The 62,054-nt window shown below is 40.8% G+C and overlaps 2 protein-coding genes across 2 annotated transcripts; one reads left to right on the top strand and one right to left on the bottom strand.

Moving 5' to 3' along the window:
* Nucleotides 1–5,830: 5,830 nt before the first annotated feature.
* Nucleotides 5,831–7,147, top strand: LOC6585017. Its single transcript, XM_002010621.4, has one exon. It carries the CDS (start codon nucleotides 6,007–6,009, stop codon nucleotides 7,009–7,011), a length of 1,005 nt encoding a protein of 334 aa, XP_002010657.1. The 5' UTR covers nucleotides 5,831–6,006; the 3' UTR covers nucleotides 7,012–7,147.
* A 6,300-nt stretch (nucleotides 7,148–13,447) lies between these two features.
* On the bottom strand, nucleotides 13,448–38,283 carry LOC6585016 (tyrosine-protein phosphatase 10D). The gene is made up of 11 exons (XM_002010620.4): nucleotides 37,999–38,283; nucleotides 36,294–36,658; nucleotides 22,507–22,753; nucleotides 22,120–22,407; nucleotides 20,156–20,828; nucleotides 19,642–20,081; nucleotides 18,326–18,763; nucleotides 16,109–18,264; nucleotides 15,236–15,494; nucleotides 15,024–15,152; nucleotides 13,448–13,553 (listed from the first exon to the last, which is right to left on the bottom strand). Exons 2-11 carry the CDS (start codon nucleotides 36,408–36,410, stop codon nucleotides 13,522–13,524), a joined length of 4,779 nt encoding a protein of 1,592 aa, XP_002010656.3. The 5' UTR covers nucleotides 36,411–36,658; nucleotides 37,999–38,283; the 3' UTR covers nucleotides 13,448–13,521.
* Between the last annotated feature and the right edge of the window lie 23,771 nt (nucleotides 38,284–62,054).

Below are 62,054 nucleotides of genomic sequence, written 5' to 3'. Positions count from 1 at the left end.
ACATGGACACATAGACACACACAGACATATGTGCCCAGTATTGTCGACCGTTATTTAATAAGGAAATTTAATGTTTATATTTTCATTTGGTAGATCGTGCAGCGTCTGCCTTAGCCAGCCAGCCAGAGGCCAGCCACTTTGCAGACTCGCCAATCGCAACGTCTCAGGTGTCTCAGGTGTCTGAGCGAACAGGCGCCAAATGGTCAAAGCGTATTTCATGCCGCGCTCCGTGCGCTGCACGCATACAAATTGCTAAAATGCAAATGGCCAATGGAGTACGAAAGCAACAACAACAACAACAATAACAACAACAACAACAGCACGAATGAAACGAATGAGCATCGAGTCGAGCTGGACATGCTCAAGTCTCGCTCTCTGTGAGGTGCTCGGACGCAAAAGGCGCAACGAATCGACGCGTCGGCCAAATTGTTCGCACGCCTCTACCGCACCGCACCGCACGGCCCTGCCCCGCCCCGATGCGGTCGCTCGCCCATGGGGTGTTCGGCTAATGCGTTGCGATTTTCGCGCATTTTCTTTTATTTTTCAATTACCTACAGCAGCCCAGCGCGCAAACGCTTCGATACGTTGCTACAGAAGAAGAAGAAGCAGAAGCAGAAGATGCAGCTCAGGCGAATGGAAAAAAAAGGAAGAAAAAAACGTTGATCGGCTGTTAGTTGGAATCATCTTGGTTCTTCCATCAATGTGCTTTGTCAATTAATTGATTGCGCTTCGATGATCGGCAATTGCAATTGCAATCACAGCAATCCCCACAACAACAACAACAACAGCAACAATAACAACAACAGCGACAACAACAATAATAATAACTGTCGTATTTTGCGCTTAAATATGTGCAGCTCAATTGGCCATCGGCTACGCGCGCTAACTTGGCCAAGATCATCTTAGCCATCTAATGGCATCGTGCAACACCAACACCAACACCAATGCCAACAACAATAACAACGACAACAACAACTCAACTCGCGCCCAGGTGATTGTCTTACGGTGTCTCCTGTCTGTCGCCTAGCGTAAAAGTTGTTCCTTTTCTTATGTCTAATGGCCATTCGCACAGCTCGAGGGTCTGGCCAACTCGCCTCAGCAACAGCAATAACAACAACAACAACAACAACAACAGCTCAACTCAATTCATTTATCATATTTGGTGCCAGCAATGACTCTTCCTTTGCAGACGGCGTACCGCAAGGCCGCGCTTGACCCATATGCCATTATTTCAATACAAATCAAATTGCCGATTTTCCCGCCGAAATCAAATGGCAAATTAGCTTTCAGGCAGGCAGACAGCGAGAGTGAGAGAGAAAGATAGAGCCAGATAGAGGAAGAGTGAGAGAGAGATGAGACAGACTTCTGGGACCTCTTGAAATCATCTTGCATGGATAGCTAATTATGTTTTATACAGCATCCTCAGTCAAATAAAGGTTCTTTTAGCTCCTTCTACTTGTTAAGCGAATTGTCATTATCCTGCACATCAAGGACACACACGACTTTGATCCTGTGATAGCAACACTGGGGAAAAGTTAGATTGATCTAATTAATGAGTGGTAAGGGGTGCTCTAAAAGCTTGCTCCCCCTCATCTGTCCGTCTGTCCTTTTGTCCGTGCGCCTGTCTATTTTTCTGCCTATCCTTCAGTCCGTGTCCATCTGTCCTTTCTGTCCGTCTATTCATCCGTCTGCCTGTCTTTCGTCCTTCCATTTTTTTGTATGGCCCATGTGCCCTTCCGTCTTTCCGTATGTTCATCTTTTCGTCTGTCTGTTCTCCCATCCATCCGTCCGTATTTTTTCTGTCCGTGCGTCTGTCTGTTTTTCAGTCAGTGTCCTCCTGTTTGTCCAACTTTCGTTGCCTCTATACCCTCCCTATTCCGCCCGCCTATACCCCCCAAGATGCCTGTCATCAAAATATCATGAAATTATTTCCAAGTATCTATATCAGTTTAACTAAAATAGAAATTGATTGAGAAATGCCTCAACTTTCTATACTGAACTGAACAGCTGGCTCATCTCTGCTCTACTCTCCCCTTGGCACCCGCCTCTCTCTCCCTTCGGAGAGTATTTAGCCAAGTAACTAATGCATAATGTAGCAGATATTGTGTGGACAAGCACCTTTCTTGCATATCCATCGACTATCGAGATGGGGCAAGTCAATAGCCCAGGCCGTGGCAGCAGTAGCAGCGGCAAGGCGGTGTTTATTATTTGCATGAGAAATGTGTCGTGGACAGTCGTCGGGCTAAGCAAGTGCGAAAGCGACAACTGACAACGGACAGCGGGCAACGGACGACGGACAACGGACAACGGACGAGGGACATTAGACAGTACGACAGTTGGACAGTTGGACAGTTGGACAGTTGGTGAGGCGAGTGTGTGGAGCTGAGCTTGGAGAGTCAGTGTCGGTTGGTAGTGTCAGCATCTGAGGCTCGGCTCGACGGCTGCACTCTGTGGGCAGTCAACCGCATCATCAGCTCATCATCGATCACGGCGACGCTGTGGTCCGCAACGAGAGTCACAAAAGCCCAATGCCAATGGCCTGCAGCCAAGTGCATTAGAGAGATGCCTCTTCACCCGACCGCTCTCACTCCCTGTATGCATGTATGTTTGTGTGTGTGTGTGTGTGTGTGTGTGTGTGTGTGTGTGTGTGTGTGTGTAATGCCCAGTAACAGTAATTTGGTGTTTTACTTGTTCTTGCGCGCCAGCAATCACACCTATGGGAATGTTTCTTACACATGTCCAATGCCACGGCGAATGCATCGAAAAATTCCAGCATGCACTTTGAACAACATTTTCCTCAGGTCTTTCGCACTATACACACTGACCCTCCCCCCTGGTCATGGTGCCAGCCTCTCCTCCCCCTACCCCCCTATCACCATGCCCCCATCTAAGTCGATCGTCATCGTTGCATCGTCGCAAGTTGCATCATTAAAAATTTATCAGTTGATTGGAAAATTATAATTCTTTGCTTTTACGCTTCGCGCAGTGCTATGATTTTTATAAGTCTTACCGCCTTAGCCACCTCAGCTCACCCCGCCTCCCCCATCGCCCCAGTCAGCACCCAGCTGTCGGCCTGTTATGTAATAACTTTTGCTACGATCTTCACCGTTTGTGTGTTGTGTTTCTGATTCTCTATTGTTTTTCTCTATTTTTCTCCCTGTCTCCCTCTCTCTCTATCTTTCTCGCTTTTATGGTCACATTTAATAACTGACTCGACGACCACTGTGACTGTCTATTGCGTCTATCCGTCTCAAAGTCAATCTGTCTGAATGAATGACTGACTTACCGACTATTACGAGCGCTTCAACATCTCCCCACTCCGCCAGCCAAGCTGTGGTTCTCTCATCTCATCTGTACTTTTTTCCTATATTTATTTATATATATATATATATATATATATATATATATATATATATATATATATATATATAATCGTTTCTTTGCTTTGCTTTTCTATCCTTGGCTATTTTTTGCCAGCTGTAGATGCGGAAATAAATGCGCTCAGATTCTTCGACTTGTTACATAAATCGTAATTTTCTATAGCCTCGTTCTAAGTATATCTAATGTATATTGCATTTAGCTACTCGCTTTTTCTATTTGCCCATCGCCGTTGAGCTGAACCTGGTGGGGTCTCTGGTACCTGCCACAGCCACTGCAAGCGGAGTACATAACTCACAATCGCACATGTCATTGGGCATTTCTCTCTCGCACTTGAACTTCCTGCATGACCAGCGATCGCTGTGGCAGTTCACAAGCTCTAAGCTCTGAGCTCTGAGCGCTGGGCACTGGGTGGGGTCTGTTGTGGTGCCATGATGTGATTAGCCGCTTTAGCGGTACAGTTCTACCTATTTTTTTTTCATCTTTCTTTCGTCACCTTTCCCCTGGCCATTGGGTCGGTCTTTTACCCACGAACTGGAAGAAAACCTCTGCACAAATTAGTGAGAACCCAAAAGTACAGCTCAACACTATCGGGCGGACAATGAGTTGGCAGATTGCCTTCCATTGCCCGCAAAAACAAAACATGTTTGTTGATATTGCCATAACATTTGAAACTTGGTAACTCCCTAAGCCAAGTCTTTGTTGCTATTCCTGAGCTCAGCTCAAGTCTAAGTACCTGTATTCCGCTTTGCGTCTTAGTTTAGCTGTCAGCTAAGTCTCAACTGCTAGGGTGCTCTAAGGCATTTCTAAGTTCCCACACGTGCATCAGCTCTTTATCTCCGACTGCCTAGGCGACAGGCAGGAGGCCTGTCTCGGCTGAACTCGTAGTTACTCATCTAATAATTCTATGGGCTCAAAAGTCCAGCTGGCCTTCAGAGCTTTGCTAAGCACCAATCTAACTTACAGCAGCTCAGCTCAACTCTTTATCCTCAACTCAGACCCTTCCCAAATGACGAGCTAGGTCCTTGTCTCTGCTCAACTCCTGCGACAGTTCTCAGCTGCCCACACCATTCGCATCGTTATCTCTGCTCGAATATCAAGCTAACTCTCGCTACCTGCTTAGCCTTCTATAACCTCATTCAAGATTCCTCGACAAACCTTAGACACTGCTCGAATCCCTAATCAACCAAACTTTGAGCTCCTACCCTATCATCTCTTAGTCTCCGCTCAGTCATCTTTCAAGGTGATGCTCACTTTCTGCCTAGGCAGTCGACTCCTGCTCACAGTATTAACTAGCTCTTCGATCCGGCGAACACTAACTAGCTTCTAGCCTAGTTAGCTCACAGTTTCGAATCGATCTTAGTTAACTTGGTCAACGCTTAAACTCTCTTAGGCAGTGACGTTAATACTCCCTGCTCTTAATCTCCGCTTGTCCATCACCAGAGTCATTATTCCTACTCGGTCTGTGGTTCTTATGCTGCACAGATTTTTCAATTAGCATTCGCATAATGCAGCTGACAATCTTTTAAGAGGCGCAACCCACATGAATATTATGCGCTTCCGCAAGCCAACTCAAGCAGCAACTCTAGCAACTCAATTCATTACCAAAAAAAATCGTAGCCTATGGCAAAGAGAGAAGTGTGGCCGATGTGACGTGCAGACAACAGTCACTCAACGCCGCAGCTGGCAGAGCCGTGGGGCAGGCGGGCCGAGGAGTGACCCCGTTTGGCCAGGCATTGGCACTGGGTTTGCAGTGGGCCTGCGAAATTCCGCAGTGTGACAGCGCGATCGGGCATTTAAAAGCCTGTCAACAGAGATCTGCACAGTGGCCCAAGGAGTAGCACATTACATTATTATACAACACTGCGGGCACTCGTTGTCGTTCGCCCTAGCCCCGAAATCTTGAAAAGCAATTAGCAAGAGCCAAAGTCAAAGCCAAAGTAAATCTCGAACCTCAGCCGATGCCCAATTGCAATGCCACAAATACTAGCACTAGATGCTAGCTGGTAAAAAAGGAAAACAAAATAGACAGCGCTGGTGAGCGGGAGAGCGGGTGAGCGGGTGAGAGGGGGAGACAGACATCGAGAGAGCAGCTACAGAAGCGGGACTTATCAGCAGACGGCAGCAGAAAGCAATTCTGCGGCTGATGGTTTCGCAGAAAATTGCAACTTGCGGGTAAACAAAGTCAACTGCCAAAGAGATGGAACTGAATGCGGCACAAGACGGCGTGTAGAGGCGGACACCGCTCGGACCGAGTCGACCCGAAGCTGAGACACACGCCAAAGCATGGCGAGGCCCCAAGGCCCGTGGCTCTTCATGTGAATGTGGGTGCGCAATTATGCCGCCACAGCAACAGACTAACCATAAATTTTCTTATCAGCCCGCCAGTACTGAAAGCACAGGAGCGTATTCAAAAACTGAGATCTAGCTACCCGAAAATTTGGACTGAGCAGTCGAGGCACTAGTCGAACTCATTTGACGTGGAACAAGTTTACGAATCACACCTAAATAAATTTCAGTCATAGTTGAAACACACACAACGCGCTTCTTATTGCAATAGAAGTGGTTTAGAGTCAATACAAACGCATTTATCTAGATAGAGAGGAGAGAGCAGGGGGCATAGGCAAAATGGCTGTGGTACTTGAGGACTCTCTGGATAAGCTGATTCAGCAGATGGCTGACTGCGATAAGATTCCAGTTGAGTATATGGATCTGCTGACCCATCGTATAAGATGTCGCAAAATCGAGATCTTTCACTATGACGACGAGGTCAGCTTCACTACCGACGGCGGCGAGGAGGAACAAGAGCTGAGCCTGGATCATTTAATGACCGAGGATCGCACCGATGACGAGGATCGCACCTTGAAAATAGTCGGTGAAATCGATTGCCTAATACGCCGCATCGAGCATATGCAATTGGCCATCAAGCACCGTCAGGACTATGTGCGGGGCTCCGATATGAGCTACCCCACTACCGAGCTGGAATCGTCGTCGGCCACGCCTGTGCCAGAGCTGGGCGTCTTTGAGTTCAAGGAGTGCATGCCCGTGAAGGTTAAGAGGGTGCTGAGTCCGTACCAGCAACAGCTGGCCGCCAACGAGCTGCCCATGGACGAGCCGTTCCACATTGTCCTCAACCGGATGGAGGAGCTGGCGGTGCGCAATCTACAGCACGCCCAGCATCGCCTGCAATGCGAGATCGATGAGCTGCTCTGCAACTATCGTCTGATGCGCACTCTGCTCGGCAAGATGCGGCGCCAGATTTGCCAGGAGAATCGACGTGTTCGCAAACTGGGCGTGATCACGCAGCAATATAAGGAATGGAGCCAGGAGGTGGTCAAAGATCTGCCCGCTTGTAAGCAGAACTTCGCTGTTATGGTGCAGAAGAAGCTCTGCAAGCATGAAGGCAGATGCATTATTAGAGCTCACAAGGCAAAGGAGGCCGAATTCATGAGGACTTTGCTGAGCTATCGCCAGCTGAACTACGAGATACGTGAGTTCGAATTGGAAATCAAGGAGCTGCAACAGTACTGTAACGATCTGAACCGGGAGATGGTGATGCGCTTTGACATCCTTGAGGAGGAGGCAAGTGAGACCTCAGAAACCTGTGAAGAAGTTTGCGATCTAACTATCTAGAGCGAAGTCAACAAATAATCAAAGATTGACATCTCGAGTAGTGTTGGAGGTCCTCTACTGATTATTTTCTATATCCATCTGCTATATCATATATATCATATATATTTCAATCTAAATAGACATACGTTACAATCAATTTATATGCATTTATCAATGGATATATCTATATAAAATATATATATAACCATACATTTAGTCGTTTGCTGTCTATCCATATATATACTATAATAGATATCATATATTTATCTATTCTTATACAAATATGTATACTTTTATCATCTATTTATATATACATATGTATCTATGTATCTATCCATCGCCTGTGTATTACGATCATATCTAACTATCCATTTCCCATAATATTATCTTAATATGTATCTATCATTATCATTATTATCAGCTTTTCTATAACCCATTTAAATAATAATAATGATTATAATTATTATTATATAATTATGTAAATCTGTTGGGCCCGTTGAAGTCAACCGCGCTGCGCTCCTGCTCTGTGCCTCTGCTGCTGCTGCTGCTGCTTAAAGCTGAGACACAAGCCAGCGAGCCACCAGCAGAAGGTAGTACATCATTTTGGACTTTATCAGCAGCAGCAACTGGCAGCAGCACCAGCAGCAGCAGCAGCAGCAACAGCAGCAGCGCGTGGGCAGCAGCGAGCAAAATTCCTACGCCGCCAACGCCAAACAGCAGCAACAACAAGAGCAACAACAGCAACAGCAACAGCAACAACAACAACAACGGCAATTGCAACTTAATTGAGGCTTGTCGTCTATGCAGCTTGCTTGTGTGTGCAAGTCTGTGTGTGTGTGTGTGTGTGTGTGTGTGTGTGTGTGTGTGTGTGCTAGCCAAAGTAACTGCGGTTGCTCTGCATCCGTCTTAGTCGTTGTCTCTCTCGCTCTAGCAGCAGCAATCGTTGGGGTATGCGTGCTGCGGCTGTCGCCCGTTGCGAACTTGATGCCTCGCTGCCCCAGTGCCTTGATGCTCCACAGACGAGCGACCAGACAACAACAGCAACAACAACAGCAACTAGTTGCAACAATAACAGCCGCATAATAACGTACTGAGGGCGTTGAGGCAACAACATGCAACAATCTGGCAAGTCAGGCAACCAACCAGCCAGCCAGCCAGCCAGCCAGCCAGCCAGCCAGCCAACCAGCCAACCATCATCTAAGCGCTGCGGCTAATGCAGCTGCAGACCCAACTCAGCTAGCTGCCCCCTCTCTCTTTCTATCTCTCTCGCACGGCCATGGACAATTTAAGCTCATTCACTTGCCGCTGATTGCTGCTGGCGTTGGTGTTGCTGCTGCTGCTGCGACCAGCAAATTCGCAAGTTCAAGTCCAAGTCCAAGTCCAAGTGCAATGTTTTAGGGTTTCAACAAGAAAATTGCATGAGCACAGGAGCAAACAGGCTTAGCGAGAGAGAGAGAGAGAGAGGGAGCGACACAGAGACAGAGAGAGAGAGAGAGAGCGAGAGTAAGCCAACGACTGACTGCAATTTGCATTTGGCGTTTGCTGAGGCGTTTGTCAAATGGTAGCTAGCAACGCGCCTCACGAATGTGGGTTAAGCCTCAGCTTTGAGCCAAAAACAAAACAACAACAGCAGCAGCAGCAACAACATGAGCAACAACCACATTGTGGCCTAAACTAGTCCACATCATTGGCTTATATCGTTGCATAATCTGTGTCATTAGATGCCACCAAATCAAATCGCAATTGGCTGCCATCAAACGAACCATCTAACTGCTTCACTGGCGCCCTGAGGATCATCTGATTTGGCCATTGAATCGAACAATTGGCCAAAAGAAGCCGCTGCTACTGATGCAGTGCTGTTGCTGCAAAATATCAGAAATCAAATGATCTTATCTTATCCACTTTGTCTGTGATTTTCATCATATGTATACACATGTATAACTACAGTTAAATGAGACGAAATTTAAAGTAAACTGAAACCTGCTACAAGGCTGGAGAATATTTTGATGGATGGAAAGGCAAATAGAGGCCCAACTCCATAGTTTCTAGTTTATATTCTACAATAGAATCTCTCTAATCCTTCTCATAGTTTCTTTTCCATTTCTTAAATGTCCCTGCCCACATCTTTCTCTCTCACTTTTCATTCGCCTTTATATCCCATCATCTATCTCTCCTTATCAATCTCCTTCAAATTGACTTATCACTAGTTTAAGTATCTTTCCCATTCCGTTTCTATCTCTCCTTCTATCTTGTTCCCTCATTAGTTAGAGTTCTTTCTCTGTCTTTCTCCGTTTGTATCTCTCTCTCCCTCTTTCTCCCTTTGTATCTGTCTCTCTTTCTTTTTTTCCTCCTTTGTGTCTCTCTCTCTTTCTCCCGCTGTATCTCTCTCTCTTTCAGTCTTTCCCCCTCTCAGTCTCTCCTCAGTCACTCCTCTCTTAGTCTCTCAATCTCCCTGTTTCTCTTTTCTTTCTCTCTCTCTCTCTCTCTCTCTGTGTCTCTCTCTATCTCACTCTCCCTCTTTATCTATCTCTCTCAATCTGCCAATTCACTAGCTAAAGTCTCACTGTATTTATATTTCTCTCACTCTTTTTCTTTCATTCCCTCCCTCTCTCTCTCTTTCTCTCTTATTTGTCTCCCATACTGTTGATATAATCTAATTTCTCTATTCGCCTTTATGCCACGCCCCTAAAATTGTTCAAGTACCCATAAGCTAGCTGCGTTGCCAAAAATATCCCCATTTCTCCTGAACAATTCTCATACGAGAATCCATTATTTCCCAGTTATCCCACTTAATATACACAAATATGTATTATAATATTTTGCCCCACCAAAAACATAACTGTTTAAAGGATTCAAGCTTCACGAAGCTCATGAACTTGCTGCAAGAGTTTTGTGTGAACATTTTGAGTTTGCAAAGTGGAGTCTCGCATGTCAAGTGCTCATTTGCTCAGCTGTTGCACAACTGTTGCGCAGCTGCCATTACATAATGCCAGCAACAGCTTGGGAAATGCCAGAGAATTTCTCTCTCCTCTCGATCTCTCTGTTGTTGTTCTTTGGTCTTGCACTCGTCATTTGTCTTGTGGCTTATGGGAACAAAAAAAGTGTCCTGGGCTCACGCTTCGACACACACACAGACACATTAGTTGTAGTTGTAGTCGTTGTTGATTTATTATGGTTACATCTAATTAAAACGGTTCTGCAGTGCCAGCTAGACAGCGAGCGATCGCTGCTCGCTCCATGGCTAAGACTCGAAATGGTTTGACGTAATGAAGCAAAATGTTCCGCACTATGGCCAATTGGTATTGGCCATAACACACAGCTGCTTAAAAGATGATGCCTGCTTCCCGATGCCCGCTGGCTGCTGTCTGCTGTCTGATGGTTGACTTCAAAAGTTCTTTTCTGTGCCAGTCTATGGGCACAACAATTTCTGCACTGCAGAAGAAGTCAATTAAGCCGAACGCTAAAAGGCCTCTGATAAATGACAAATGACGTGTCTCGAAACGCAAAAAAATCGCAGAATCAACTAGTCTTATATGCTTAAGTAGGTGACGGAGTATGGCGAACAAATACCCTGTAATTTATATCTATACTATATCTATACTATATCTATATCTATATCTATATCTATGTCTATATCTATATCTATATCTATATCTATATCTATATCTATATCTATATCTATATCTATATCTATATCTATATCTATATCTATATCTATATCTATATCTATATCTATATCTATATCTATATCTATATCTATATCTATATCTATATCTATATCTATATCTATATCTATATCTATATCTATATCTATATCTATATCTATATCTATATCTATATCTATATCTATTGAGTACGCACTTTCTATATATTTGCTATAATTACAGGGTATATTGAAAACTAAAGTCAATTTGGCATTCGTGACTCGTCTGGTCTGCAGCACTCGTGTCCATATAATTTCCAACATAGAAATATCGCACAACAAGTGCAAATGCAATTAGTTCCAAGCTTTATTTGTTTAAGCGAATGCCGACACACACACACACACACACATAAACACACGCTTACGCATACACCTGGATTTTCTTTGGAACTTGCAACAGGTAGTCGCGACTCTCGGCCTGTTTGTGGTATCAGTTGGCAGCCTTATAATTGCCCAGATTATTTCTCTCCTATTTGGCCTGCTCAGCTTATTAAGATTTCTAAAATGTTTGCCTCAACTCGAATGGCAACAGTCGCAGCTGCTGTCCCATTGGCAGCAGCAGCAGCAGCAGCAGCAACAGCGGCAGCCGCTCGTTGCCTTTAAATGTGCGCTTGTAATCGATAATTGCCTATCGATTAATGCTCGCGATTCGGGAACAATGCCAAAATGAAATCGCGACCGCTCAGTGGCGCCGCCATGCTAATTACACGTTCAGATATGGCAACTGCAATTTGTCGTTCTCTCTCCCTCTCTCACTAACTCTCTTCCCCGCTCACGTCCGCTGCATACTTTTGGGCTGGCATCTAAATTGTGTGTGTGTGTGTTTGTGTGAAGAAGTTCTATTTATGTCGAAAATGGTGCTCTTCCTTATAAATGTAGGCATTGCTTCTGCTATAGTATTACAGGGTATTACGATGTCAGCTATAGCCGACTTGTGGTTAGATAAAACTACATTTATCGTTGCATTTACTATTATATATTTATATTTAGGCAGAAGTATATGCTAATATGTTGTAGCTTCGAGAAGTGTGAAACCCATATATAAGCTAAGTACATCTGTATAGCAGTTGTCGTTAGTCGTTGGTTGAATACTACAAAAATGGATTAAGGGTATATCCTAGTCGGGCACTTCTAATAATTGCATGTCATGTCATTATGTTTAATAGTTCTAAATTCATTCGTATTCTAATGTACATAACATTTCGCATAACCATTTTCATGAAGTAGGGGATACTGTTAACAGTAATCTAGTTGTTAAGTTTTGAGTTTATATCTCTAAAACGGTAACAAACACCCCCATTGAACGTATATATATCCGACATATCTTTCTGATTTTGTATTCTCAACCCGAATGGAATTGGCAGTATATATTTTGGGTGCTTTATCTATCATCGCTTCTGAGATACAAAATAATGCATTTTTCGATTTCCTACCCCTTAAGGGGATCGGGCAAATCTTGACATTTTTAAGTCTCTAGCTTCAATTGCATTTATTCGGACAGACAGAAAGAGGGACATTGCAAAAAACCAATACACTCATTTTACTGTGGTGAATGAGTATACAAGAGTAAATAATATATCAAAGTACTACATAACCATAAAATAGATAGTCTGATATCATTTTGAGGCACCCAAATGAAACAAACTTTGATTGATTTTTATTTTTGTTATATTTTTATTGTAACTCAATTTGAGAAATTTAATCAAATCGGAACAGTTCAGATCAAACATATATTTTTCAATTAAGTTTTTGTTTATTGTTTTCCGCTTTGTGCTGCACTCAACTTAGTTTCGTTCTATTGTGAATGCATAGATAATAAATGCTCTAAAATGTACATGATCATATTTGCTGGGGCTGTTGTTCAAGTAGTACGAATATATACATATATACATCGAGTCATATACAAAGCACACGCTTGACTATATATATACATATATAGATATAGATATATGTAACCGCTAATGTTGTTCATATGGCAAAGATTTAAGATATTTGTGTAGCCCTATTTAAACTAAACATATATAACTCTCGATATCAACCGGAACAACAGCCAACAACTGATCAAATTTCTCAAAAGTACAAAATTACATATATATGTATATATATATATATATATATATAAATGTAAAAAAAAAAAATTATTAAATTTTAAATATTTAAAATAATACAAAAATACATATACAGGCACACACAATTTACAAAATAGTAAAAAAAATAAACATTGATTGCTTATGGAATAGATAATATAACATATGGTATCATATAGCTAGCTATACACATATAGGAGCATATATAGTTAGTTACTCAAGCTTACAATCGACTCACTAATCCTAATATATATAATTTTGTTTTTTGATATTTGTGTTTTGTTAAAGTCAAATTATCAAATTATCGAATAGCTCTAGTTATACCTGAAACTTAAGATTAAACGCTCTGTTGTTTTGGTCTAAATTGGCATTGGCCTGGGAGGGGCGTGACACACGCCTGTTCGCTTCAGACTGTTGTTGTTGCCAAGAAATAATAATATTGTAGACAAATCACATCCAGCACATCACAGGCAGAATTTTTAATAAATTTTATATATATAGTATGCATATATGTATGTATGTCTAGTAATATATACGCTTGTATATATATATATATATAATATATATATGTGTGTATACTTTTAGCTTAAGCCTATGTAATATATATACTATATACGAGCTGCTGTTGTCATTTATATATATATATTTATATATATGCTTATGTTGCTCTCTCTCTCTTCCGTTCTCACTCTGTGGTTTTGACTGCCGCGCTCTGTCTCTCTCTCTCTCTCGGTCTGCATTTTATATGCCTGTTTCAGCAATGCCTTCATCATCTGTCGAGATAAAAAAAATTACAATAATCAAAATCCAATATTTATATTAATCATTGCATTTTCTTATAAAATATGCAAACAAATTTTGATTCTTGCAACAAATTTGATTTCAATAATAACTTATATTTATATAGATATATATGTAAAAATATATATATTTTTTTTCTTCAACATGCCCAGTTAAGGGTTAGTGTACGTGTGTGTGTGTATTAGTTAGGTTTTGTTTATTAGCTTTTACACTACACTACAAGCAACAAGTTAGACAGTGTGCGCTTTTTATATACATTTGTTAGTGTTTTGTGCATTTGTTAGACTACAAAAACAGTTGTTGTTGTTCTTGTATATTATTGTTTTTGGGTGGGTGCAGTTTGTGTTGTTGTTGTTGTTGTTGTTTTTGTTGTTTATGGTACAAACCTAAAAGCGGACTCTTATCAATACCATCACCATCCTCATCATCAGTGTCTGTGTCTGATTGAGTGCTAGTGCAAATGTTTGTTGTTGTTGTAGTAGTAGCTGTAGCTGTTGTTGTTGCTGCTGGCTGCTGTACACTATGTTGTTGTTGTTGTTGTTGTTGTTGCTGCTGTTGTTGTTGTTGCTGCTGTTGTTGTTGTTGTTCCTGATTGCTGCTGCCGCCCAAGCTGCTGTTGCTGTTGCTGTTGCTGTTGCTGCTGCTTGCCGTGCTGCTGGCCGTCGACAGCGTTGCTGTTGTCTCATTATTCAAAGGCTGCTGATCATCGTCCTCATCAGCCTCTTCATCATCCTCATCCAGCTGCTGTCGTTGTTGCTGCTCCAGTTCCAGTTCCAGCTCTCTGTCCAACTCCTCGGCAAGGGCCAGCGAGGCACGCAGCGGCGTTGCATGCAACATGTGACCATTGCTGCTGTTGCGGTTGCTGTTGCTGTTGGGCTTGGGGCGCTCTAAGTAAATTTTAGTCACTGAATTTCGTGAGTTGCAAACAATTTGATGAAGGCAGCAGTTGAGAGCAGTGTGTGTATATATATAAATATAAATATGTGTGTGTGTGTGTGTGTGTGTAGGTGTTAGATAAGTGTGTGTTTAATATACAACATGTATATGTGTGTGTGTGCGTGTGTAAAAAGAGAGAAGAAATTCATTAAATTGTAACAAATTTGTTGGTTAGTGACAAAAAAAAAAGAAGAAATAAGTAAAAAAGGAAAACAGCTGCAAACCCATAAAGTTGTGTGTGTGTGTGTGAGTGTAGTTGTTGTTGTTGTCTATATAGTTGAGCGCTTAAGAGAGCTTTAGTACAGCATTAGTCAATAGTAGTTAGCATTTAAATTAATAGAGCAGCAACAGCGAACGATCACCAAACCAACGACAACTTTCAGAGAGATCTGGACAGAGACACAGGGCGATCGAGTTGGTCGGGGCAGGGCAGGGCAGGGCAGGGGTAGAGCTGGAGAGCTACTGCAGCAGTGCCACATCGGCTGGCTGCGCTTGCCTCAACTTACCCTCATAGCCATCGTTCTCGTGCAGCTCATGCGAATCGGCCAGCAGATGCTCCTTGCCCTCGAGCACGGCCAACAGGCATTGGTGTATGCAAACATATTGCTGTTCCGTTTGCACCATGAAAACGCGCTCTGCAAACGAGAGAGAGGGAGAGAGAAGCGAGAAGCATTAGAGAAGCTCAACTGAATTGTACTATACATGAGACTGGACATACCCTTGCGCATGGCAAAGACAATGCCAAAGATGTCCACATAGTCGGATTTGTTGATGTGCTGTAGTATTCGATCCAGTGCTATAAATGTGCCCGATCTGCCCACTCCGGCGCTGCAGTGCACGATAATCGGACGCATATCCGTGCCGATGACGTCCCGGAAGGCGCGCACGAATCGCACCAGAGACTGCGGCGGCTCCGGCACACCAAAGTCCGGCCAGGTGGTAAAGTGGAAGTGTCGCATGATGCGCGATTCACAATTCTGGAAAAGGCAAACAAATTGCATGAGATGAAGTGCTATGAAAGGAGAGAGAGAAGCGTGCTTTATACGAAAAGAGAAGTTTAGTTCACAGCGTATAAATAAAAAGTGAGAAGCTTAGCTCAGGGGCAACAGTTGCTAGCTTCTCTAACAGCTTCTTTCAGGGCTTGAGATTGATATGCAGAATTCACTCCAGAAAGGTAACAGCCAAGCTTATCTTAAGAGGCGATTTATTGTTGCTTTTTCCTCTAATAATTTATATCTTATAGTTCCGTGATATATATGACTGTGAATTGGGTTATAGCTAGCCGGTCTGGCAAATGAAATACCCGCATCGGGCTAATGATATTATTGAGATATTATTCTGTACCGCTTTAAGTTATCTTTATGTTAGCTCTCGACTTGTCAATCTCCATAAATAAATAAATGCCTAGCAAAAGTCTAGGACGAGTACAACCAGTGAATAAGCTATAAGCTTACTTTAGTTTAATCCCAGTAGCCTCTCACAGGGTCGCCTTTCTTTGATTCCTATTTGTATCAAATCCAAGTCTTCCCATTCTATAAGCACTGTTCTCTCTCTTTCTCTGTCTCTCCCTCTTTGCCGCTCTTCAACTTACCCGTGAGACCATAAACTCGGCTATGGACCAGTCGAGAAAGTGCGTATCGGTAATGAGCTGCACTTTGATATCACCATAGAATATGGGCACCCGATCGATGGGCCAATACTGGTCGCACTTCTCGCGGCCCTTCTCGAAGCAGCGCGTTAGCATGACGATCGCCCGGGAGTTGCTCTCCCAGCACATGCGCCAGAACTCCTCGCGCGTCGAGTGCAGCGGCCCCTGCGTCACAATGAACTCGCGCGGCGAATTGTGACCCGGCATATAGTTGGCATTGATATAGTCGGAGCCATCGTCGTCGTCCACGGGCTGCAGCTTGAAGCGCGAGTGATCGTACGGCAGAATGTTGGTGAAGCGGTTCTTCGGCCGATTGCATGGTAGATCCGCAAAGCTGCACGCCTGATCACGGCCCACGTGCTTCAGTTCCTCGAACTCCTCGCTGAAGCGAAAGTCCGAGTCGGCCGACATGAGGCGATAGTGCTCCGGGAAGTCCTTGATGTGTATGGGACGATTTGGCGTTATGTAGCCATCCGGCAGTGGCGCCAGCTCGTCCGGCATGCGGGCCAGCTTATTGGTCGCACGGCGCATGCTATGACAGCGATAGCGATAATAGCCCAGGGCAGCCAGCAGGCAGAGCACACAGAGCGCTACGGCGAGCGAGCTGGCCAGCCAGAAGACATCGTCGCGATCCGTGGTAATCGGCTCGCTGTACACCGTATCCGTGAACTTGTCCTCGTCCGTGAAGGCGCGCACCTTGATCCGGTAGGTGGTCGCCGACTTGAGCGGCCCGTTGCAGTAGCCGGTGCGATGCTTGTCGCAGACAGCGCTGCCGATGGTGAAGTCCTCGAAGCCCAGGTTCCGCAGGCTGGCATTGATAAACGGATTGTACGGTTCGATGGCCTGGTAGGGCAGCCAAACGGTGTACGACTGCACATCCTGCCAGCTGGGCATCTCCAGGCCGGACGCGTTCTTGCCCACATCCTCGGCCACAATGATCGTGTACCAGCGCACCAGACCGTGGGCATTCGAGAAGTAGCTCTGGCGGTAGCGAATCTGTATGGTGGTGCTGGTGTGGCCCATCGCGATGGGCATGATGTGGGCGGGCGGGGTCGGCGGCGCCAGTATGGGCATTAGCTGGCGATGCTCTCGCTCTGCCCCATAGCCATAGCCCAGCGCCGATTTGGCCTGAATGCGAAAGATATAGGTGTTGCCCGGCACCAGGTTCTCGATGCGCGCCTGCGTCGCATTCGCGGGCAGCTCATAGCTGACCGTGTCCCCAGCATCGTCGGCATTCTGGCAGCTGATGCGGAAGTGCTCGATGGGTCCGTGCTGCTCCTGCGCAGCCAGCTGCCACTCGAAGCTTATCTCGCCGGGCTGCACATCGCTCGGCTGGAAGTAGTCGACGCGACCAGGCGCTGCCGGCAGCGTCTGATAGCTGGCCGAGATGGGCGCACTGGTGCGCATCATGGCGCTGCCCGGCTCGCTGCCCGCTCTCGCCGAGACGGTGAAGGTGTAGTTGTGATACGGCTGCAGGCGCTGCAGCGTCAGCTGGGTCTGCGTCGTAATGTTCTGCAGCAGCTGCGGGCTCTCCGCATCGGCGCTGAGGTATTGTAGTTCGAAGTCTGTGTATTCACCAGCTGGCGCTGTCCAGCGCAGGGTTATCTCGCGTGCATCCAGCTGGACCGCCTGCAGATCGCCGATGGGCAGCGGATGCAGCCGATACAGACGCTGGATGGGCAGGCTGGCCACGCCCCCGCTGACCGTCCACACGGTGATGTTGTAGAGGCGACCCGGTGTGAGGCCCGTAAAGCTAAGCTTCCTCTCGGTATCATTGGCCAGCTTCTCCTTGTCCTTGATGAGCGGATCGCCCAGGGAGAAGCGATAGAGATCGAAGCGTGTGCTGGAGGCGGGCGTGGGCGTGTAGTTCAATATGATGCTATTGCTATTCGATGCGTGCTCCTGCTCCGACTGGCCCTGCTGCTGATCCTCGTCCAGGGCATTCGAGATGAACACGTCGGACTGAATGAGCGGCATGGTGCGCGTGGACAGATGCGTAATGCCGGAGCGTATGCCATTGGAGCTGGCCTGCACCTCGAATTTGTATTGACGACCCGGCGACAAGTCCTCAATGGGTATGCGAACGTTGGAGGAGCCAACTGTAAAGGATTAGAGTTTGATATCCCGTATCACTTATCTCTCTCTCTCCCATATACTCACCCTCCTGTTCCGCGGGCAACTGCGTCACATTCTTGTACTCCACCAGCTGGGGCTCATCCGTGGCCCACCACTTGATCGTATAGTAGTCCACATGTCCCTCGGCTCGCGGCCACTCCAGTGTCAGGTTACGCGAGTCCACCAGTGGCACCACATTCGAGACGGGCTGCGGTGGCATCGTAATGTTCAGCTCGAGCGGTGTCGGGCTCTCCACGCCGAAGCTCAGCGTGTTCACCTGAACCAAATAGCGCTCGCCATAGCGCATGTCCTCGATGCGTGCCTCGGGCTCGTGGACATTGGGCAAACGCTGCCAGGTGCTCGCTGCTGTGCGATAGCGCACGGCGTATTCACTGAAGTCGCTGCCCTCCGGCGGCTGCCAATGGAGCAGCACCAAATTCGTATTCACTGTGCGCTGGGTGAGATTGCGAGGAGGTTTCGGGACTGCGGGTGAGCGGAGCAAGAGAGAGCGACGTTAAAGAGGTTAAGTTTACATATGAGTCAACACACTAATAACAAGATATGACTTGATTTATATCAATACGAGTGCGATAATCTCTGCGCTGTGTGTATTGGCGGATTGACTCATTGCTATTTTTTTCAGTTGATAAATAAATCAGCCGATTACCCGAATTACATTTGACTCTAGAGTTCTGTCTAAAGTTATTGGTCAGTAAAAATACTATTCTGAACTGTTTTAGTTTGACTGTGAATATGAATATGAATGTATCAAGAGTGAATCACATTGAACTGCTCCGTTCTAATACTTGAATCTAAAGTTTAGAGCTATACTTGCTATACTACTATCTATTAGATTTAACAGTTTGTTGCCCATTCAATTCTTAGCATCAATGAATGATACGAGATTGAGTTACTTAAATGGTTAAGTGATTTAAAAAAGAATTATACTTGATTCTACAAGCCTGACTAAACTTTAATTGACATTCGTCATGTCACATTTTAATTTCGATTTGAACAGATTGAAATGAATCCAATCAATTCATATGAGTATGGGCATGATTCGCAAAGGAATCACATACGATTGACCAGTTGTATCATATAGTTTTACCAACAGTTCTTTGCTATTGCATTTCTATTCCTATTCAACTCTCAGACTAAATGAACCGATTCACAAGATGTTATCTAATTGATGATTCGAAAATGCATTCAGAACTGAATCAAGTCCTAAAATTCTATCAAGGAGTTATACTTTCAAATAATCGCACATAATTATATATGACTATTTTGATGTAACTCGTTCAATTCGAATCATTTATTCGCTGCATTCAAAATTCTCTGATAGCAACTGGCTCAACACTTACAGACGGCCTGGAAATAGGCATGCGGTTCGCTGCGCATTTCGTGACTTATGGCGTAGACCTTGATCTCGTAGCCGGAGCCGGGATGCAGATACTTGATGATCAGATTGGTGAGATTCGTGCTGATGGTGCGCTCCTCCTTGGTGCCATTGCGCTGATAGTGCACCTCATAGCGATCCTGCTGCGAGGTGACGTCGCTGCGCCAGCTGATGTTCAGGCCCTGGTTAATGCTGCGCAGCTCCTGGATGATGGGCGCCGCGGGTCGGGTGTCGCGTATCAGGCTGGTGCCATTGGAGCTGATGCCATTGGACAGGGCCTGCACCTCGATGTGGTAGCGTCTGCCCGGCAGCAGCTGGTCCAGCTTGTATTCCGTGAGCGTCGTCTCCACCTGCTGCTGTGGCGTGCTGACAGCCTCATCCGTGTCATTGTACTTCTCATAGTAGCTGCAAAAGGTAAAGGCAACGAGTCTTAGGATCTGTCCAGATCGTCTCCCCTCTCTCTTCCTTTGCACACTCACCTTATCCGATAGCTATCCTGTTTGCCCGTCTCCGCCGGCTCCCAGGACAGGTGCACCGCATTGCTGCGATCATCCAGATAGCCGTGCAAATTTCTCACCGGAAGTGGACGCAGCGTAATCTCCGCACTGGCCGGCCATGAATGGACATTGTCTGAGATGGTTTTCACCACGACGTCGTAGCTCTTGCCCGGCTCCAGTATTTCCGGATAGTCGAAGTAAAGGCTGCTCGCCTCGGTGCGCGGCACAGTGAACGCCCGCCGCGAGGTCGATATGGAGATCTCAAAGCTTTCGTATTCGCTGTAGGTCCGCGGCGGCTCCCAGCGCACCCGGAAAGAGCTGGTCGTCGTATATTTGGGATCGAAGCTAACGTTTAGTGGCCGTTCCGGTACAGTGAAGTACCGTGCCGTGGTCGGCACTGATGTCTCATTCTCGGAGACTGTCTGCACGGATATGTTGTAGGCGCGACCAGGCACGAGACCCTTGAAGGCCGCCTGCGCCGGTCCAGGTGGCTCGCCCTCCCGCTCCACATAGAGCACGCTCTCGATGGCATCGTCCGGCGTTATTGATACCTTGTAGTGGGTGTAGAGACCCGCCGGATATGGCGGCTGCCACAGCACCAGCAACGTTGTCTCGTTTCGGAACCAAACGATGAACTTGCCGGGCGTATTGGGTTCTATATGGGACATGGATTGATTTTTTCGGGAGGAACGATGGAGTTATAAAGATGTTTTACTACACTGGACAACTAACGGTTCGGAGTGGACAAGCTGGATAGGTGGGTTAGCACTGTTAATATGAAACTTACAGCTAATACTAACTACAGAAACAAAGACGCAGCACACTCTTGCACAATGTTAACCAAGGTGTTTAAACGAAGGAGGGATAAAGGTTTATTAGTTAAGTAATGAAGGTAAAGCTTAAAAGAAGTGTTAAGGGGTTAATGCGATAAACCAACCACTCTTCAAATTAATATTTAAATTTAACTTAAGACTATCAAGGAATTAAGGAATTATTAAAAGACATAGACAGTTGGAATAAAGAAGGAAAGGAAGGAAGGATATGGAACAAACAAGTTAATGAACATTTTATTGAAGAAATTAAGGTAACTGAAGCACAGGGAGGACGGGTAAAAGAGAGCAATGATGCAATCAAATTTTGTTACGGAAGAAAAAGCAATAATATTATTGGGAAGGACATAAGGACAGAATGATGTAAAGAATGACGACAATAAAGTAGGAAGCATGACAGTAATGAAGGAAATACCAAAAGCAAGAAATAGAGGAGATTTCCTGGTTATAAATGAAAAGGGAAAACTCAAAACCAAAAATATTACTAAAAATCCTGATGAGACTTTGTTAAAGCGTATGTAAAAAGATCCAGGGAAAGTCTACTGATTCTGATGATGCTTTAATTATCTATATGGAAAATAATGGCATGAATTTTGGGCTTGTAAAGAGTAAATGCCCAAAATAAAATGTATAATACCGAAATATGTAGAGTCTTAGAAACCGCCTAGACTTAGTTCATTAGAAGCTTGGTTAACACTGTGCAGAGGCGCTCGAATTACTTAAGGAGTATTTAAATAGTCGTATACGCATTTTATTGGCAATAAACTAGACACACAAACAAGCGACAACAAAGTGGGATGTTACTTAAGGTTACCTTCGAGTAGATCCACTGCTCAGCTGCATAACATTCAAGAGACAGTAAGCAACACAGAAAGAAAGTGAGTGTGCAGAGTTTGGGGAGGAGACTGTTATATTTGTTGATTTCTTCCTCTGTTAATTGCAACCACAACCAATGGGAAAAATGTTAAGCCAAAGAAAGTTCTTTTCACACCATTTACTTGGTTAGAATTGTAAAAGTTACGGAGATTAGGCCCGACACCATTGTTAATAGAGCTGAATTGGTTTAGTAATTGCAGCGATTGTGGGGACTGCGTGTGCCAGCGATCCGGGACTTACTTGTGGTGAAATTGCGACTTGTATAGGCCACCGATTCCTTGCCCTGGTAGACGGTGTATGCCTGTACCTGATAGGTGCCGCCCGGCGTCAGCTCCTTGGCGGACAGCTGCAGGGTATCGTTGCCGGCGAGCAAATAGCTGCGATTGTATTCGCTATGCGGCGGCTCCGTTAGACCCAGAACTTTGATCTTGAAACCGGAGTATTTGCCCGTACTCGGAGGTTTCCAGGTGATGAAGGCGCTTTTGCTCGAGCGCAGCTGTACGCTGAGATTGTCCGGCGGATCGGGCGCTACAAGAGAGAGAGAGAGAGAGAGAGAGAGAGAGAGAGAGTGAGAGGGAGAGATGATTTAGCAAAGTAAAATCTCAGTTTAATCGAACCCCCTTTTACCTGTCGTTATATTCACTGTCCAGGTGAGCAGCTCGCGATGCGTGGAGTTCGTGTAGTACAACCAAAAATTGTACTCGCTGCCCGGCAGGACTCGAGACAGTTTAATGTCCTGCCCGATTTCGCTGGCCGGTATTGTCGTATTCGGTTCCGGATAACCAAATGGCGGACTGTAGTCGATGCGGTAGAAAGCATTGTCATTGCTGCTCGCATTTGGCACGCTGATGACCAAATCGGCGCCCTCGGCTACCTGCAAAACAAAGAGAGAGAGAGAGTGAGTGAATGAGTGAGAGAGAAAGAGTGAGAGAGAGGGGGATTTCGGTTGGGGAGGAGCTCTCTTTGGCCGATGCGCTGTGTGGCATGGGCATAACTGACCTATATTTTGAAATATTTTATCTTGCACTCTTGCACGCTGCTGTTTCCCAACCCATTAATCATAGCGATAAGCTGCACACACACAGAGAGAGACAGAGAGAGAGAGAGAGAGAGAGAGAGACAAACGATAAGAGTCATAGAGCGCCAGACATTTGTAGCGCGGCCCAAAATACACCGACTAAAAGTTGACTCACAATGTCAGGGCTAGAGTGATGCGCTCATCTGTCGCACGCTCTCGATATACATATATATGTATATGTATGTATATATGTACCTTCCCCTCTCTGTCTGTAGCGCTTGCATATCGTGCGCTCGTTAGGCGTTTACATTAATCTATATATGCGATTATGATAATGACTCTGAAACTGTCAAATGACTCAACTCAACTGTGTCAAATGCATTCGCGTGTTGCATAAGTAATGCGCTACGTCTCAATTCAATGAGCCTAGGGGGCTAGCCAATTTTCGATTAACTTATGTGGCTTACGAAGATATTCGGACGATAATATCGAAGGGAAACATGAAGTTGATTGAGAGCCAAAGTGGACCGATTGACATATGGTATATCTATAGAAATTGCTGCTCTCTTTGTTATGTCACAATCAATATACCCCCGACAATCAGTTTCAAGGTAAGCAAAAGTAAATCGCATTATAGTTCTTCCTCTTTCTATTCTGTTTATCATCCAAGCGGGGGATGCTGTTGCCAGAGCCAGTTGAAATACGTGTTCAGAGGCAAAAGAAAAACAAATTGCAGTAATGCGAAGTTCGTTCAATATCTAGATTCACAATTTATTTCATTAACTATTTGCAAAACGATAATGAAGCTAATGATTAGCAAATCTCTTCAGGCCTGACTCGATAATTTAGTGGCATATTAAACAACAGCGGATAATACGCGGATCCATCGATGACGCCTATCACGAATTCCAAAACACAATAACAAAGAAACAGAAAAAAAAATCTTGAGCACGTGACATATGGAAGTAAAGAGAAATTGAAGTTCTGCGACGATTGGTTCGAATCCGGGATGGATTTTGATGTTGAATGAAATAATTTCCCAAGCTGTGGAAGCAGCAAAGCGGAAAATCACAATGATTTTTCCAATAGATTTGAATACGAATATGAATATAAATAGGGATCCGATTCGAATTATATTCCTCCATGTGACATGCAAACAATGGAACAATACGGAAGTCCATTTAGCTAAATTTTCGATTTTATTGTGTTTGCTATTTGTTTTGTATTTTGCGTTTTTGCTAATATAAAATTTTTTGATTGGAGGCCCCAAATTGGCATTGCGCCATTAAAGCCCGCCTCCACATTTGATGAATAATTTGTTAGCTTGCAATTTGCCATTTACAATTTACAATTTGAAAGCAGACGCGTTCTAAGTGGAGTATATAGCACTATAATTGAATGTGAGTAAGCAATCGAATGGCTTGGCTTATTAAACCAGCTGTTAGATGTTATAACGTTACAGGAAATGGCACAAAGAAGAACGGAGAAATGCAATGATATAATTTTATGAAGATAGTAAACAGGTGCGATAGCAAAAGAAGAGCAACGATTGCAGCCAGTAAAACGTTTACGAAAGCTGAGCGTAGAGCAAAACTGTTAAGAGTAAGGAAAGGAAGAGGTGAAAAGGTGAAAGTCAGAGTGAAGTGGGAGCTGAGGCAGCATTAGAAGAGCATGAGAGGAGGAGTGATAGTAAAAGAAAAGAAGAACTGAGTATAGGAAGTAATAGATGGGGAAGTAGAGAGAAAGAGAGATATAGGGAGGATGAGAGAGAGAGGAATAGAATGGGAGACATAATGCGATATAGAGTGCGAATGAAATATGAGAGATAGAAAAATAACCAGAGATAGATAAACAAAGAAAACAACACAGGGAAGGATAAACTTTAATGAATTTGAAGAATTCGCGCAACAAAAGTATATATTTATTGATTAGTTTTATTTATTTATTGTATATTCATTAACTCTCAATTAATAAAGCTGAAAAGCCGCATCAATGTTTAGCCTGGCTAAGCGAAATGTGAGCTCGAAATAAAAGTTTGTTTGTTTGTTTGCACGGAGTAAAAAGCAAATCCGTCCTAATAATGCCTTTCGATATTTACGCGCTATTTATGGACTACCTGGACCTTAGGTGCTAATAAACGAAGATCGAATAACACAAAATAATTCTAAATGTGAACAAATTGTTTATTTATTCGCACAGATATGTGAAAAATACTTCAAAATTAGCTGAAGTTGTATGTAAATGTGAATGCGTGTGTGCGAATTATATATATGTATATATCTATCTATATATATATATAAATATATTTGTATTCATATAAATATATATCTACATGAATCTTAAGCTTGCAAAAAGGAAAGTAAAGTTAAATCATATTTCGTTTGAAGTGTTTACTTATTGACTCCTATAACTAGGTGTGCGTGTGTGTGTGTGTATGTGTGTGGGCGCCTATTTGGGGCTATTTATAAAGCACTTGCAGTTGACATTGCCCACTTATCTGATCTGTTGTTGTTTTGCCTTTCACTTTTCGTTTATGATATTTTTGTATAATTTTTTTTAAACATTTTTTTTGGGCGCCTCTGGGAAAGTTGCGCGAGTGCGCATAGCAGGCAGCTTGTGTCCACCGTCGTCCAACTGACGGCTGACGGGCTGGTGACTGCTTTGGCACTTGGCACTTGGCACTCGATTCGCATTAATGAAGCGTCGACCTTGTCCGCTCATTACAAATGCAATGCAATTGTCGCCCCGCGGCAATTGCAGCTGCAATTAGTTTGCATTGTTTTTCTTTATGCTTTTGTTTTGGTTTTTGCATAACTGAAACCTCAAGACGAGGTCGTGAACCAATCAAACACACACACCACACACACACACACAAAGAGAGTGACCCCTCGCTGAAAAGAACCCAATGTCAGGCGTTGTTTGATGCTCATGATCTTGATGTGCAAGTGCGTTTGTGTGTGAGAGAGAGAGATAGGTAGAAGGAGTAGGGTATTTAGGCTATGCTCGGACTAAAAATAATTCCATGACGCGCCAATTTCCTGACCATGCGGCGCTACTTAAATAATTTGTAATAATTACAAAACTAAACAAAACATTTTTTTCCATAATTTTTTTTTTCCTTTTCAAAACCAACACAAAAAGCACTCACATAACAAATAATAAATAAAAGAGAAGCACAACAAAAGAAACAACTAAACGCAGCTCAAATAAAAACCACAAACGTAAATTTTTTGCGTTGAGCTGGCAAAAAAAAAATAAATAAATAAAGCCGAAAATCAACGTAAAACAAAATCAAATCAAAGAAATTTTTTTTTTTGGAATTTGCAAAGCAACGCAATTGAAATACTCTAACAAAAGCTTAAGCATAGTTGAATTTAAATGTGAAACCAAGAAGAAAATTAAGTTTTTCATATATTTGATTCAAGTCTTGGAGTTTTCTAGGCAAATGACAGACTAAATACAGAAATCTTTCGAACGATTGAATTGGTTTGGCGTAATGTTAGAGCTGAAAACAGTTCCAGTTTTCGATTGATTCTACAAATAGTAATTGACATTAAGTAATATTTGTACTAATATAGCACATTATGCTTATTCTATTGTATCAGGCACAAATGCCAAAAATCTAGTTTTGTTTTTTATCAGTTTTATTTTTCTAGTTTTAGGTGCTCCGCTGCGATTTAAATAATTTAGCTTTAAGTTTAATTTGAGTAGTTTTTAACAATATCTAGTGCTCGAAAATCAGAATTTGCATAGAACATAGCTTTATAATTTATATAAACTCGACTTTTTTGGAACCATTAATATAAACTATTTTCATCGCTCTTGTCAAGAGAAAGAGAGAGAGAGAGAGAGAGAGAGAGAGAGAGAGAGAGAGAGAGAGAGAGAGAGAGAGAGAGAGAGAGTATGGACATAGATATAGATATAGATATGGATATAGATATAGACATAGACATAGATATAGATATAGATATAGATATAGATATAGATATAGATATAGATATAGATATAGATATAGATATAGATATAGATATAGATATAGATATAGATATTGATATAGATATAGATATAGATATAGATATAGATATAGATATAGATATAGATATAGATATAGATATAGATATAGATATAGATATAGATATAGATATAGATATAGATATAGATATAGATATAGATATAGATATAGATATAGATATAGATATAGATATAGATATAGATATAGATATAGATATAGATATAGATATAGATATAGATATAGATATAGATATAGATATAGATATAGATATAGATATAGATATAGATAGATAGATATAAGAGCAATGTCTGATTGATTAGGAGTTCGAAACACAAACATTTCCTTATGAATCACTGATCAGGCTTACATATATCTCTCTTGCTCTTTATACACATATCTAGTCTATGTTTATCTAGGCATATTTTCGACTCGATGTGACGCAATCTGAATACTCTCTTTGTGGAGGGTATGGGCAGTCGCTTGCATTAGTTGTGGGCAACACAGCGGGCAGGTGCGCGCCATGTGGGTCGGCGCGGTGGCAGGGGCGGGTGAGGGGAGCTGTGGGGCCGGTCGTTCGTGATGTGCGTGTGCATGTATAGGCGTGCGTGTCAGTGTGTGTGTTTGTGTGATTTATAAAGCGTTGTTGGTTTTTGCTAAATATTTATATGGCAGCCGCCGAAACCAGTTAGGCGAGCATCAAGTTTTATTTATTTCGTTTTGTATTTAATTTCTTCTTCTTCATCTTATTTTGCTTCTTTAGCATCAGCTACTTCTTCTTCATCTTCTTAGTCGCCGTCTTCTACTTTTATTAGTTTACTTATATGTTATGTAGCTGGTAGTTGAATTTTTCAATAAACAAATCGAATTTCCAGCTAATCAATAAAATTTGCAATTTACTAAAAACAGCCTAAGAAAAGAAAAAAAAAAAACCCCAACTAGATATGCGCCAGGTACCTGGGGGCTCTAGTGCACCCTCCTCCTCCTGCCCCTACACTTAAAGCCAACAAATTGTTTAGCGTTTAGTTTTCTTTTCGACTTGGCCCAGTTATTTTTGCGCGTATATACCCTGTATTTGGCGTAGTGATTGCTGTGGGGCATGCATGCACTTTGAATTCATGAATAGAAACATCAAGAGAGGCAAACTTTAATGATCTTATATCTTATCTTCGCTGAAGTCATTTCTGCTTCAGGGAGTCAGACTTTGTTGGACTGCTGAATAGTCGTATATGCCCATTGAGCTGGAAATTTTCTAGTTGCTTTAACTGCTTAGAGTCTTCAGTCTTGATTTCAACTTTTGTCAACTTTATATTAGCTTTCAAAATAGTTTTTCAAGTTATTTAATTTTTGGAGGTTGGAGATGACATAAAACTAAAACTCAATTTTAGAGTGGAGTACTCTTTACTAAGGTCCTTATCCTATGCGTTTTTATCTTATCTATCAAATATTTAGCTCAATGGCCGTTAACAGGGCATCACTGAGTCGATCACCCTGCAACTGACGAGATTATTTTTTATACATTTTTTTTTTTTGAGCTGCTGTAAAAGGCCGCCGCAATTAACATTAATTAATGCAGAGGTTTTTGCTGCTGTTGTTTGCTGCAGCTAGTGCAAATTCGCTTTATAGCCAATCATTAGCCAAAGTGTACTGCATATTATTTATATATACATATATACGAATATATATGAATATGTGTATATATTCATATCTGTTTGATCAATCAGTCGATTCGCGCGCCACACTTACAGCAATTATATAACACAGCTTTGGCCACAATTGCCCAATTAGCCGACTCTGTTGGCCATTTATGTAGGCCCAAATGGCAGATAATTAGGCAAAACCTTATATATTTAGTTCATATCGTAAAAGCGCGCCGTTTGGGAGCAATGGGTGAAACTAAATTAAGGGAAGTGGGACAACAAAAAATGGACGAAATTGGGTAAAGCTGTGTTTTCTTGTAGAGCTATTTGGCTTACAACACCTACATAGATGAAACGTGTTATCGATTAAACGTATGTACTGAAACCGATTAATTTACATATTTTTCTGAAACTATTTGATATCGTTCCAAAATTTCGATAGATTAAACATATCCAATCAACAAATATACATCAAACCAAATAATCCTGTAATTATCACTCAATTTATGTACATGTAGTGTACTATCGATTATTGAATATATCGATAACGACGAATTCCTAGATTAAAGCGCATTAGACTGACCTAAAATTGAGTTCAATTAGTTTGCATGATGACTATCGATAAACTTGTCCAGGTTATCCATTATTATCGATCATTTCTTATCTTATCATTAGATTTTTAGTTCGAAAAAATAAAACTATCAAGCCATTTATCATAAAACTTTACACGACAGCGAACTATCGCTATAACTATTGTCCATGACAAGCATTGCCATCTCTAGTGCTAGGCCACTGCAAACGCTATGGAGCTCCATGCGCGAAACTCTGCCCGGAAATGGTTACGATAAGTGTGAAAGTTATTTCAGTGGCAAAATAATAAAATAAATAAATGGGGAAAAAAGGAGAAGACGTCGCTCGACTCGAGAGTCTGGAGTAAAAAGTTTGCATATTTTGGCTTTCTGTGACGCACTCAAGAGATCTGGGAGGAAGCAGCAGAGGAAAACACAACAAATGAGGGCCACGAAATAGAAAAGAGGGAACATCCCGATTCTATAGAGAACATGACTTTACACAGCACTCGCTGCCTGACAGCGACAGCACAAATAATTTGCCGCTAAATGGTGGGCTATTTTTAAAAAGGCACTTCATCAAGTGCCGCCGGATGGTTGCATGCCACACACACACACACACACACACACACACACACACCACACACATGTGCAACTACTCCAGTCTAGGATGAAAAAAGGTGTGTCTGTGTGTGTGAGTGGAAGTTGGAAGTTCGGCATATCCCCACCACAGACAACACAGACTTTAGACTGCAGACTCGACACACAAATAACAATCCACTGAGAAGGCATACACTGTGAGAAATCTTAGGGTATCATAGAAATATTTTAATCCAGTTTTACATAGATAGCAATAAAAACGAAAGAGAATATATATCGAAAACTCAATTTTAAGAAATATACCAATATTTAGTTCTCAATAAATATTTCCCTCCTTCTTTTTTTGCAGTGTACGCGCTAAGCGTTTTTCGTACAGATAAGGCTACAAACAAGAAGAAGACTGAGGCAGCTGCCCGGCAACATAAACTGAATGATTTAACACGCGACTTCAATGAACGTTGTCAACCCATTTTTGGGGGCATTCTTTATTCTTCTTCTTCTTCTTTTTTTGCCGGCATTGCCACCCAACAGAATGGGAATGGCCATCCCCCGTCTCCCCTCCCCCAAATGGGGATGTACAGCTACGTCGTGCATAACAATTAGCCCGACTCTACACACGCCTATGCCGCACCTCCGCCTCCTTCCCGCCTCCATCTCTCTCTCTCTCTTTCTCTCCCACTCTGCGGCTGCTGCATTCCAGTAAACAAAAACTGAGCCGCAAGTTTCGACAAAATGCAGACCACACCCTATAAAAAAAAAAAGAAGCCACAACTGAAGGCAGCGGGGCGGGACGCTGCGGGATTTCGGTTTAATTAATTAAAATTAGATCAGACGTTCGGCAAGTGCAGCGCATGAAATCAGAAGGCAAAGTGAAACAAGTTCACAACGATGCAGGCCCACATTAAACAAGACACAGCACTAACAATTCCAAGTTAAACAACAATTACCACAACAGCCGCTAGATTACAGCAATCCAGAATGACATGCAAAATGCATTTGATAGCCAGCTAGCGACATACCCTGTACACTTGGTTAGCCTTTCAATTTCTACAATTCGCTGCAATTTTGCACTAGCTGTCAAATGAGACGATTACCTATGCGTAGATACCCTGTAAAAGAATTTACACAACAGTTCTGCGTGATCAAATATTTCGGCTAAGTTCGTTTTCAAATCGAAGCTCTTTGTTGCGAAACTATTTGAACAATTGATCATGTTATAATACCCTGTAATTCAAAATAATAATAATAATAATATCAATAACTAGTTGTCAAATATATCCCCTGTAAATTATATAAGCTCTGTATAGCTTTGTGCTCCTAGCTTATTTGGATTACTTCTCTTGTTATGAAGCAATCAAAGGATCATAATAAAACTTGATAGTTATAAATTCTTGTCTGTGTAGCATCTCTTTCGCTGCATCTATATATACCCTGTAATTCTCATAAACATTCATAAAATAGTCAAAACTGAGTTCCTTAGCTAAAACTTAACAAGTAAGAAGGCTCTAGTCGAGACTGCTCGACTAGGAGATACCCTGAACCCTCTAAGCTGATATTCTAATCATTCTGCACTTTTATGCACACACACATACACATGCATCCACACGCACGCATAAGCCTGCGCTCTGCTAACTGCGCAGTAAGCAGCGACTGCGCTTGGGCTGCGCTGCAGTGTGGGCATATTATGAGAATTTATTTGTTGAATAATTTCTTTTTTAGACATACGATCTTAATGAAACTTTCAGAGCGTAATTATATAGTGAATACGTGTGTACATTCCAAAGCACAAGTCTCTAGTACTTTAAATGCGTTTTTTACAAATTGGGGGCGAAGGGGGCGTGGTATCCAAAATCTGTAAATTACAAAATCTTTATATCCATTAACTTTATATACAACTTAAATTTGAAGACTCCAGGTCTAAAAATGTTCAAATTAGGCTGAAAAAACAAAATCAATTTTTCGATTATTCTCGATAAAAAAGTTATCGGACGATTTATCGAAAAAATAAAGCAAACTCGTACTGCGTATGGTACTCACGAGTATGCATGCCAAATTTCAGCTCTCTAGCTCTTATAACTTCTGAGATCGACGCACTCATACGGACGGACGGACGGACGGACGGACGGACAGACGGACAGGGCTATATCAACTCAGCTCGTCGCGCTGATCAAGAATATATATACTTTATGGGGTCTGCCACGCCTCCTTCTGCCCGTTACATACTTTTTCACAAAACCATTATACCCTGATTTCCCATTTTCAATGGGTTCAGGGTATAAATATAATGTGTAAAACCTCAGTAAATCTGTTCCTACCTAAACTACTACTTAATAAGCACTTTAACTAACAGTTAATACTTTTACTATAATTTTATTATTATAATTCTCAAACTATCTATTAGCAATCTGCCGTTCAAGCGCTAGCCCACTGTCAAAAACTTCTGGAGTTAAACAAAATATATATATATATATATGTATAATGCGGTTATTATTAAATTGGTAGCCGTGAGACCCCATCTAGGGGTAAGGCGTCAAATGCTGAGCTTGCACTTTGCTTTTCATGATAAACGCAAATTGAATGAACTTTCATTTGATTAATTGAAATGGCGGCACGTGTCGTTTGATCACTGATTAAAGACGTAGATGTAATAGCAAATGGCGTTGCCAGATGGCTTAAACAATAGCATAAGAAAATATCATCAACACACGCACACACACAAATAAATAGACGAACTTTGTTGCGCTGATGTCATCAGACCTTTTCGGTTAACGATTAGTAATGCGTGCGATCGAGTACGTAAATAATCGCATATTGACGAGCGAGAAGTTTGCATTGACCATTTGAACTGTGACTGAATGACTGCATGAGTGTCTAGTTTTGAATAGATAGTAGGGGGAGTAGAGGGTGCTGATAAGAAAGTAATGGTAGTGGTGGGGGTAGAAGGGGAAGGCATTGATTGTTGTTTAATAATTGATGATGATGGGTAATGAAAAATGAGAATGATTAGTACTGAGTATAGCCTAATGAATAATGAATAATGCATTATGAATAACGAAAGCAGAGTATTGCATTTAGAATAATGTGTATAGATAATGAATAATGAATAATGCTAAAAATAAGTTATGAATATTGATCATTAGTTATTAAGTATAGACTGTCAGTAATGAGTAAAGACTAATCACTGATGAGCAATAAGTAATGAATAATGAGTTTTGAATGCTTAGCATTAGTAACCAAATATAGACTTAATTAATGACTAATGACTAATGAGCAATGAATAATGAATAATTGGAATAATTCTTAAATATTGATGATTAGCTAGTAAGTATAGACTGTAAATAATGGGTATTGACTAACGACTAATGACTAACTAAAGATCAAACAGCAGTAAATTCAATTAAATTATATTTGATTATCAAATAATAAATAATGACTGCAAGCTAATGATTAACGACCAATGAGCAATGAGTAACGAGTTGAGGATTGAATAAAGGCCGGTAATTAATGAGCACTTAGTAATGAGTAACTAATACAGAGCTACAGCAATGCCAAGAGATTATTGACTCTGCTTAAGTATTAAATACTGAGCAATTATCAATGAGCCATGAGATCAGAACAATGAGTTGATAAAGAGCAATAGGTATTGATTTTGGACAAATGACTAAGGGTGCATGGGGCATGAGTAAAGAGTAATTACGAGTAATTGATGATGAATAATGAATGGCAGCAATAAGTGATGCGTACTGAGCAACAAGTATTGAATTGCACGCCAATGATATTTAGATTTGATTGCTCGTTTGTAAGTTGTCGGCAAATGATTAACAAGTAGTTAGAGAGGCCAGTATCAAGTGCCAAGTATCGAGTATCGAGCGTCGAGCACCGAGCACCGAGCACCGAGCATCGAGTACATGTGCGTTAAGCTGTAAAGTTTCACTGGATTCATACGCCGGCACGTAACGATGCGACGCATCTGATATTATGAATAAGTCAAGGCAAGGTTTCGCTCATATATATATGTATATACATATGTATATGTAATGCTGTTGTTGTTGTGATTCTTCTTCTTTTATTATTGTTATTCTTATTATTATCGTCGTTATTATGATGGCATGGCTGTTGTTTTGGCACGTGAGCCAAGAGACAAAACAAACAAAAGTCAGCGGCCGCATTCCGAGTGACTTTAATTGCAAGCTGCAAAAACAACTTTGAGACAAACTTCGTTTATGTCTTGGGGCGACAGAGAGAGAGAGGGGGGAGCAGGAGAGACAGAGAGAGTGAGAGGGGTTGAGATTTGACTGAGAACAGGACTGCCTTTAGTTATCGCTGCGACAACCCCACACACATCGATCGTGAGGTACCACCCAACCTTGAGCGATTTTTGAGATTTACGCATATCTGGTTTCTCTTTCTTCTTCTGTTTCTGTTTCATTCGCATTTCGAGTTCTGCCATACTCTAAGAACAGAGCACTTTAGCTATATGGAATATTGAATATGTATAACATGTATATATTATATCTATATGTATAAATAAATAAAATCAATTTACTATATAGTCGGGGAATTACAAATTCATAGTCTATATATATCACATATAACTTTGGTAACTAATACAAATTTCAGTATGCTCAGACCTAACAGCTCTCCACCTCCTCATAGAGCATTCACACTGCGGCCTTACATCATTAGCTCTGCCATCTCGTTTCTTCTTTGCATTTATATACATATATGCATAAAAACATATATAAATAAATATATATAAGCATGTCGCATTGAGCTGTACGAAATAACAAACGAGTTTTGTAAAAAAAAAAAAAAAAAAAAAAAAAGTAAATGCAAAAACGAAAACAAAAACGAATGAAATGAAACAGAAACAGAAGACTCCATGAAAAGGTTGGAAGAGAAAGGTCTATCTCAGGCACGATCGTGCATTAGCTAGGAAACAAATCGAAATATATATATATGAATATGCAATATGGCCAAAATCTGCATATATATAGTGCCTATATAAACATATATCAAAATCGAACTGGTTGCCAACCGCCATACAAAAGCAAAGAAGAAAGAACGAGTTCTGCGACGTACTATAATTAATTACTGGCATTACGGAGTTATGGAATCTCGGTTTAACCCCCACTTACAACAACAACAACAACAACAACAACAACAATAGCAACAGCTATGAAACCAGATGTGATTAAAAAGTTTATGACACCAAAATAACAGCAAAAAGATCGAAAATAATAATAAAATCTGTGTTGAGCATTAGGGGCAAGTCGTTAATTATTATAATTTCAAATTGTGGGTGAGCGCAAGAGAGAGAGAGCGAGGGAGGGTGAGCAAGAGAGAGAGTGACTGTCAAAGATTGATTGAGTTATAGAAATAGCCCGCAATTAAAATGCAACAGACGCAGTAAATAACATCAATCGATTTTTTATGAGGCCCAGCGTCAGCAGAGATGAGCTAGAGGGCAGACAGAGGGGGGCGGTGACGGTGGGGGTGGTACCTAACAGAGAAAGCGCTGCAATTTTGTTTACATAAACAATGCTAATGGGCAATTCGAAATGGCAGCTGGAAGCTGGAAAATGTCTTAAATTAACAGTTTAGCCCCACCACTAGAACATTTCGATCTGGCTGGGATGAGTGGGGTGGGTGGGGGTAGGTATGTACATATGTATGTCTGGTTACCTGGAAATACCCCATTAACCTCCAGTTGCCTGGCAGGCAGATGCCACTGCCCACAGCCTCAAATTGTGGTTCGTGTTAAATAGACGACTTAATTTCTATGCATTTAGTCATCAGTCAGCCAGGCAGCCAGGCAGCCGGAGCTGTGCGTGTCACTATCGAGCTTTATTTATACACAACACACTAATCATGGCTCGTAACGCCCCCCGCCTCTGGTAATGCTCCCTCTAATTACAGTTAAGTTTTGTCAATGGAGCGAATTATTTCACGCATTCCATTCGACTATTTTTTGTTTGTTTGTTTTTGCATTCGTATTTTGTTTCCCTTTGCATTTGAGTGACTCGACGGAGATAATTTTTAGCGAAGCGATAAGGCGTGACGAACGCGTCGCAAAGAGAGAACAATGGATACCCTGTAACAACATTGAATTAATTGATAACTGATATGTGATATGTGAATCATAGCGCTATTTGTTTTCTATTCGTATGCGTATATCTTCAATTACAGCTTAACATGGTCAGGTTAGGGTCGATCATGTTAAAATTTCTATTTATAGCTCTTGGTAAGCAACTTTCTGAAGATATAATGTATGTAATTATTAATTGTAAATAAAATGCAAATCAATAGGAAATTATATAAATATTCACATAATTATGTATATATATACATATATGTATATATTATAATATATGGTATAGTTTGATGGAAATTTACAATGTATTCAGTTAAAGTTATTGTTTATTTATTTATATATTTGATTTCTAAGAATAAATATACTTTTTATTTATTTTTTTATTTTTATTTTTTTCAAATGAACTAAAATATAAACAAAAGCTCTTAATAACTTTTCAGTACACCCCATTCATACATATTATAGGGTATCAGACATCGCTTACCTGTGCCCAGAATATTGTTAAAATGCCAAAAACGAGCAGCATTGGTTGCGTTTTCTGTTGTTGACGTTGTTGTTGTTGTTGTTGGGTCTGCTGCTGGTGGTGCTGCTGCTTCTTCATTGCGAGTACAGTGGTAACCCGAAATCGTTGACAAATGCGGCGTTTTTACTTCTTGTTGATTTCGTTTGCTTCTAATTCGTTGTTATAACATTATTATTTGTCTGGCTGTGTGTATGCATCTGTATATGCGTGTGCGTATGTGTTAATATTACTCTCCCGTTTGGTCGTCAATTAATATTGCACTTGTTTACATCGACAACGACGTCGACGTCCGAATAGGCGTCGGCAGCGTTTGTTTTTATTGCTTTCTGCAGAAAAAATAAAAGATGCACCGCAGCGCGCTTGTTACAAAATTGTTGTTGCTGCTGCTGCTGCTAATGCTGCGACTGAGGCTGCTGCAGTCGTCTGCTGTTGTCATTCGCTTTGATTACAATTTTCGCTGCCGCAGTCGCTGCTGAGAGAATGACGCGACAGCCGTAATTCATGGAATGCGCCCATGCCAAATGCTGTTTATGGGCAAACAAAATTATAACGGCACTGTCACACTGACTACTGCGGCTGCTGCTGATCGGCTCTCACAAGAAACAAGAGAGAGCATGGCGGTCGAGAGAGCGCGAGATAGGAAGAAGCAGCACCAGCCGCAGCAGCAACAAGCGAAAGCGTCGCAACGTCACGGCTGCAGGTAGAAAGCAAACGAATGAAACGGAAAACTGAAGAAGTGACTGAGACGCTGGCTGCACCGTATGACTGTGTGTGTGTGTGTGTCTGTGCGTGTGTGTGGTGCAAGAGAGCCACGCACAAGTGCGTTTATCTGTGTGCGTGTGCACATGCGTACGAATGCCTGAGTGCGAGCGAGCAGGCAGGCGCGCGTGCGTATGGGTATGCGTGTCCGTGTAATAACGGCTCTTTACAACCGACGCAGTTGCCGCGACTGCGACAGAGTTGTTGTTGTTGTATTTAGTGTAGCTGCTGCATTACGAAATAACTACTCGTCCGCCATGACAATTACCCAGCGATTGTGGTTGTTTTTGCTGCTGCTGACGCTGCTGCTTTAGCTGTTCTTCAATTATTGCACCCCCCCATTTGGTTGTAATTGTATTAATGCTAATTGCACGCATTTATTTCAACAGAAAACAACAGCAGTCTTACACTCACACACACGCGCGCGCAGTCGCCACCCAGTTACAAGCACACACACATACACATAGAAACCCAGTGCGGCGGCGCAACAGCGACCGCGACGTCAGCTGCGCATGAAAAAAATTCACTTGTAATTGTAGTTGCTGTTGCTTCTTCTTCTGCTTTTGCTGCGTTTGCTGCATTAATTAAACTAGTCACGTTTCGTTGTTTTTTTTTTTTTTGGTATAAAATGATGTTTTTTTTTGGTGAAATTTTAATGGCTGTCGCACTGCTCTTTTATATATATATAATTATATACATGCTATATATATTTCCTTTATTTAACTTCGCAAGCTTATGCTAAATACCAGCACAATCACAAGTGCCATTAGCTCAGTTATTAACTAAACAAATAGAAGTAGCACGCATTAATTCAGGCAGCAGCGGTGGCCGCAGCAGCATTAGCGGCGGCGTTCACATTTGTAAACAGACACACGACAAAAACAACACCAAGAAAAAGTAACCGTACACAAACTATGAGAGCGCCTCCGCTCCTCTCTCACTTAATCAAACTCTCTTTACACACTCGCTCACTATGCTTTAATTGATGATATTAACGAATTACTTTTGAAATTTGCATTGAGCCAAAAAAAAAAAAAAAAAAAAAAAAAAAAACAATACACAACGGAAGTTTTAAAACATTTTTTTAAAAGAAAAATAAGACAAAATAAAAAATACGTTTGTACAGCGCGTACAGCGCAAGCGACAACAATAACCGTACCGAACGAAGAAGTGTATAAAAATGAACAAAAACAAGTGGATAAAACAACAAATGCAGAGTGCAGACCAACACTTTGAGTGCGTATATCGATATATCGATAGACTGGTCAACGTTAGTATTTTAGTATTTATCGTGTGTTGTGCCACAACAAAGCGACATCTATGGCTTGGAGCTATCAGAAAAATTACGCGCCAAGATTTCAATTTGAATTTCAATGGATCCTGAGCGACAATAGAATAGAAAGCGTCAACATAAACCTAAATTACTGTAACATAAAATAAGGTAAAAATCAAATCTGAAAAAAATTAAGAACTTGATCAAATTTTGAGCTTAAGACATAAAAATGGGTGATACTTACTTACTCTCAGGGAAAAAAGTAAACTGAACAAATATGCGTATATTTCAAGAACAGAACCGGATGTTAGTGCAGCATTTAAAACCGTTTCTAACACAAACAAAAAGCGATAGGCGAAAAAAAAAATGTGACCGGTGAACTGCAGGCAGTCGATAGTATTTAACTATTGTTAGGAACTGACAATAAAATGAAATACCAAATTAATTATGTGAACAAACTTGCACAAATGTTGTCATTTAAAAGTGTAATAAAAATAGAGCAAACATAAAATTACTTGCTGTGCATATAATTTATTTTAAGTTATGTGTTTTAATATAGGTTTGGTCAATCAATCGCAAGGTAGCATAAGCCTATTTTATTACTCGTTTAGATGTTCTTCATTTACTTCCATTTCCACTTACAATAATATTTATTTATATTTATTAACAATTAAAAAAAAAACAATGTTCAATTTAAATGTAGTTTGCGCGCGCCTTGTTTTCAAAACGATTGCTGCTGGCATTTTTAGCGCCAAGCTGTGCATGTATATCGATAAAACTCTGCAATATTTATACATTAATTAATTGGCGCCACAGCAGAATTTCAAATGTACAATTCAAATCGGTTCGTTGTATTTAAAAAAAATAGAAATTTTGTATGTATTAAACAGAAAAAATAGCTATAAATTATGAAAAGTTATGTTGAATCAAATATGCTTAGAACATTGATGTTGTTAATTAATAATTTATTATTCAAGAGCGATGAAATGAAAAAATCTGATAGATTGAATCTATGCATTATGATGACTTTAAGGTCGACAAACATTAATTATGTCTATTATATCTATGAAGATGCGATGTTTAGTTGGTTTTTTTAAATATGTATATATTGAAAACTAATTTATTTGTTGCCTTTGTCATTCCCTTTCCCTTTATATATATATTTTTACGCTCTCTCTTTTCTCTTTCTCTTCCTCTCTCTCCCTTTCTCTTTCTCTTTCTCTTTCTCCTTCTTTCTCTCCTATTTTATGCATTATTCTTAACTTGTTAACTGGCATGTTAATTCCTTCCGTAATACGCGTGTTCATTATGTTAAACACTTAACATGGGACATGCGTGTATTAGCGGTGGGTGCACACACACATACAACCACACAGACACACACACACGCATACATTGAAGACTCGCTGACTCCCCCCAAACAATAGCTAGATGAATGTGTAACACACTAATTAGTCTTGTATGCGATTCATAATGATAACAGTCATTAAAATACACGTGTACCTCGCCACGCAGGCATGTGTGTGTGTGTGTGTGTGTGTGTGGGTGAGCCGAGTGTCGAGTGGCAAGTTCCCTCACCAGAGAAGCTGTAGCTGTATAAGTGAGAAGTTGGGGCTGTTGGTATTATATGCTTGAGCCGTGTCTTTGAGCTGTTGCATGTGCTTTTGATTGCGCGACTGGTTCATGCCACACGGTGTTCACTGTACCGCATGCCAGACGCCGATGTCTGCCTTTTGCTGCCTTTAGCGTTTGCTAATGCGAGCGTGTAAGACGTGCGACTCCACCCGCTCGCATTTGTCTATATGGCAAATATTAACACTCACTCACACACACGAACACACTCGCTCACACACACACACACACACAAACACACTCATCGTTTGATTCTCGGAGGATGACATGTCATGTTTTCATTATGCTCATGTGTCTAAACAATTATCCTGCAGGCATAATTATGTCTGACATTTATAAGCCTTGACACTTTCGGTTTTCGGTCATGACACACACACACACGCGCGCGTACACAAACATACACACACACACTCACACATGCATACGGTTAAAGCTTTAAGCTGTTGATTTTTTAATATTAATTAAGTTTTTAAAACCATTAAAGAGTTTCCCTTAATAGGTGTAGCCATACATACATATGTATATGTATGTATGTATTTCTATTGCAAGTGATTGACTGATTGATTGACTGATGAATGATTTTTCCTATCTTAGGTCTTCAGCATTTTGCAACTATAGAAGTTGACGGTAATAGGTGTGGCCATACATACATATACATATGTATGTATTTCTATTGCAAGTGATTGACTGATTGATTGACTGATGAATGATTTTTCCTATCTTAGGTCTTCAGCATTGGGCAACTATAGAAGTTGACGGCACTTAGAAACAATTATCTTCAATTGAGCTCTTTCAGTGTTGAATGAAAGCTGAGTGATTGATTGATTGATTGCTTGACTGCTAGCCGCAGTCGAGCTATACATTTTAAATTCAATTATCATCATTTAATGAGGAGTAATCACTAAAAGCTCTTCATCAAGTTTTAGTAGTTAAGCGCCATGATTGACTGATTGATTGATTGACTAAATGAATACTAATCATAGCAATGCTTATAGCTCTTACTACTACTGCTACTCTAACTCCAACTAAAATCAATCACCTATCGACTCATCGATTTTTCGATTGATTGATTGACAAATTGATGATCAATCATGGCTTAATAGCTTCACTTTATTATTCGCCTTTCACTTGGAAACGTATATTGGACAAGTTGATTGAGTTGATATTACTAGTTGATTGATTGACTGACTGGCTTGATTGACAGCTGCAGCTACAGCAACTTTTACAAATTTCTACATAAATATTAAGCTCTGAGATTACAGATAGATAGGCTAACACACATTCAGCTTAGAGGCCTCGTTCTGTCCACGCCTTGAGTTGAAAAATTACGGGGCCTGGCCTGGGCAAAAACTTATTTTGGCGTAAAATTGAAAAATTCTTTTGGGGTCAAAAGAATTAAGCGCAAGCTGATTGTTTAAGTGTTTGCCCTAGCATGAGAACCAAAGCGGGTATAGCCAAAAAGCTAAGAAGTACGTAACGCCATGGGAAATATGCGACTATGCGATATTAATAACTAATTATAATAATAAGTGATATACCTATGATAATATAATATATATTTATATAGAAAAACGTTGATTATTTTGAGTCAGTTTTGTATATACTAGATGTCTTTTTCTTAAATTTATTTATTTATTTATTTATTTTCTTAAAGCTATTGACAAAAATGAGAGTCAATTTTAATTTAAAAAAGCCTATACAAAGTACACGATATAATTTCAATAGTAACACCAACCCGATGGGGGTATTTTATTTGCCAGTCCGGCCGGCTATGCCCACGTCTCACAGCCAAATATGGTCAGTGATACTATTGAAGCTATGAAAAGAAAGTGTTAGTAAGAAAACTTAAAAAAATAAAATATTAAAATGTAGGTTATTAAACAATATTTAGCATACTTAAAATAATTCTTAAAATAATAATAAAAAATAAAAAAAATAATAATAATAATAAAAAAAAAATAAAATAAAATAAATAAATAAATAAAAGGAGTTAAAAAAAAACAATAATAAAAAAAGAAAAAAAGAATAAAATAAGAAGAGGTAAAGTATAGAAAAAGAAAAAAGGCCGGTAATAAGAGAAGTTGCAAGAAAAGTTAATAAAAAGAATAAGAAATAATAAAAAGAAAAGAGTAATGGAAGAGCCAAAAATAGAGTATAAGAATAGAATTGAGAAATCACTAACACAACATTAGCAGCAAAAGCGTATGCCAATGCTTATGCCTGGGCATTGTGAGTGATTTCCCTAAGATAAGCTGATAGTACACTTTTTATTTTAGGAGGAGATGTAAATAGATGTAGAAAGGAACTTCAAGTTGTTGGAATTGCTTCATCTATTAGTCTTACGGTCGGCACTGAGATCGCCTAACCATACCATTTGATGTAGTATTTATAGTAGTTTGTAGTAGTATATAGTAGTGGTAATATATAAAGTAGTAGTTAGTAGTAGTAGATAGTAGTATATGGTAGTATATAGTAGTATATATAGTAGTATATGGTAGTATATAGTAGTATATATAGTAGTATATAGAAGTATTTATAGTGGTATATGGTAGTATATATAGTAGTATATGGTAGTATACAGTAGTATATATAGTAGTATATGGTAGTATATAGTAGTATATAGAAGAATTTATAGTGGTATATGTATGGTAGTATATAGTAGTATATATCGTAGTATATGGTGATATATAGTAGTATATGGCAGTATATATAGTAGTATATGGTAGTATAAAGTAGTATATATGGAAGTATATACAACACTAAAGTATTATAGCTATTACAAAATCAAATTTATTATAAATTAACTCTAAGCATTTACAAGAGTTTAGCTTTATGCATTTACCATTGCTATATATACCATATATACATAAAGTATACATATATACTTCAGTTATACATATACTCCTATACTCATTTAACTGCAACTCTTAGAGCATTTGTGATTTCAGTGGACTTTTCTCTCTCGCTCTTTGCCACATTTGTCGTCTTTGTCTTTTGCTGTTGGCTTTGTGGCTCTGAATGCTGCTGCTCGTTGTCCTGCAGCCCCTTTTGTGGCGGTGCTGTTTCTGTTTCTGCTGCTGCTACTGCTGCTGCTGCTGCTTACCGTTATTTTATTATGCAAGAAACAAAAGTTTCCATTTGTTTGCAGCGCTTCCGTTCAACGGCAACCATCAATCATTCGCCGTGTTGTGCGACGTCTTTGCAGGACGACACAACTCAGCTAAGAAACGGCCAAAGAGTGAGAGTGAGAGGGAGAGGGAGAGAGAGAGAGAGAGAGAGAGAGAGAGAGAGAGGGAGTGGGAGAGAGGAGGTGTGTGTTGAAAAAATGTTTCATTTTCACACACTAAACAAATTGCAAGAGTCAGAATGAGATGGAGGAGAAGCAGGAGGAGAAAGAGGAGGAGGAGGAGCGGCAGCAGCAGCAGTAGCAGGGGCAGAGAGGTGCAGCGTGTATAAGATAAGTACAGAGCAAGGAGGAGCAGAGCAACTAAGAGGAGCAGGAGCACAAAGCAGGAACAGCAGCAGGAAGGGGAGGACGCAACAGCAGTTGAAGCAGGACTCGTAGCAGGCGAAGCAGTTGTTGTTGCTAGTGGGCAGACGCTGTTTGGGATATGTCCTGGCTGCCACTTGCCACGTGCTGCCTGCCACGTGCTGCGTTTTGCTATGTTCTACGTCCTGCGTCCTTCGTGCTTCGTGCTTCGTCCTTCGTCCTTTTTGCAACCATCTCGCCAGCCCACATCAGCCGTCGCATTCCTTTAATCTGCCGCTGCCTTCGGCTCCTGTCGCTGGCAAATAGTTTTCCCTTAATATGTTTCAACTCTTTTCCTGACTTTTCGCTCACATTCCCCATTTAAACACTTCTCGCCTTTATTTTGATTGTTTTTTCGCTCGCAGCGAGTTGATCGAAACTTGACTTGAATCTACAATTTTTAGACAAATATTTAGTTTATTTCGATTCGAAGTGTTGCCTTTTTATATTGATATTCCTTTGCACTACTCGTTCCGTTATAGAACATATACATACTGCAGCTTATTCTGGAACAAAATGGTTAAGTGGTTGTCAAAGTGCGTGTCAAATTTTAACTCGGAGCTTTGTTTACATTGACAACTGTCAGTTTTTTAATCATTTCATTCAGCTTATGCTGCACCTGGAGAAAATGCTTAACTGCCTGTCAAGGTGTGTGTCAAATTTCCTCTCATTCATGGCGTCAAACATGGCGTTAACTTTTAACTTTCAGTTGCCCTTCCTTTATTCACCTGCCTAATCTCAACTTACTTGCAATTAAAACTGACTTTGCATATAGGAATGTGTACGACCTTAGACATATCTATGTATATACACGAGCAAGCGTACAGGTGAGCTTTGTTTTTTCTAGAAACTGAAAGCAGCTTAAAATTGTAGAAACTAAGCTGAACTCATAAAGCCATCAGGCTTTTAAAAATAAACTTCAGCTATGCCAAATATATTCAAACTCTCGAGATAGAAACACATTTCATATGGGCAATCAACACTCACTGAAACTCGACTCAATTCAGTGTGAGCAAACAAAAAATGAATATTATAGTAAAACTAATCTCAAGAGATGGAGAGAAGGGAGAGATGGAGAGGGGGGCAATCCTTGCTAATCCCTAACGTTGTTAGCAGCTAGAGTCCAGCTATGCGTTGTTGGTATTCATTGCTTATTCACTTTCATTCACATCTATTCATTCACTTTTGTGCAGTTCACCTTTGACCTTCAAGGCGATTCACAGCAGCTGCTGCTCCTGGCTTGAAGGGCTCGGCAATTTATTTTGCAACTAATAGCAGACATGCCACCAAATACACAGCAGAGCTCTAACCCCTTCGACACTCTGAGTTAAAGCTGCCCTCCCTTCCCCATCCCACATTGCTCTGCCCCTAGCCCAGGTCACTGGGAGTCATGCAACTGGAATTTATAGAGGCACATTAAACTTTTAAATGATAAATTGCTGAATATAATTTACGTAACACTGTTCCCAGTTCCCCACCACGCCCCTTTCGCTCCTGCGCCACCCGCTGCCCGCTTCAAATGAGCAGCTTATCGGAGCAGGGGCTGGGCTGTGGGTTAAGGGTTGATGGGGTTAAGCGGTGCAACTGTAGAGGTGCGACGTTTGCTGCCAGCCAAGTTAATAACTCTTTCGCCTGCCTCATTGTGAATGTGTGCGCGTGTGTATGTGTGTGTGTGTGTGTGTGTGTGTGTGTTGACTGGCTTTGACTGTTTAATATGCACGCAATGTCGGCGTAAATGTTTGTTGATTAGTGTGTCCCGAGTCCAAAGTTTTTAGTGGCTTTCGATACCCAAACAAAATATTTAGGACTAGAGATGGCAACGTGTCACGACACGAACGTGAATTAAATTAGAAGCCCAAATAGTGTCAAATTTAAAATAAACAAAGATACAACTATAAAAAAATATTATAAAAAATTAATAATAATAATTTGATACAAATAAAAAAAATAAATGTTTAACAAAGCGCTATTATAGTAAATAAATGTGTGAGTAAAAAAATGTTTACAAAAAGAATAAATAAAAAAATTAATCGAAATACAAAATTTTAAGCACATATTTTATATACATAAAAAATTAATAAAAAACAATATAAATACTTTATTATTTTCTTTTTATTTATATTATGAATTTAATAAGTCTGTTATTTATTTAAAAAATTAATGAAAAAATTCCAAAAATATATTTTTAGTCAAACAAAAATATTAATATGTATATATAATAAAAAAAAAATAAATAAAAAATTATCATATCTCGATTTTTTTAAGCATTGTAAATACTAAATAAAACATTTACAAATTTAAAAAAAAAATTGGAAGAAAATTAAATAAATTTTAAAAACATTAAAATATATAATTAATTTATTTTAATATATAATCATAATAATGAGAAGGATTGAAGTACATTAAATACCTCTGTTTTCTCTTACAGAACCTAATACTAACCTGAAGCAATTCAACTTAAATATTCTCTGAATTAATTAATAATTAACCACTCAAGAATTAGATGTGTATTTAGGGCCTAAACGAATTTGATCAAACTCGTTCACAGATTCAATTTCTAAGTAGTGAGAAAGCTCCTAGGAAAAATTCGAACTGCCAGATTTAATCTTGTAGAACAGCAAAGGGTGTAACTCGTGTCACGCACGAGACGAACAGACGAAACGCTCAGCTCTGTTGTTGCTCACGCAACAATTGACGAATGTGTCCCGTTCGACAGGCGACAGAGAATAGCGCGTGTAGAAGGGGGTAGTTGAGGGGGGGGAATGGGAAGACGGGACTCGGGACTGGGGACGGTGGGCGGCGGTTGGTGGGTAGTTGTTGTTGTAGGCGGGGTAGTTGTTCGGGTCTAGCTGTCTAGAGCTGGCAGGCACTTCGCATTCATGCTCATTGACAGCACGCTAACGGCATATAAATTGACAGAGCAATAGCGGCAAAAGTCCTTGTTGTGCCGTTCCTCTTCCTGTCTCTGTCTCTGTCTCTGTCCCGGTTTCTGTTGCTGCTGTTGTTGTTGTTGTTGTTCCTGGCTGTGTTTCGGTTCCTGTTTCGCGCGTTCTAAGTATTACATCTATTATTGGCTGCCATTCGCAATTGTCCCTCTCGCTCGCACCAGCTTCGACTCCACAGCTCGTCGATATTACTTCCCCTTCGATGCCCTGTAACGCAAGAGCTGAGTTGGGTGGCAGTGGAGCTCAGCGACTGCTCCGGCGACAATTGTTCAAGCTAATATACAGCTGCCCATAGACCTAAGCCATTCATATACAATATTTTGTATTTCTTGCATAGCTTGCTAAAAGCAGATTTTCATAGGCATCTAAATGTTTGCTTTTAGTTTTTCACTTCATTTGAATTTTTTTACAGGGTAACTTGCAGTCACGCTCGTTCATTCTAATGTTTTTGCTTGTTCTCTCTGTTTGTCGGCATATCCTTTTGTTATTATTGTTGTTGTTGTTTGTTCTGCATTTTCATTTTCAATTACAAATGACACAAGTGCCTCACGCTCCAGTTTTCACATCCTGAACCGCATCCGCATCCGCACCCACATCCGCACCCACATCCGCATCCGCATTTGCAAAAACCAGGCTCAAGTGTGTCTCTTTCTCTATCTGCCTCTCTGTGTGTGTTGGCCATAATAATAACGAGTACCGCAATTTGTTGCTTTAAAGAGCCACCAACAACAACAACAACAGCAACAGCAACAACAACAACATTTGCAATTTAACACGTATTCTTCAAGGTTTCTTTTGTCTGCTTGGAATTGTTTGCCTTAATCGTTATTGTTTTAGTCGCCTTTATTTACTCGTTGCCATTTTCTCATTGTTATTAATTCGCTGTCATCCTCTCGCTATTGTTTACGCAGTGCTTATTCGTTATTTACACCTTGTTATCGGATCGTGTTCTTTTCTACTTTGCTGTTGACCCATCTTTATTAATAGCGTATTGTCTGCTTTTCTTTGCTTTCCACTCGCTATTGGCTGCCCATTTGTATGCTGTTTTTATCTACTCGTTATATTCTCATAATACTCGGCTTCTACTCATCATTTACTCGTCACCTAGTTGGCATCTCCTCGTCATTTACTCGCCATATACTCACCATCTACTTGTCATCTGCTCGACATCTATTCATCATCTATTCGTTATCTGCCCGTCATTTACTCATCATCTATTCGTTATCTGCCCGTCATCTATTCGTCACCTAGTCGTTATCTACTCGTCATCTAGTCGTTAATAACGACTCGTTATCTACTCGCCTCTAATCATTTACTCGTTTAATTATTTACTTATCATTTGCTCGTTTACTCATTTACTAATCATTTACTCGTCACTTACTCGACATCTACTCGTTATCTGCCCGTCATCTACTCAGCCATGTCTATTTTTTGTTATTCACTCGTTGTTTTAGTATTTACATTTCGAGACCTAGTCTTTCTTTTGATTTCATATTTTTTTTAACAATTCTTTTTTACTCTTTGCTCTCTACTCGTTACTATATGCTCGTTATTTATTAACTGTTCTCTACTCTTTCTTCTCGAATCTTTGTCATCTACCATTCACCATCTATTCATCTCTAGTTATCTACTAGTTCTTATCCACTCGCTAGTATCTACTCGTTGCTATCTGTCTATCGAAGACCAACAAAAGGACTAATGAGCGCTCATTAAGTGATCAACTATGTACATGGACTAGGCAAACATTAAAGACAGCTACTCTCAGTTATCGACTCGTTTGAAAAAAAAAAATCATCTGCCAGTAAAACTTTTCAACAGGAGCTGGATATTTCTGGATTTTCGGCAATAGCTGCTAGAACTAACTCGCAAATTGATGTGGCTTGTGGCGGCAATTCGATAAATGTGGATTTCGATAAAAACACATAATAGCCACAGCTGCCGCGCCCACTTCGAGGGGGGCGAACACTAACTAAGAGCTTAACGGTATTTGCGATAAGCGAAACAAAACTGCAGCCAAAAAGCTCGACGGCCACAAGCTAAAAGTCGATTATAGAAAACTTGTAATAAAATTTTCGTTAGCCATTCGCTCGAAATGGAACGCAAGGCTGGAGCTGATGGCAAAGGGGGGAAGGGGGTTGGGGTATTGGGGTATTGGGTTGGAGATGGGGTAAAATACCAGCAGATGCAGCTCGAAAAGAAAACTCGTTGAAAACTGGAGGAAAAAAAAAGAGGAAATGTTCTGCAAGCGAAAGGGCTGACCAGATGAGAAGGCCGAGATCCGGAACATGGGAAAGCGAGGGAAGGGGAACAGCGGAATTGAAAACTATGAAACAAGAAACCGCAAATGCAAGGCAGGGCGAGGTGGGCGGGGCTCTCTGGCCAGCTGTGGTTGCTGCAAAAATTGTGTTTAAGCAAACAACGAGCAGAAACTTGAAAGCAAAAGCTCTGGGCTGTAAGCCAACGGGAAGGCCGACGACTGCCACAGTGGGTGGTGGTGTCGGTGGTTAGATAATGGGTGCTGAGCAACCGAGGGGGGCTCAATGTATACGCCAGTTTGACTTGTGGTCGGCACGCATATGAAACGCTTCAATTTTGGACTCAAGTCAGATTTGGAAACGACCTAGCCGAGTCACACGCACCACCTGCAGCTGAGCAGCACCACCCACTTCACTCAGACAATTAAATGCTGAGCTACCTAATGAGTTATATAAGCTAAAGTGGGGCAACAAACGAAATGTGGCATGTAGAGGATGAAGAAAGAAAACACCCACTGCACCACCAGCACCACTGAAACATTCATTGAACCACCCACATAGCTTCTAAATGCACTGGGCAGAGTTAAACCACTCACACTGTTGCACCACCCACCAACGATGGCTACTAAGCCAGTTGAACCCACTGAGCTTGAATGCTGAACTCCCTGCTTTGGGATGAAGCTCATTAAAGTTTTCTAAAAGTGCACCACTAATACCACATTAACATTGTGGTTCGATTGAATGCACTTGAGCCACTAACACCACAATAATTAAGCCAGCTGAAGACACGGTTTGTTTGTTAGAAAGAAACTTAAGCACACTGCAACCACTGTCTAACACCTACAGCACCACCAAGTCATCATTAGTATTCAGATATACAATTGCTATGAGCCCGAAATTCTGCAATCAACCCACCTGCACCACCCAACACCCACCACCCAGCAGCTAGCAAAACCTGTGCTTTCCTAAGTGTTATGACTTCTATAGAGCGCACTCAGCCAATTCACTTAACTAGTTGATTAACCAGTCGAGTCAAACAAGCAGCTTCATAACGAATAGCTCACACTCACACACACACACACACTCGCACACATTCGCACTCACGCACACGCAGACAATTGAAGACCCACACACTTGCATAATTTTCAATTTCATTTCAATTCAACGACGCTTTGTCAATGCTCCGCTCCCTTTTAGTTCCACCCCTTTGCCATCATAATGATGATGATCAGCTTGCAGAATGATTTCATTATTGGGATCTACGTCATCGTGATTGTCATCGGGCGCAGCGCTGTTGGCATCGTTGACATAGAAAATATACAGGAACAGAAATCCGGCGTACGTGATTTTCAGCCTTAATGCCAAAAAATTTCTTTACGCCCCGCCGGGAATACCCTGCAGGTATGTTGTCGACTCTCTGAGGTATCTTAAAGTTAAGTGTGGCTATGTGACAGCCTTTATGTGATTATATGGATTGTACTATCTAGCTCTAGAGATATTATCTATCCATTTGAACTCAGAAAGCAGAGCTCGAAAGCTAATGAAATTTTGCGTGCGAGTTCCTCATTCCTGAACCCATTGAAAATGGGAAATCGGGGTATAATGGGTTTGTGAAAGGTATGTAACAGGCTGAAGGAGGCGTGGAGGACCCCATAAATTATATTTATTCTTGATCAGGCCGACGAGCTGAGTCGATTTAGCCCTGTCCGTCCGTCAGTATGTTTGAATGCGTCGATTTCAGAAGATATAAGAGCTAGAGACTTCTACTGACCCCTCAAGGACATTGATTCCTCAAGGACATTGACCCCCCCCAAGGTCACTCAAGGTCACCACCCATTCAAGGTCGGCACCCTCACAAGGTCACCACCCCCTTCAAGGTCACTTCTTTTATACGAAATCTTTAATATGAGCTTCATTTGCGTCCTTAAACCCAAATTTGCTGTGGTTGGACTCAGTTTAGAGGGTATCTCAACTAGTCGCACATACATCATATTTAAGGTTTTTTTTTTTTCCTTTGGTTGACAACCTCTTGACAATTTGGCACCCCCTGCAATCACATCGTCAACCTTTGGCTTTCTTCTATTTGGCGCTTATTTCACTTTGTATTTCCATGCTTTTTCTTTCGCTCGTCTTTCTCACTGCTGCCACTGAGCACTGAGTGGGTGACTGAGTGAGTGAGTGAGTGCCCCAGCTCCTAATCCATCTCCGCCCCAGCTTTGGCTTATCGTGCAAAGTTTTTAAGTTTTGCGTCGTGTTTGGCATACGTAATAGAAAATGTCTTTGGTTTGCCTTGCCGCCCCTTGCCGCCCCTTGCCACCTATTCCATTCGCAGATTTTCAAATTTCTATTTGACTCTTTTTCTATTTGCCAGTCGCTTTTGTTGCCAGCCGAACGTCATCATCGCCAACTTAAAGGCCTCCCCCAAGCAAACCCGTTGCTCTCTCTATATAAATCATTGAGTAGTGCGAACTCTTTATATACTTCAGCATCGCATCATAACGGAACGGGGTGCCCTGAAGTGTGAAAGGATAACGCTTTCAACAACAGCCGACCAGAGATAGTCCATAATCAGATTAAAGACAATTCGGCATAGTTCTTCAGCCAGCTTCACTGGAATTCCACTTGACTTTTTAGATTCCATCAATGCGCTTTAAAAAGGACCCAAGGCTAATCTGTTGGGGGTGCATTAGGCAAATGGGATCACAACTGAAAAATATTTTAGTAAATAGAGTATGTAGAGCTATATAGAGCTGTATCTGACATAATAGCAGCTCGAGGTCTACTACTGTTAAGTTAGCTTGAACTAAAGCTTGAACTAAAATGGGATTGTGATTATGTTGAATAGCTCATGAGCTCATTTATCAGCGATGCTATTAGTGCTGCCAATATGCGAGGTTTGCCCAAAAAGTTATGCGATTTTAATTTATTTGTATTTCTGCGTATACTTAATATTTTTGTTTTTGTGATCTTACGTGGTCATTCAGGGGACTTACATATATCGTCAAGAATGGTTAGTTAACTTTTGACAAGAAATTTGCCTGGATTGGCACAAGCTATTAAATATAAATAAAAAGTATTCTTATTTTTTCAAAAATTATTATCATTAGGTTATCTTCACTAAATAAAAAACGCTATAAAAAAAATGAAAAAATAAAAATCAATTCAAATTAGAAAAAAATGAATATAATTTAAAAATAAAAAAATTAAATCCTTATGTAAAGATCTCATTTAGTTATACGTAGATAGATAGTATTACGATCTAGTCTGGTCGTAAATATAGATATATTCAAGTGTGGATAAGCAAGACTTTGATATTGATATTGATCAGGAATATATATACACACACTGTGTTTCATATGTATGCGTATATCCTATATTTTCTATATTCTCCGCCTTTCATTAGCAGCCAACACGATTTATGTGCAAATATTTGAATCGTAGACTTTGAATTTAATTAAATTGTTGCTGCTTTTCTAAAAAAAAAAAAGTATTTTTTAACGAGACTTATCGACCTTATAAATGGATTGCGGGTTGTCTGAATCAACAATAGAGTTGGACCTAAATCTGCGGGCAAATGTTGAGCTTAAAGAGGCTTATTGAAAAAAAAAAAAAAAAAAAAAAAAAAAATTAAGTAAAATAAAATAAAATAAAATAAACAGCCTGCAGCAGTCGCAGCAGCAGCAGCAAATCAATGTAATCAACATGAAATCAATCGATTTACGCTTTTAGGCTCATAAACATACAGGAACACACACACACGCACACAGCGAGAAAATCAAAGTAAATAAAGAGCAAAAAAAAATTGATAGAAAAAAAAAAAAAAACACAATTGAAAAATGCCTTTGTTGGCAACTGGCAGACAAAGGGCAGAGGACACAAAAACAATGGCAACAACAACAACAGTACTGTCGCTGCTGGGCGTGGCTGAAAGTGGGCGGTGCCAGTGGGTGTCTGGGTGGCTGGGTGGTTCTGGCTTTAAGGGCAGTGCAAATAGAAATGCTAATAAAAAAATTCCAACATCAATCTGTGGAATTTGTGTTGAACATATGCGCCAATAATGTGCATCCCCCTCCGCCTACCCCGGGCCATCCTCCTCCGGGCCGCCGCTCAGCGCCAAACCTCAGCTCGGCACAAGCCCACGCAGAGGGGCGGCAGGGAGCGGGGCTCGCACTCGATGAGAAGGTCGATATGTTTGCTTAGCTGAATGTTGGTGATGATGTGTAAACATTTACATGACGTGTCCCAGTTTATTTTAACCTTTGATCCGCTCGACAGTCGACGTCGCAGTCGCCGTCGCAGTCGCCGTCGCAGTCGCCGTCACAGTCGCCGTCGACGTCGTCAAAGCATCATCGTTGCTAAAGAAGATGATTTTCAGGCCGAAACTGTAAAAATAAAGAAAAATATTTGCATTAAAAATGAAGTGTTTGCGTAGGCAGGCGACGACGTGCGAGAGACACATGTGGCATGCAGCAGCGGCGGCAGCGGCGGCAGCCACCACTGGGTGGGGCCAGCGAGTGGGGGTAAGTGCCACAAAAGGTAGAAGACAGAGATGGCAACTCTGGCTGCGGAGCATGAGGGATGCGAGTTTAAAGTCTGCATGCATAAGTAAACACTATACACCTTGAGACATACGCACACACACACACAGCCACACGCACACGCACACACACACACAGCCACACGCACACGCACACACACACACACACATACACTCGCACGCACACGCACGAAAAGCGCAATGAAACCTCAAGCGCACAATAAATTGTCATCCTTAGCTGCTGCAGCGAACCAGAGGAAGAGGCATGGATGTGAGTGTGTGTGTGTGTGTATGTGTGTTGGTAATGTATGTGTATGTGTGCGTGCGTGTGTGTATGTACACTATGGACACCATTGGAGTCAAGGCAAATGGCGCACGAACAAACAAAACGTGCCAAAAATAGACGAACAACAATAAACCCATTGCCTCACAGCTTCGCTCGCCTTGGCGTACCATCAGGCAACAACAACAACAACAACAACGGCAACAGCAACAAACAACAACAATAACAAACAGACAAACAACAACTTAGGGTCAAAGCAATTGGCTCTGGCTGGGACCCTCAGCAGGGACGAGGTTCCTTCTTAAAGTTGCACTGAAATCGCCCGAAATTTAATTTGAGAAAATCTACCCTATCTCTGTTGCAGTGCAGTGTAGGGTATATACCCTGTAAAAAAGACAACAAATAAGGGCAGAAGTTAAACAAAGCTATCGAAATGCTCTGAATAGAGTGAGACCTGAACACTTGACTTGCAGTCTTGCTAGATAAGTTAAGGTAAGATTATGGATTAAGTGAGGTTAGGTAAGCAGTTGAACAAAGTGCAGTGATGCACAATCTACAAATATGATATAGGTATACGATAATTGAACTCCCAAGAACTAAAGCCTTATCCAAATCAACCTCTTTCTACCAGGAGCTTAGGCAATTGACAGCACAATACTCAATATTGGCTTTATATCTTTTCTTATCTTACGAATATAAGCTTATAGGGTATATTAGAACCTAACACTCGATTGAGCTGTCAGTTTTAGTTTTCGATTCATTAGATTCTTGTCTCTGCTAAAGTTGACAGCAACATTTAACATGTAGTTTCAATAGCTTTTCATCATATCAGCAAGCACGAACTTTATTAGCTCTATCAAGTTTGACTAGCACTTTGACATGCAGTTAAATTTTAGTAAAGTTAATTGCCTTTTGTTGATTCAGTCTCATGGTCTCTAGCCGCACAAAACTTCGTATTGTCTATATATATGATACATTTCAGCTGTAGATCTAGTCGCATGGCTCAGTGCAAGCTAACAGGCACATTTATCATGCAGATAAAACACCTTTGAATTTATCAGCTCTCTAACTCTAACTCTAACAGCTCAAAAAAAAAACATATTTCTACCTCTAGCAGAGTTGACCAACTTATTTAATGTGTAATCAAACTTATATGTAGCACTTCAGCATATAGATCCAGTCTCATGTCTTAGTTAAAGTTGACAAGCACATTTATCATGCAGTTGAAAAAACTTTTCGTTTATAATATACATAGAAATATAAGCAAAGATTTTCTTTTTTCCAAAATTTAATTCTTGCCTGCATAAAGTTTGACAAGCACATTTAACATGTACCTTATGAAACTTTACATTTGACAAGCACACTTAACATGTACCCTATTAAACTTTTCATTTCAATATTCCCAACGACAGCTCTAGCTATGAATAGTTCATCTAGTCATAGGATTATCACATTTAACATTCAGTTTAAATATAATTTTATACGTATCACAATTTTATGTAATCTTAAGAAAACACCACTCTGAGAACAACTTGTTGACGGGCACATTTAACAGGCAGTTAAAATCAATTTTTGGTTCGTAATCAATCTGCTTAATTTACCGATCAGGACTTGACCTAGTTCTAGCTCTAGTCAAAGGCAAAACTCCCACAAAGCTGTTTATGGCAATCCTAAGCTCTACGAACTCGAAAAGCTGTCGTCCTCCATAGTCCTCTCCGGGGTGGGGGCTACGCGCACGCAGTCAGAGACAACAACAAAGGCCGTTAAGTAGCAGATGGTAAATGCCCGTTGGTCGGGGAGCACGACGGGTTTATGACAGTGGGGAGCGTGAGTGGCGCTGGTGGTGCGAGGGGGAGGGAGGCGGGTCTCTGCTGCTGTTGGTTTTGATGATGATCACATGGTAATCACAGCGCGACGCGTTCGCAGCTTTTTATATTTTTTTATTACTTGTTTATGACATTGGCTACCCTCGCCCATTCACCCAGCCACCCACCCACCCACTCAGCCTGCCATACATATACGTGTGTATGTATGCAGGCCCCGGCCCTGGTGGAACATGTGGCTTTTGTTTTTCGTCTGTGGACAAAGGATATTTGTGTGGCCCCTCGCAACAACAAAAGCAACAAACGAGCCAACTTTTACGAGCACATAATCGAAAAACTTGCCTGGCCTGGCCGGGGCCACACGCAGGGCTCTATGATGGGGCAGGGGGCGTGGCAGCTGGACCAGGCCTACAACTGTCGCCGATTTTTCGGTCTACAGTGAACAACCTGGAATTCCACACCCCGAAATAGCGCCACATATGGCCTTGTCCTTGAACCTATTCCTGTCAGAGTCTCGCCCAGCGTCAATCCCTCTCCTTTGTCTGAGTTTTTGCTAATTGGCAGCAGGATTTGTTCCCTCGAGATTGTGGCACGTGACGATCTGTCACTGAAATCTTGATCCTAATACGATTTAGGCTCACGTTGCTTGGCCTGCGGAGCGACGAGTGGAGCCTGCGGGACGTTGATGTGGGTTAACTGAGCTTTGATTGACTTCATAGATGTCTAGAGCTTTAATCAGGCCAATTCAAGCTGAGCAGTTGCATCTTTTTGCATTTGAGAGAGGCACTCGTTATACAGTTGCACACTCTCTCTGTCTCTTTCCCTCTCTATCTCTTTAAAGTAACGATTTAACTTTATTAATTGGATGAGCAGCAGTAATAAGAGGTTTTCCTTACTTAAAAGGACAATTGTTTACATTGATGGGTAGCAAATGCTTTTGCTTAACTTAACAGTCATTGATTTTCACTTGTCAATATCCTTGCGTCTCTTCTCTCTTGTCGTAATTCGATGTCCTTGTACTTGCATCTCTTCTCTCTTGTTGTAATTAATTGAGAGCTCTTGCCTTACGCTCTATTTGCTACTCAATGAACAACGAGCATAGAATAAAATGTAAACGCATTACTAGAGATTCACTTTAGGTGCCAGGCTGCTCGCTTCTCCCAATTTCCCTCTCTGTACTCTCGCTACTCACTCGTTCTTATAACTCTACTTGGTGCTTCGTAGGCAACTCTTTACTTTCTAATCGTAGCACTCTGCTCTCCTGCAAAATTGCTCTTTGTTATTCTCCATTAAATATTCGCTAGTCATAATGTGCTACCCGCATTTCCCTATTTCCCTTTCATTAGTCGCTACTTGCTTTTGGTTACCGAATACTTGTTTTTTTTTTTTTTTTTTTGTCTTTACTCATTAATCTTCAATTTGTTTTTCCCCATTTTCTACTCGCTACTTTCTACTCACTAAAGACTACTCTCTACTCACTATTTTCTTCTTTTCACTCTTTACTTAATACTCTCTACCTCATACATACCTACTAACACTCGCTACTCGCTACTCTCTCCTCCCTACTTACCACTCACTACTCGATGTACACAATTCCCTACTCGCTATTTACCACTCTCTACTCATCCATCCCCACGCTCTACTCGCTACTCGTTACTCCCTACTTGCTATTCGCTACACACTACTAGTTATTCACTTCTGACTAATCACTAGTCACTTCTCCTTACTCACTAATCGTCACTCGCTACACTCTAGTCGTCATACACTCCTCATATTTCGTTACTCTCTACTCACTACTCGCTACTCGTTACTCCCTACTCGCTACTTACTCACTTGCTGCAGTCGCTACTTATTTAGTCTACATTTGTTAATTCATTCGTTACATTCTACTTTCCGAACTGTACTCCACTTCCCACTCGTTACATCCTATTTGTATTCACTCTCAACTCATTACTCTCTTCCCGTTTGCCTATTTGATATAGCCTATTTGTACTCCTGTAATCTATATGCTTAATTGAGAACTTCATGTTTTACTAAAGTCAATTACTTAAAATACCTGTAACTAAGCTTCTCTCTCTGCACCCTGTCTCTCCTGTTCCCTAATTAGCTGCTAAGAACATAAAGTCCAATTGCTTAAGGGCTGGGTAATTTGTTCGATTTCTCAAATTACGCTGCCATAGAAATAGTTGTAAGCGAAATTTGGTTGCAGCTTAAAATGCAATTTTATAAGCTGCTAAAGTTTGTCGAGCAGGAGACAAAAGAGGAGGAGGAGGAGCGTCAGGAAACGAAAGAGCGAGCCGGAGAGGAATATTCAGCTGATAAATCCCTCATCTCAGCTGTTGACACGCGCCGCAAAAGTTGCTCGTCTCATATTTATCATATTTAATTAGTCCGCAGTTGCAGTGTGTGCGCTGCGTTGCCAGTTGCAACCGAATACCGTTAAGCCAACGTGCCTCGCTTACACGCCCCCTTCGCGCAGCACCGCCCACTCAGTGCACAGCGCCTGCAACAGTTGCAAAGTAATATTTGACTGAATTCGCAACTGAGACTCTCTCTGAGACAAGTCAACAATGTTGTCACACATGCCACGCCCCTCTTTTTGGAGTGTGTGTGTGTGTGTGTGTTGTCAACAAATATTTGGCGCGTAGATTGCAATATTAGTTGGATGAGTTATGAAAAGTTAAATAAGTGCAACAAAATACACAACAACAAAAATCTTTTTATTTTTAGATTACATTCCATGTGTATATAGATCTACTTTAGAAATATCTTTATATAGCTTTAGCTGTATACGCTTCCTTAGAAATAGAAGTGGGCGTGGCAGCTTTGCCCTGCTGTTAGCAACTTTGCTGTTTCATTTGCTATTTCGAATACCCTGCAGTCATTGGGCAAAAGGGGTATATGGGTTTTGTTCTTAGACTCTTTAAAATCTATATAGCATGTAGATGATATATGCTCTATAAAATATGGATATATGATATAAGATACATATATCATATATGATATATATATCAATACTATTGTCGTCCAATGAGTACTTCACATCCAGTCCAGTCCAGAGACAATACATTTTGGTAAGTCTCTACTTATAAATATATATGTACTTATATATAGATATGCATAGTTCAATTGAAATATCTACCGAATACTATCGAGGAAAGCAATACAAAGCAGGGTATATAACAGTCGAGCATAGTTCATTATAAAAGACCATGGGAACATTAAGGAGTATTTCATGATCAGGCAGAACTCATGATATAGATAGATATTAAGGAGAAAGAGCCATGGAAAGCAGAGCAGAACAGAGCATAGTCGGGCATAGCTCGTTACAAAAGTCTAGTCCAGCTAGAAAAACGTGGTATACTCGCGTCGTGCATAGCTCATTAGAGCATTCGCACTTGTCTACCCACTCAGCTAGGTTCTACTCATTTCACTTTTTTTTTTCTTGCGCTCTGACAGGCATCGTGTTGCGCGCGTCTTGAGCTCAGCTTCGCCGTTTTCTGCTGACACACGTTTTGCCTTTTCGATTTCGATTCGCTGATTGCCAGAGACCTGCTCTTCTTTGCCTCTATGCCTCTATACTTCAGATGAAAAATACAATAAATAAAAGTTAAATAGTTAACGACGGAATGTGAACAGTAGATACTCTAGTCAGAGCAGCGAAAATACGGAGAAATCTGTGCTCGAAATTCTTTTCGATTAGATCTGGATTAGCGGATCGGATTCAAAAACGTAATTAGCTCATGAATAGATAGATGAAAAGGATCTCAAATACTTCAGCTAGAAGGTACATATATGTATGTATATATCTAGATGTCATACGATGGCTAAGCCAAGTTTCAGCTTAAGATCTTCATTTCAAGCGCAGTTCGAATGGATATATCATAAAATATCTCCATGTCATGAAGATGCAATTCAATTGTTTTAGGAATATGCATCAGCTGCTGCTTAAAGAAGTATATTTACCAAATTACAGCAACAGAGCGTCACTGTGAGCTCAGTTCGGCTAGGCTTACACAATTCATAGGCTAGGCAGAGTATTCTTTGGCTAGGGTATTTGGGAATTTGAGCAAAGTTCAAGACGCCGCAAGAAAGTATCCACAAGTTGAATGCCAAGAGGGATGCAAAGGCTGGGACAGGGGACAGGGGACAGCGGAGCGCCGAGCCGATGCAGACAGCCAGGTCAGTGGTGCGGGCAAAGACTTTCAGCTATAAGTTAGTGCTCCCCAGATAGTAATTATCAGTAGATTGTCGGCCAGGCAAACAACTTTGACAAGTTTTGTAATCGGTTTTGCCTTTTTGATTTCATTTATTGTACATGACAGCCAAAGTGGAAACGCTGCCAGCCGAGCCAAGGGACGGGAATGAGCAGCCAGCCAGTGAGCCAGTCGAGGGAGGGTAGCAGGGTGGGCGGGCAGAGGCACGAAGTGCGAAAAACCATTTTAAAGTTCAGATTTGATTTGATAATCAAAGTTTGTGGCCAAAAACGTAACCAAATTAAGTTTATAATACTTAAACAATAATCATACGAAAATGAAGGACTTATTCAGTTGGCATAGGTCGGCTCAGAAATATCCTTCAGAATAAGCATTTCAATTAACCAATATCTTAAAAAATATTTTTATTAAGCAATATATTACAAAACGCATAAAAATTAAATAAAAAAAATTTTAATATTTATAATTTTTAAAAATATATAAAATTGATAAATACAAAATTTATATAATTAAAAATACTTACAAAATATTTTTTTTTATTAAAACGAAATATTTATATATACAATGTATTTTGAAAAAAAATATTTAAAAAACTGATAACAATTCATTAAAATTATATAAAATACATACAGAACATAATAAATGAATAAATTTAGTATATAAGATTCAAGTTTGATTTTTCATTTCAGGTTTTTTTCGTATTGGTTCCATATTTAAATGTGACAAATTTTTATTTTCCAAAATAATTTTAAAGTTAATAAAATAATTAATATTCAAACCATTTTTGAAAAATGTATATGTTTTCAATTTATCTCCAAAAAAAATCTTGAGGGATTTCAAATCTTTTTTATTCTATTTATTTAAGTTTAAAAAAATATTAGTATTATTTAAAAGTTTGCTTCAAGCCAAACTTGGTCAAAATTTTGTTTACTGTTCAAATTCGGCATTTATTCTCCCATACAAATCCTTATGGCACTTGTGCCTAAACAAAGGATATAACTCAGCTTGGACTCCACTATTTATATTAAATATTGTTTTTAAGATGCCTGTGGCATATCTCCATGCGTTGCATATTAGCTCTGGCCCATAAGATTTCCATTCGATGCTGTGTAACTTAAAGTGGCTGGCAATATCCGCCCCCATTCGAAGTATTTGTAGTTGAAGTGGCCAGAAACTCAGTCCATTGGTGGGACACTTCATTGGCTGTCACACATATGACAATAAACCGAATACATAAATGATGTACGAACGTTTCTCAGCTAAAGATATATACACTCAAATATATATATGTATATATGTATGTATATTGAATCGTCTGAATGGGACAGCATCAGCATTGAGATTGCGTAGTGGCAAGAGGTAGGGATGCTGGGTCGCAGCAATAATATCTATGGCCCCTCCCAAAACCAATCCCACTTGACACACACGCAGCGTAAAAGGAAATGAAAAATTCTTAGCAAAATTCCCATCATCCCTTATTGGGCTCTGGGGTATTTTGCTGTTGCCTTTTCTCACTATCTTCATATACCCTGAATGGGGGAGTCCATGCACTTTTAGCTGATATTCATTGAAAAGGAAAAAACTTGAAGAAGTTTTCAATATTGGTATTTCTAGGAAGTAACTTCAATTTGTAGAAGAAGAAGAAGAAGAAATAGAAGCAAAGCAGGAAGAAACTAGAAGTAGAATTCATTGAAGAGATTCAAGTAAGTTTAGAGTCGAGTTAAGATTTGAATAAATTGTGCTTAGAGTTAGAAATAGCAAAAGTGTATACAGACTTCGCATTTCCTGAGCTTCTTCGCTTCACAAATAGTTTTCCCATTTATATATATTATATATTTTTAACAAAAATTGCTCTTGCGTTCGTGTGCGTGTGGGTCCTGACAATAAGCTCTCAATATGTAATAAAACTGGACACATTATGAGAAAGTGCCGCGAGCGCCATGAAGAACCCATAACAAATGCCGCATTCAATGGACAAAAGGGGAAATAAAAAATCGCCGAAATTTAGTTTCGTTTCCAGTCTACATACATAGATGTATATATGTATTAACTAGTATATCAAATTGAATCTAGGTTAAGGATAGATCATATGTTTACAATACTTATTCAACTAAGGAAAAAAGTTAAGTTCATGTGCAGATAAATTGCAGCAGGCCAATGGGAATACCTCTAACATTTTGCTAACATTGCCATCGCTATATTATTAACAGTCTCATACCTAGCTTTAACAGAAAGTTACGATATGTAGTTGTCTCTCTCTAACAAACGATATCAAGGGGAGAGATCTGCAATCTGGCAACTTCATGACAAAATTTATACAGAAAGTGAATAAAATAGATGCTAAACGAATTTTGTGTGTGCTTTTATTAAAACAATGAAAATGGAGTCATTCACAATGTGGATGAATACGCGTAAGTTCTGAGAGTAACGTTCAATAGCTGGATCGAAGAGATCGACCACAAAGGAGAA

This window comes from Drosophila mojavensis, unplaced genomic scaffold, assembly GCF_018153725.1.
Source record: "Drosophila mojavensis isolate 15081-1352.22 unplaced genomic scaffold, ASM1815372v1 contig_136, whole genome shotgun sequence".
In the NCBI taxonomy this organism is placed as follows: Eukaryota; Metazoa; Arthropoda; class Insecta; order Diptera; family Drosophilidae; genus Drosophila; species Drosophila mojavensis.
Note: the sequence above shows the minus strand (reverse complement) of the source record. Positions and strands in the feature narration are given on the sequence as shown.

What these genes read in the sequence shown, in the direction of transcription:
- LOC6585017 (XM_002010621.4), top strand. Translation starts at nt 6,007, where the DNA reads ATGGCTGTGGTACTTGAGGACTCTCTGGATAAGCTGATTCAGCAGATG.
- LOC6585016 (XM_002010620.4), bottom strand. Translation starts at nt 36,410, where the DNA reads ATGAAGAAGCAGCAGCACCACCAGCAGCAGACCCAACAACAACAACAA. An exon ending in CAGGATAGCTATCGGATAAG is followed by an intron (nt 20,082 to 20,155) that starts GTGAGTGTGCAA and finishes TACCTTTTGCAG; the next exon opens with CTACTATGAGAAGTACAATG. An exon ending in TGTCTTTGCCATGCGCAAGG is followed by an intron (nt 15,153 to 15,235) that starts GTATGTCCAGTC and finishes TCTCGTTTGCAG; the next exon opens with AGCGCGTTTTCATGGTGCAA.